Source organism: Lycium barbarum, chromosome 4 (genome assembly GCF_019175385.1).
Source record: "Lycium barbarum isolate Lr01 chromosome 4, ASM1917538v2, whole genome shotgun sequence".
In the NCBI taxonomy this organism is placed as follows: domain Eukaryota; kingdom Viridiplantae; phylum Streptophyta; class Magnoliopsida; order Solanales; family Solanaceae; genus Lycium; species Lycium barbarum.
This window is the reverse complement of record NC_083340.1, coordinates 41,671,030-41,743,118: the sequence shown is the minus strand read 5'-3', so window position 1 is coordinate 41,743,118 and position 72,089 is coordinate 41,671,030. Positions and strand designations below refer to the sequence as shown.

The 72,089-nt window shown below is 37.9% G+C and overlaps 4 protein-coding genes, 2 long non-coding RNA genes and 1 pseudogene across 6 annotated transcripts; 4 read left to right on the top strand and 3 right to left on the bottom strand.

Annotated features, from left to right (window-relative positions):
• The first annotated feature begins 14,468 nt into the window (after positions 1–14,468).
• On the top strand, positions 14,469–16,395 carry LOC132637440 (aminopeptidase M1-like). Its single transcript, XM_060354529.1, has 5 exons — positions 14,469–14,711; positions 15,208–15,354; positions 15,482–15,560; positions 16,171–16,299; positions 16,364–16,395. The coding sequence occupies exons 1-5, from the start codon at positions 14,469–14,471 to the stop codon at positions 16,393–16,395; spliced, it is 630 nt and encodes a 209-aa protein (XP_060210512.1).
• Positions 16,396–20,588: 4,193 nt separating this feature from the next.
• Positions 20,589–21,509, bottom strand: LOC132637439 (uncharacterized mitochondrial protein AtMg00810-like). The gene is made up of 3 exons (XM_060354528.1): positions 21,350–21,509; positions 20,976–21,304; positions 20,589–20,852 (listed from the first exon to the last, which is right to left on the bottom strand). The coding sequence occupies exons 1-3, from the start codon at positions 21,507–21,509 to the stop codon at positions 20,589–20,591; spliced, it is 753 nt and encodes a 250-aa protein (XP_060210511.1).
• Positions 21,510–22,055: 546 nt separating this feature from the next.
• LOC132635944 (uncharacterized) lies at positions 22,056–24,700 on the top strand. The gene is made up of 3 exons (XR_009580863.1): positions 22,056–22,184; positions 23,089–23,154; positions 24,094–24,700. It is a non-coding gene; the product is annotated as an uncharacterized LOC132635944 (long non-coding RNA).
• A 1,288-nt stretch (positions 24,701–25,988) lies between these two features.
• Positions 25,989–28,116, top strand: LOC132635945 (uncharacterized). Its single transcript, XR_009580864.1, has 3 exons — positions 25,989–26,117; positions 27,022–27,087; positions 28,027–28,116. It is a non-coding gene; the product is annotated as an uncharacterized LOC132635945 (long non-coding RNA).
• A 12,179-nt stretch (positions 28,117–40,295) lies between these two features.
• Positions 40,296–41,472, top strand: LOC132635941 (aminopeptidase M1-like; annotated as a pseudogene).
• A 1,251-nt stretch (positions 41,473–42,723) lies between these two features.
• On the bottom strand, positions 42,724–49,315 carry LOC132637438 (protein phosphatase 2C 16-like). Its single transcript, XM_060354526.1, has 2 exons — positions 49,084–49,315; positions 42,724–43,025 (listed from the first exon to the last, which is right to left on the bottom strand). Exons 1-2 carry the CDS (start codon positions 49,313–49,315, stop codon positions 42,724–42,726), a joined length of 534 nt encoding a protein of 177 aa, XP_060210509.1.
• Positions 49,316–53,025: 3,710 nt separating this feature from the next.
• Positions 53,026–55,176, bottom strand: LOC132637437 (uncharacterized). Its single transcript, XM_060354525.1, has 2 exons — positions 54,671–55,176; positions 53,026–53,170 (listed from the first exon to the last, which is right to left on the bottom strand). Exons 1-2 carry the CDS (start codon positions 55,174–55,176, stop codon positions 53,026–53,028), a joined length of 651 nt encoding a protein of 216 aa, XP_060210508.1.
• Between the last annotated feature and the right edge of the window lie 16,913 nt (positions 55,177–72,089).

Genomic DNA, 72,089 nt, shown 5'->3' with positions numbered 1-72,089 from the left:
ACTTGATCCTACTCATCTAAGGATCACATTAGAAATTTGTACAACTTTTAGCTAAATAAAAGCAGTATACTCTTACACGGTGTTATTCTAATTTCAAGTTGTCTTTCAGTTGTCACCCTACTGTAGGCATAATGGAGAGCTATGGTGAGCATCAAACAAAGAAGAATCTAGAAATTCAATGGTAAACTGGTCTCTTCCAGGAAATTGATCAAACAACTATGAAACAACTATTTTTTCCCCAAGGAGTTAAAAAATACTCAATTCTTGTAAATTTTGCATGCAGAAGGATTGGAATGAAATGATCTCGAGATCGAAGTGAGAACGTTCAGTAGTAATTATAGAGCAACAAGCAACATAAACGAAGAACAAACAAAAGAAAAGTAGCACACAAACACTACTAACCTGAACACAATAAATCCAACCGAATTATTGAGATTACACAAAAACGATCAAACCGATTTCAAAAGTTTCAATTCAGCAGTAAAAATTATCAAGTAGAAAGTAAATTAGGGTTTTAACCAAAAATAGAAAAGAGGAAAATCGCAGAGATGAGGAGACAGAGAGCAATGAAAGAGAAAAAAGAGCACTGAAGATGAAGTCACATGGAAGAATAAACTTATGGCGATAAAAAGGTCTCTTAATTACATACGGTGCCAATGTCAAATTTATCTGAAAAATGTGATTAACTTAAGTTGGATTAAATTATAATTTTCAAAACTTACAATCTTTTACAAAGTATAAAAAGACTGCAACTTAATCCCAAAAAATTCACTAGCCCCCCTTCTCCTCCCCCACCACTCCCTCCCCCCAACCCAATTTTTTTTATTTACTTTATCACCAGCCCCCTGCTCCCACCCCTCCTCCGCCCCCCTCCCAACACCAATTTTATTTGCTTTTTCACCAGCCCCCTGCTCCCACGCCTCCTCCGCCTCCCTCCCTCGCCCCCCCCCCCCAACCCAATACCAATTTTTTTTTTTTTTTAAATTAAAATTTTTCTATTTGCTTTTTCACCAGTCCCCTGCTCCCACCCCTCCTCCGCCCCCTTCCCCCACCCAAACCCAAATTTTTTTAAAAAAAATTATTTGCTTTTTCACCAGCCCCCTTCTCCCACCCCTCCACTGTCCCCCCTCCGCCCCCCACAAAACCCAAAAAAAAAAAATTGAAAAGAAGTTTTTGAATTTTTTTTATTTTTTTTTGGTTTCTTACTTCCCCCACCCACCCAAAAAAAAAAATTAAAAAAAAAGGTTTTGAAAAGTTTTTATTTTTGGTTTTTTGCACACCCCACCCACTCCAAAACAAAAAACAAAAAAAAACAAAAAAAAATCTTGAAAGGAAGTTTTGTTTTTTTTTTTTTTTTTTGGGTTCAGAAAAAGTTTGGATAAAATCCAGGTTGTTGTTGTGTGTTTGTAGTGAAATAGATGGTTTTTCTGTTGTTGTCTTGGTATGGTTCAGGGTTTAGGAAAATATATCCAACATATAGTTTTTTGTTCTTGTCCTGGTATTTATCTGGTTCTGTTTGTAAAAGATAACCAACAGATTTGTAGTTGTTGCAACAAGTTCTACACTTTTTGCAACAAGTAGACAATCTGTTGCAACGACTCACTAATCTGTTGGACATAACTTCAGTTATTTGCTTCTGTTTGTAGAAGATATCCAACAAATTTGTAGTTGTTGCAGCAAGCTCTACACTTGTTGTAATAAGTAGACAATCTGTTGCAACAACTACAAATCTGTTGGGCATAGCTTCAGTTATTTGGTTCTATTTGTAGAAGATATCCTACAGATTTGTAGTTGTTGTAACAAGTTCTACACTTGTTGCAACAATTAGACAATCTGTTGTAACAACTACAAATCTGTTAGACATAGCTTCAGTTATTTGGTTCTGTTTGTAGAAGATATCCAACAGATTTGTTGTTGTTGCAACAAGTTCCACACTTGTTGCAACAAGTAGACAACCTATTTATGAATCAGCAAATGTTGAGGAAAGATATAGTCAAATTGACAGCCAAATTAACAATCAATCCTCAGAAAGAGATGAAGAACAGAGCCAAGAAGCAGTAGATACAAATGAAGAAAGTGAAGAAGAACTAGAAGATGAAGAAACTAATGATGGAAACGAAGGAGATGGAGTAGATCAAGGAAATCTGGTACACCCCAGAAGGCAGTTGCTGAACAAATTATTACCTAAGTTGTGGTATTTGGAGCCAAGGTGTCTATTGAACAATTTCTGTTTATGAACTTATTTATTTTGCTTACTAATTATTGCAATAGATGAATACAATTGTTGAAGAAGTTGCAACAAGTTACTAATTTATTTCAACAAGTTACTAATCTGTTTCAACAAGTTACTAATCTTTTTAAACAAGTTGCTTAGTTGTTGTAATAAATTACTCACCTTGTTGGAAAAAATCAAAAAATTGCTGAAATTATTGCAAAAACTAAAAAATATGTTGCAACAGATGAGTTAATTGTTGCAACAGATCTTACATTTGTTGAAGAAGTTGCAACAAGTTACTAATCTATTTCAACAGATGGATCAGATGTTTAAGCAAGTTGCGTAATTGTTGCAACAACTTACTCACATGTTGCAGCAGGTATCTCATATGTTGTAACAACTTACTCATATGTTGCAACAACTTACTCATATGTTGCAACAACTCCTCTATTGTTGCAACATATTCACGATATTGATCATATTGAACTCCTTTGTTTACACTGAATAACATTGAATTCATTTTTTATCACTAAATATGGTCGAATTAAGTACTTCACATCAAATCACTCTAATGATCACTCGATTTAGGAAGAATACACTTAGAATTGCCCATCTAATCCATGAAATTACTATCTAATCCATTAAGGATGTTAGTAGACATATATATTCATCGCTAAATACCATTTATTTTTCTTGTTTAACACTAAATATGGGTGAATCAAGTAGTTCGCATCAAATTACTCTAATGATCACTCGATTTAGTGCATACTGACTTAGTAGATCATCTCTCTTGACTCAAAATACATCAAATTGATTAAGTATTATACATTGATTACTAAATATCATTGATTTCTTTTGTTTATCACTAAATATGAGTGAATCAAGTAGTTCACATCAATTCACTCTAATGATCACTCGATTTAGTGCATACTGACTTAGTAGATCATCTTTCCTGACTCAAAATACATCAAGTTGATTAAGTATTATACATTGATCATTAAATATCGTTGATTTCCTTTGTTTATCACTAAATATGGGTGAATCAAGTAGTTCACACCAATTCACTCTAATGACCACTCGATTTAGTGCATACTAACTCAGTAAATCATCTTTCCTAACTCAAAATACATCAAATTGATTAAGTATTATACATTGATCACCATATATCGTTGATTTCCTTTGTTTATCACTAAATATCATTGATTTCCTTTGTTGATCACTAAATATGGGTGAATCAAGTAGTATCTGTTGCAACAACTGTAATATCTGTTGCTGCAAGTGTAGTATCTGTTGCAACAACTGTAGTATCTGTTGCAGCAAGTGAGATACCTGTTCCAACAAGCTATTAGTTGCTGCAACAAGTCTTGTTACTTGTTGGATAAAACCCAACAAGTTACAGAGCTGTTGCAACAGATTCATTACTTGTTGGAAACTGTTCAGCAATTTATTAACAAGAATACACACATTTGTGATTTGAACACGATCAACATATCATATAAACCAAGTTCACAAACACCAAGAACATAAATTATCATTCTAAAAAAGAACAATATTAAAATGTCATAAAGTTCCAAAAAATAACTATTTTTGTGCCAGCTGTTTTACATAAGGAGCATTTATTTTTCCTCGTTCGCAATGATTCCTCGATTCCTCGCCTCCTCTTTGTTCGCCTTCTTCTGGGTTTGCTAGGATCAATATATGGAGGAGGTATCTCTCTCTCTAATTCAAAACATCTTTTCAAGAATGTTTTTTGAGGGGGTGGGTGATGTAAAAAACAAAAAACAAAAAATAAAAACTTTTCAAAACGTTTTTTTTAAAACAAAATTATTTCTTTTGGGTGGGTGAGTGGAGTAAGAAACCAAAGAAAAAAAATTTACTTTTCAAGATTTTTTTTTGCGGGGAGGGGGGTGGGTGGTGGTGGATGGGGTGGGGGTAGTGCAAAAAATCAAAAACAAAAACTTTTCAAAACTTTTTTTAAAATAATTTTTTTTTTGGGATGGTAGGGGGTGGTGCAAAAAAAAAGAACAAAAAACTTTTCAAATTTTTTTTTTTTTTAGGGTTTGGGGGTGGGGGGAAAGGGCAGGGGGAGGGTGGATGGGGTGGGGGTGGTGCAAAAAATCAAAACCAAAAACTTTTCAAAACTTTTTTTAAAATAAATTAATTTTTTTTGCGAGGGTGGGGGTGGTAGGGCGGGGGGGGGGGGTACAAAAAGCAAACAAAAAAAACTTTTCAAACTCTTTTTTAAAAAAACATTTTTTTTGTGGGATTTGTGAACTTTTCAAAACTTTTTTTAAAATAAAATTATTTTTTTTGGGAGGGTGAGCGGTGGTGGGTACAAAAAATAAACAAAAAAAACTTTTCAAACTCTTTTTTAAAAGAATATTTTTTTCATGGGGGTGGGGGTGGGGGGCAAGGTCAGGGGGAGGGCGGTGCAAAAAATCAAAAACAAAAACCTTTCAAAACTTTTTTTTTAAAATAAAATTAATTTTTTTTGGATGGTGGGTGGTGGTGGGTTGTACAAAAAACAAATAAAAAAACTTTTCAAAATCTTTTTTAAAAAAATATTTTTTCATGGGGGGTGGGGGCAAGGGCAGGGGGAGGGGTGATAACGTCCAAATACACTCCTCAAAGAGAAAGTGTACACGGTCGTATGCAATATATTTACCCAACTATGAGTCGGGGTCGATCCCACAGGGAACAATATGCTAGGCGATTAAGAAAGTAAGGAACTTTCACCAACTACGCTAAAGCCAAACGATAAATAATATTTTGGGTTTTTGAGAAAATTATAACTAATGCGGAAATGTAAAATTACCTAGAAAGCGAGTAAAATGATCAATGGCCACAAGCATGGATAATAGGATATTACACTCAAGTAACGATCCAATGTATTTCACGATTTTACAACTAAGAACGGGTTTATGTCAATAGATAATGATTTCTAAAATCTCATTGAAAGTCTTCCAACCAAATCAATGAATTTCACTCTAAGCTTTTCCAAGCCTTAGAGTGTGATATTAGGCACAATCAATTTAACCTCAAGTAACTATCCTCTTCCGAGCTCAAGTTATTAGATGAGTTTAATGACCCAAATTCTTGTTAATTAATCTTTCCCAACCTAGATTTCCTTTTCCAAGCTCAATCTAAGTAAATGAGTGAGTCCTAGGGTTAGCTAATCCCTTTGGAAACATTCAAGAACGAGATTAATTAAATCAACAAAGACCCACTTCTATAGCAATAAGAATCATTCAATACATAAGCATAACAAGAGTTTCAAACCAAACTTTAATCAAGAATACTTTCATAAACGAGATTCAAGTCTAGAAATGAAATACTATACACTAAAATATTCAATACAAAACAAGGAGTTGAAGAAAGGTTTAAGAATTATCTCATTAAAGTGCTCCAATCTTCTCCTCCAATGGTGTAGGTGAAAACCCTAGCCTCCAAAACTTGCAAAATGACCAAAGATAGAAAATGTTTTGCCCTAGCCTCTCTTTTGTAGCTCCCCCCAATTTTTCCAAGTCCAAAAAATGTCAAAATCTGCCCCCATATTTCTGTTTTTGCAATTCTGCCCGTTTTTGCAAAACTGTCCACTTTTTGACAGTTTTGCAAATCTGTCCCGTTTTTGCAAAACTGTCCAGTTTTGACAGTTTTGCAAAAATGTCCAGTTTGACCTCTTTTTGACTTTCTTTTCACTTGGTATCTTCCGATCACTCATTTCAGCTACTTGGCTTGTTTTGCTCTATTTTGTTCCATTTTGGTCCATTTTGATCCATTTTGCTCTTTTATGCTCTTCGGGCATCTTTTCCTACAAAACAACATAAAAACACAAAAAGTAACAACAAAAGTGCTTAAGGAGTCACAAAAGCTTAAGGAATTAGCGTCGAATATCGCGTAATTTCACGACTCATCAACACCCCCAACTTAAAGTCTTTGCTTGTCCTCAAGCAAACTAAAACAAAAATCTCAATGAGGATCCATTTTAAGCACAAAAGCATGACTTTGGTTGGTACCAACAATTAGGCTACAAGCATGTGAAGCTTCAACCAAATAACTCCCTCATTCAAAATACAATTTCAAGAATGCAATAGAGATTTAAAATAATCAAGCAACAACACTCAAGTCTCAATAAGTGACTCAAAACTACTAGCTTACTAGATATGCTCAGTTGACTCAACTTTGGATTTTTCAACATCACCAATCTATCGTAATCCATATGCCCTCACAAGAAAGAAAGTCCCAAAATCACTGTATTCACAACAACAACACAAGGGACAAATACACAAAGTCACTCACACTCACAAAGAATTCTAGTGCTAACAAATATCACACCATAAGCTTGCCCTTATTTTCAATCATCACTAACTCAAGAACATTTAGTTGGAGATCACATAGGGACTTTTTAAGCTTGTAATGTAGGCTTAGGGAAGGGTAGGATAAGTATTTGGGATACAAGTGACTACGCCCTCCTTGAACACTACACAAAACCTTTCGTCCACTTTCCTCTTCATTTCAAAACAACACTCCTTCCTTTGCATACTAGTTTCCCCAATTATTCCAACTTCCTTTATAAAGTTCCAAAATATAATGTGCTAGCACATGCCACCCCCAACTATAAATGTTGCAGTGTCCTCGCTGCACATAATCAAAACAAAACATAAAAATAGAAAAGGAATTTTTTTTTTCTTCCTTTTCTATTTTTATGTTTTGTTTCGATTATGTGCAGCGAGGACACTGCAATGTTTATAGTTGGGGGTGGCACGTAGTAGCGCATTATATTTTGAAACTTGCTCAAAATTTTTTTTTTTAAAATTTTGTTCTTTTGACATGTTGTGGATTAGTCACTCTTATTATATTATTTTCTTTCTTAGCTTCTTTCATTAGTCTTGTAAGTTTAGGTGTAGGTTCTCCTTTGAGGAAAAATGTGAAAACTCTTGGCTTGTTTGGTACTAATAGAGTTAGTCTCTTGCATGTGAAATTGAAATGTGAATACCTCTCCAAATTGTTGTGAAAGTTAAAAAGCAAGGTGCATAGGAAAGAATGATCTTTGTGACAACTTTTTGGCTCATTTTGTGACTCTTTACCTACTAGTGTGTTGACTTTGGATTATGAGATATTGCACTGGTTGTTCTTGCTTGGAAAGTGAAATTGATCCATCTTGACTAGTTCATATGCCATGTGTGTGAGTGTTTGTTGAATAAATCTTGTGTTTACTTTTATCATCTAGAACTTGCCCGGTTAGTCGTTCAATGCTAATTTTGATTATGTTGGTTGGAGAGATGACCTTGGGCTATCTTTGTGAAAAAACCTCTTTAGCCTTTCTAGCCTACCATTGCATAAATAATATCACTAGTAACCCCATTTGAGCTTATGACCTTTTCTTTGATTGCCACATTACAAGCCTTTACCATGTTTGATGAAAAGTCTCTCTTTTGAACCTTTCCCTCCTTGAACATGAAATTGTGAATTTGAGGTTTGATAACGTCCAAATACACTCCTCAAAGAGAAAGTGTACACGGTCGTATGCAATATATTTACCCAACTATGAGTCGGGGTCGATCCCACAGGGAACAATATGCTAGGCGATTAAGAAAGTAAGGAACTTTCACCAACTAAGCTAAAGCCAAACGATAAATGGTATTTTGGGTTTTTGAGAAAATTATAACTAATGCGGAAATGTAAAATTACCTAGAAAGCGAGTAAAATGATCAATGGCCACAAGCATGGATAATAGGATATTACACTCAAGTAACGATCCAATGTATTTCACGATTTTACAACTAAGAACGGGTTTATGTCAATAGATAATGATTTCTAAAATCTCATTGAAAGTCTTCCAACCAAATCAATGAATTTCACTCTAAGCTTTTCCAAGCCTTAGAGTGTGATATTAGGCACAATCAATTTAACCTCAAGTAACTATCCTCTTCCGAGCTCAAGTTATTAGATGAGTTTAATGACCCAAATTCTTGTTAATTAATCTTTCCCAACCTAGATTTCCTTTTCCAAGCTCAATCTAAGTAAATGGGTGAGTCCTAGGGTTAGCTAATCCCTTTGGAAACATTCAAGAACGAGATTAATTAAATCAACAAAGACCCACTTCTATAGCAATAAGAATCATTCAATACATAAGCATAACAAGAGTTTCAAACCAAACTTTAATCAAGAATACTTTCATAAACGAGATTCAAGTCTAGAAATGAAATACTATACACTAAAATATTCAATACAAAACAAGGAGTTGAAGAAAGGTTTAAGAATTATCTCATTAAAGTGCTCCAATCTTCTCCTCCAATGGTGTAGGTGAAAACCCTAGCCTCCAAAACTTGCAAAATGACCAAAGATAGAAAATGTTTTGCCCTAGCCTCTCTTTTGTAGCTCCCCCCAATTTTTCCAAGTCCAAAAAATGTCAAAATCTGCCCCCATATTTCTGTTTTTGCAATTCTGCCCGTTTTTGCAAAACTGTCCACTTTTTGACAGTTTTGCAAATCTGTCCCGTTTTTGCAAAACTGTCCAGTTTTGACAGTTTTGCAAAAATGTCCAGTTTGACCTCTTTTTGACTTTCTTTTCACTTGGTATCTTCCGATCACTCATTTCAGCTACTTGGCTTGTTTTGCTCTATTTTGTTCCATTTTGGTCCATTTTGATCCATTTTGCTCTTTTATGCTCTTCGGGCATCTTTTCCTACAAAACAACATAAAAACACAAAAAGTAACAACAAAAGTGCTTAAGGAGTCACAAAAGCTTAAGGAATTAGCGTCGAATATCGCGTAATTTCACGACTCATCAAGGGGTGGATGGGTTGGGGTGGTGCAAAAAACCAAAAACAAAATCTTTTCAAAACTTTTTTTTAAAATAAAATTAATTTTTTTTTGGGAGGGTGGGGGTGGTAGCACGGGGGGTGGGTGGTACAAAAAAATTAAAAAAAAATTCAAAATCTTTTTTAAAAAAACATTTTTTTTGTGGGGGGTGGGGGGCAAGGGCGGGGTGGGGGGCTGGGGGCAGGGAGATGGTGGGGGCGGGGGCAGGGGGTATTTTATGATTTATGTGAGTTGGGTCAAAGTGTTAAAAACAAAACTTGAAGGCAAAGTGTAAAAAACAAAGCTTGGGGTCAAAGTGTTAAAAATACAACTTGGGGCAAGTCAAAACTCCCTAATCACTAATCCAAAGTTTATCACTCCTACTCAATTAAAAAACTAGAGTTACTCCAACTCAATTTTTAAACCTTTTTGTCACCTTTAATTAAAAGCCTCAAATCACATACGTGTCCGTTCAATATACCTCTGAGAGACACGTTAGTTATAATGAAGCACTGAAAGGACAAAATTGCCCTCAGATTTGAATTAAATGACTGAGAGCAGGCTGGTCGAAACCAAGCCTTTTCTATAATATAAAAATATATAGTAATTATGAAAATACAAAACTTCCAAACACAAATTTATGCTCCTCATGGCAACGCGCAGCAACCCATACGTGGGCCTAGCCCACTTCCTCAACGTTATAGCTTATCTAAAATGTAAATTTTTTACAAACAGCTACCTTTTAGCTCTTTCTAACAACCTATAACTACATGTTCTACATTTACAATTCGTAGCTGGAGGACCTATATTTAGCTAGTAGACGCGTCGACTTAAATATATGATAAATATAATGGAAATACACAAGCTGAGAAAACTAAAAGTGTTATATTTATGGAAACAAAATCTATTCCAATTTAAATTAAAATCAGTTTTTAATATTCCCCGATTCACACAAATATCCTCCCATTCCATATCTGATCTCATATCTCATTCAAACAGCTAACAAATTCAAAAAGTACATTTATAGTTTTAACCAAAAAAAAAGTTCAAAAACTAGTTCATCAAAAAACTTTGAAAAATAACAATATCAAACCAGTGAACAGAGCTCGTTTTAAACGACGAATATATATTTGAATTCATCTGTTGAAATATCGAATTCAAGTTGAGTTCATAATTGAGGTAACAACGTTTTCACTGCAACCTTTTTATTTTTTTGATTTTTCTGAAATTTTGAAAAATATATGAAAAATATATCTAAAATATAGTCAATAGAAACCAGAATAAGTAATATTGAACATAATAATAAAAATACAATTAAAATATAGCCAAAATATAGTCATAATTGAGTTGATAATTGAGGTAACAACGTTTTCACTGCAACTTTTTTATTTTTTTAATTTTTCTGAAATTTTTCTAAATATATGAAAAATATATCTGAAATATAGTTAACAGAAACCAGAATAAGTAATATTGAACATAATAATCAAAATACAATTAAAATATAGCCAAAATATATATATGAAAAACAACTATTAAAATATCAATCCAAAACATTAGGAATTGAAAATTCGGGTTCTATACCTCTAGTCCTCATTGGAGTAGAAGCTTTCTTAGCCATTTCACTTGAATATAACAAAAAACAACCAAGAACAAACAGTGATAATTAATTATTTAGAGTTGCATTGTTGATTCAAACGAAAAAAAAATGAAAATATAGGTTAAATGCACGGTGAAACGTAAAAATCAGTATAGAATCTTACATTTTTTGGGAATTAGATTTGAATTATGAGTGAAATTAATGAGTAGTTAATTAGAGATAAATAAGGAAGTTGAACTATTGTAAAACTGATTTGAAATTGGAGGAAATTAAGGGATATTGGGCATAATGGGTGTATTTAGGGGGATAGGAGAGAGGGACATTTTTTTTGGCTTAAATTTAGGGGTGTGGGAAGTTATCAGATGAGTGGTAAAAACGTGATAGCTATAGGAAGTAAAAATATGTTATATTTTAGCTACTAAATATAATTATTGTAAAGTTTAGTTATGTTCCATAAATAGGTAATAATGTAAGCTATGCCAAGTAAATTTTCCCTACTTACCCAACTTTATCTATATATTGCAAATTGGTCATTAGCACTTAAATTAATCTACCATGCCATACATTCTTATAAAATAATATTTCATTAAATATATACATACATATTATATGAATATATTCCATAATTATCCGCTTCGATAAAAGACCAAATAAAATGAAATAAACTATAAATAAGGGAGTAAGTCTAAACACTTGAAAAGAATATGGGGTTGTTACATGTTTCAAGCCTCCAATTCTGTGTTCATTGTTCACATTGTCAAGCTTTCATCTTTGTATTCTTCTGCATATATTTTTATGTTCTTGGTATATATTTTCCAACAGTCCCGACAATGTCATTTTTGTAATTTGACATATGTTGTTGATTTGTTGTTTAAATTTAAGATGTCTTATTCCTCTTTTATGTTGCCCTTAATTTAGTTTAGTATTACTTTAATTGCCATCACGTAATTTGGTAAAGAAGAAAAAACACTTTTGAGACATTTTGCAAGACTCTAATTAAATTTTCCCCCTCCCCCACCTACTATTTTGCGCTGCATGTACTGAATTGTTTTTTTCACTGATTTTCTAGGTGGTGAATAAACATGTGTTGCTTGTACTATTTTATTTATAAGCTTTCGTCAACAAAAAATAATCTTAAAAAATATAATGATCCATGTAGGAGTGCAACTATTCAAGAAATAAAATAACTAACAATTCATATATTTTTTGCGTAGTTTTCAAATATATAAATTTTATTTTAATGATTCAAAAGTATTATAAGTCCACATAGATCAAAATATTTAAAAAGTAAGAAAAATATAGTAAAAGAAAAATAGTCTGACTACCCAAATAGTAATACCTTCACATAAAATGAACGGAAGGAACACTTTTTTCCTTAACAAAAAAAATGAAATCAAGAAACATATTACGCTATGCTATAATAAATCTACTAAGACAATTAGACATTGTGCATATTCATTACTTAATAATTCCGTCTTCTGAGATGCGTATCACTAACATGTATAGATATTTGCAAGTTTATTTATAGATCTTAGTCTCCTATCTTAAACTCAAAAACTATAGCTACCACTAACAGTATTGCTTGTGCACTCCTCTAGAGATTTTAGAATTTAACATTACTATGAATAATTTGTTGAGTTTTTATATGATGAACTTGCTATTGAAAGTATACCTTTAGGATAGCTAATAAAATCAATGAATATATTTTTGTGTTGTTTATTAATTTGAGCTTAAAATCGATCGTCATATTTGTTCTTTTTTCTTGGAATGTTTTGCAAAAAAGTATAAGACAGTCTATTTGATGTTGAATTTCAACAGTAAATATTGAAATACCCAATGCGATTAAAAAAAATAAAGAAGACAAACCATTTGCAAACAAATTAATGATTAGCTTCGTCGACAGGCTGATGCTTTGTAATGCAGAATTCCATTTCCTATTAATTATAACGTCACTTATTCACTATTAATAAATCATAGTTTCTTTATTTATTTGAGGTTGAAAAATCGTGCCAGCATTTCTTGAACACTCAAATATCTTTTTTGCAATAATTGGTTAGTCAACATAGATTTAATTCAGAAAAAATAAGTGAAATTAATCCAACATATGAGAAAGTTCAATTTGAATTATGGACACTATATTATCAAACACATTCAATGAAATTAAAAAGAGAAGATATCTTATATCATGAATTTATTTGAAAATAAAAAGAAATTCTTCTAAAATACTTTTGATAGGCAAAATACATAAATTAACCCTTAAACTATACCCAAAAGTCATTTTCACACTTAAACTATCCTGGCGACCCATTACACATCTAATATATTTAAAATTGATATTTTTTACCCCTCCAGAGCTGATGTGGCATAAATAAAATTTATAATTCAAAAATAGGCAAGTGAAGTCAAATTTTTTTTTTTTTTTTAAATATACCTCCACCACCACTGCCCCCCCTCCCCCACAACCCCACCCCACGCCACCCCCATCTCTTCCAGCTTCAAACCACTGCCACCGCCACTGCCACCCTCCCCCTCCCTCCCCACCGCCATTCTCCTCCCCCTCCCCGGTCAAACTCCACCACCAAAGCAACAATCCTCCATTGGTATACTTGTGAAATTTCCATTGATGTAACGTTGATAGCAAATCTGTTGCCATCTAACGTTGATAGCAGCAGTAGCAGTAATTTATTACTTCGTCCAAAATGGCACCAAATCTCTAATCTGTTGGTGCCATCTGACGTTGATAGCAGTAGAGATTTGGTGCCATTTATTTCTAATCTGTTGTCCCTCAATCCTCCTTGCCATTCTCTTTAAAATGAAGAAGTCAAAATTAAAATGAAGAAGGCGGAGCAGTGGTTCCTCCTTGGCAGTGACAGAGAGGACGAGCAGTGGTTGCCATTCTTTTGTTTTTTTGTTGTTGAAAATAGCTTGATGAGTTTAATATCACACATAATAGAAAATAATAAAATTTATTTTTTAGGTAGATTAGATGTAAATTTGGTGACCGGAAAATGAAGAAGATCGGAAAAAATTGAAGCTCACCGGAAAATTATTGAAGCTTATTGGAAATAATGGTGGTAATACAATACGAAAGGGAGTAGTGATGGAGAAGAAAGGGAGGGTGAAGGAGGAGGGGAAAGGAAAAAATATAAAATTAAAAATTAGAGGATTTTTTGACGTGGCACTGACGTGGCCTGAAGTGACATTGACGTGGGGAGAGAGTGTGTACACTCTTCCCTAATGCGACTGGTCATATTGTATCAGGGAGTAAAAAATATCACTTTTAAATATATTAGGTGTGTAATGGATCGCCAGGATAGTTTAAGTGTGAAAATGACTTTTGGGGACAAGTTTAAGGGTAAATTTATGTCTTTGCCCTACTTTTATATTATGATTTAGTTTTTAGGAGTACGTAGAGAATGTCGAACTACTCCTTCAATAATTTAATGTTACAAAAAACGAAAAAAGTAATTATAAATTTAATTTTAATTTTAGTATTGAGTTCGGGTTTAGCACGGGCCAAGTGAAAATAGTATATATAATAAAAAAGAAAAAACAAATTGGACAAACTAGTGAAAATTAGAAAATAGGAACATGCTTTTTACTCTTATGAAAAGAAAAATTATATAAAATAGTAGGTACTAAACTTGTACACAGCACACTTGATAGTAAAATCCACATCTCTATATATACTAGACAACTTCTTCATGGTAGTAGTGGGTACTAAACTTGTACACAACACGCTTGATAGTAAAATCCACATCTCTATACATACTAGACAACTTCTTCATGGTAGTAGTCATCCAGATCCAAGATTTATAACATAGAGAAAAAACCTAACAATCTTGACTGAACAATGGAGAACAAGTATGATCAATTCAAAGGACAACCTCATCTTCCCAAGTTTGTTGTCCCAACGAGGTACAGTTTAAGGTTGAAGCCTGACCTTGTCACCTGTAAATTCACTGGCTACGTTGACATCTCTGTTGATGTTGTCTCTGACACCAAATTCATTGTCCTCAATGCTGCCGAACTATCTATTGACCCCAAGTCTGTTCACTTCAAATCTTCAACTGTTCACGTCAAATCTTCAAACAAGGTGACTTTTCTTGATTGACCCTTTTCAAGATTGAGCATTTTTTACCAACAAGTAGTTTGATATGTCATCTTTTGTTGTTTGTTCTTCAATGATATTATTACCTATTGTTTCCTTTACTTATGTTACCGTTTTATTTGTTGTTGCTACTGTTCTCCTGTTTGGTCTACAACTTAGGTATCAGCGCCGTCGATCCACGCATGGGGCCGCGACTCGGAGTGGTGGCTCTATAACATTCGATTATCGTTTTATTGGTTGTTGCTACTATCTCTTCTATTCTTAGCATGGCTTCTTTAGTACTGCATTTCCTCTTCATACTTGATTTTGATATGCTTTACATGAGCCGAGGGTCCATCCGAAACAACCTCTCTACCTTTAGGGGTAAGGCCGCGTACACACTAACCTTCCCATACCCCACTTGTGGGATTATACTAGGTATGTTGTCGTTTTTGTTGTTGTTTGTTTGTTTATGAAACACGTGTCTTTTTGTGTGTTATAGGTATTTGAAGCGTGGGAGGTGGGGTTGATTGAAGAGGATGAGATAGTGGTGGTGGAGTTTGGAAAAAGTTTGCCACTTGGTGTTGGAGTTCTGAGTATGGCCTTTGAAGGAGCACTCAATGACAGGATGAAAGGGTTTTACAAAAAGGTATTAAGTTTTTCCCATGTTTGGACAAAACAACGAAACATTTTTTTTTTGTTATTGGTTTTGTTTTGACAGAATTTGTTTTTGTTCTGTTGTAGTGATGATTTGATTATGTTTTTTCCAACTGTAGATTGCTCATGCTTTTGCCATTCGATTTCCATTCATAGAATCTAGGATTATCTTGTTTATGCTTTTTGAAGACCCCATTGGTCTTTAATTCTAGTTAATGCACTCATAAGAACCTTACAATCCCCCATATGGAGCCACTGTCGTTTTGTCTGGCATGTACTCTCAGGTCACCACCAGTTGTTATCGTGGAATTCTAATGAAGAATCTCCCTTACGCGGTCAACGAACTCATACTAGTGCTAGGACTTGTCACAAGCTAATTCAGAAATGAAAGGACTCTATTTAACTTCACAAAAGAGTATTTTTTGGTGTTATCTTTTATATTTACAAAGGACCTTTATCTGGGTGTTATAATATATTAGGCTGATAATTGATTAAGTCAAGATATCATTGGAAGGGTAATACCTGCTTCCATAAGCTCAGTCTGGAAGGTATGTTGGCAAGTCGCCTAAATAACTCTGTCGTGGCCTAACTCTATTAGTTCTATAATGTAGCCTGTTGACTAGGCAGGTAGTATATCAATCCAACATATTTCTTCCCTATCAGTTGGTAGTAGTCCTTTCGTGATCTTAGCTGACAGGAAAACAAGATAGGAAAACGTTGCACTTCTCTTTAGGTATACTTCATTGTGATTATGATTGTGATTGTGCTATCTGTAGATCGCTTAACTGTCTTGATTGGCTTTTTGCAGTACCTACGAACATAATGGGGAGAAAAGGAACATGGCTGTTATCCAATTTGAACCAGCTGATTCCAGGCGTTGCTTTCCGTGCTGGGATGAACATGCTTGTAAGGTATTGTCAGCACATGGCCATCTTTGGTATTTTCACGTGTGCACTTTTCTCTTTGTTTATCTACTATGTAATTTTAATTGCTATTGACAGCAACTGTTCGTTACATATTCATCATACGTTAACTATCGGTGCGACAAAACACACATGAACGTGATCTAATAACTTTTTTTTTTTTAATCTTTGTTAAGTATTTTATTTGTTCCTTACAAAATTTAGTTCTTCTAGTTTTGTTAGGAATCAGGTTTTATTTTTCCTTCGTCTTACTTGATACGAATAATCCAGGCCACCTTTAATATTACACTTGAAGTACCATCGAAATTGGTAGCTCTCTCTATCATGCCAGTTGAAGAAGAAAAAGTGACGGGGAATCTTAAAACAGTTCATTATCAAGAGTCTCCAATCATGTCTACGTACTTGGTGGCATTTGTGGTTGGCTTGTTCGACTATGTTGAGGATCATACATCTGATGGTACATATTCTGGTATTAGTGAATATGTCTATGACCATTTCCTGTTAGTAAATTAACATCACTTTGTGCAGGAATTCCTGTTCGAGTATACTGTCAGGTAGGAAAGGTAAATCTGATAGAATTGTACGGTAATCTGTATTTGAGGCTTTCTGAATATAATTCACCATAGAATAGGTGGTACATATATACATGTATATTTACTTAACCCTAGCTAATTAAGCCTACAATTATGCTACGTAATTAATGCTACATATCAGCTAATAATAATTAGTAAGATATAGTTGTTACAATATGGGCCTCGACTAAGCCTATAGGTTAACATCCCCTCTCAAATTGATACGGAGTATCACAAATCAGCAATTTGGAGAGAAGAAACTGATGTCGTAAATGTGTCATGGCTTTGGTGAAAAGATCAGCTAAGTTGATCGTGAGAAGAAACATGCCGAATGGTGAGAGTCTTATCGCCAACAAGCTCCCTGATATTGTGACAGCTACATCGATATGCTTCGTGTTCTCATGATGAACATGATTGTTGGCGATCTGGATAGCACTCGTTGTTATACCCCGTATTTTATACGTCGAGTTATTCATAAAAGAATCGACGTGAGTTAAAGACGGAACCCTTCCCGGACACGGAATAGATATCCTTAATTTTTCAATTTTTATTAGAACATAAATTTGTTTATAAATTTTACTCAATGTAAACATATTAATGGAGATTAGGGATTAATTAACCATGATTGGATTATTAAGTGGGGATTAAGACTTAAATATTCACTAATTATGCACTAGTGGCCGTGTGGGCCCCACTGTCACATGACCAAATCAGATTTTTGCCCATGCTTTAGTTGGGGGAACGTGTAAGACTATCTTGAGCAGCAAAATGGTCTACTTTGTTGACCATGCTTCAGCCACAACTCATTTCCCAACCCCACAAAGTGAACTTAGAGAGAGAGGCTCTCATTTTCACCAAGTGAAGGGGAGAGAGAGCCACGGCCAGCCATGGCAGTTCCACCACCAAGCACGGCCAGCCCTTCTATTTTTTTCCTACCATTAAGTCCCTAAAGTGTTCTACACATTCACCATTATGTTTCAAGTGAAGGAGAAACCATAAACATGCCATGCAAGCTCTTATAAGCTCACAGCCAGATTTGAGCTCTCCATTTTGATTCAAAAAAATATTTTCCAAGGTGTTTCAACCCTTAGGAAGGTGCATAGCAACGTGGAGTAGCCATTGGAGCAACAAGAACAAGTATTAGTTCAAGTCATCAAATTCTAGCCAAGTTGAGAAGTTAGATTGTTAAGGTAAGAATTGATCATCTTTTTACACGTTTTTAGTAAGGATTTGGACGTGTTGTAAATGTGCACATGTAAATTGAATCCATGCAATTAGGTGTGTTGATGTTGGAGCATGATAATAGCCATGGAATTATATGTGTTGATGTTGAAGTATGGTTGTAACTTGGTGAACATGAATTGCATGTATAAAATCATGAATGTCGGTGTTGGAATGCTAATGTGGCCGTAGGGACTGTTTTAGTTGAAATGGGTGGACTGATTTTATTTAGTAATTATGGTTGTTGCTACCATAAATTACATATTAAAAGAATGAAAAGAATTAGAAAGTTAAAGGTGAAATTGTGTTGATATGAATATAAATTGAATCTATGAAATTATGTGTGTTGATGTTGAAGCATGGTTGAAGCCGTGTAGGGACTGTTTTGTGTAGAAGGTGGTGAACTAATTTTACTTGGTATTTTGATTTTTGTTGTCATGAATTTTATGATGGAAATGAAGGTATTTAATGGTTAGAGTTGGAGCTAAAATTGTTTGTGGGTTGTTGTAAGGATTGTAGTGATGATAATGTAGCTTATTTGCGTATGAATTGATGATGTAGTTGTCGTGTGGCTGCTGGTCGTATCTCACTGAAATTATATGAAAAGAAGATATGAAATAATGTGTAAGAATCGTATGTGGTTTGCTTAGTATGTTCGTAAGCGTTTGCAAGAATTCCGAGCATCTTTTGTGTGAAAGTTAGGGGCTGTTTTGGATGTGTCGTTGTTGTTCTTATTGTGCTTGGAAGATTGATGATAATTAATATTATGCATTGTGTTGTATGCTGGTTGGGCTGTTCTAAAGTTGGTTACATGAAAACGTTAAGGTTACGGACTATTAGGAATAACTTGAAGACGTAGTAGTCGTATGTGAATCGTTATTGAATATTGTGAACGTTGGCTGTTTGGAATATTGCGTGGACTGTTTGGAATGTTGTGCGGGCTGTTCGGAGTGATTCTTGCATCTTGTCTTGAATAGCCTCGATATAGTACTTAAACGTATAATTATTGGCGTTAGCTTGACTAGTAGGTAATTAGTTTGGGATGTAAGGAAACCGTCGTCTAAATTGTCTAGAAAGGAGTTGCTAACGTTGGGAAACGTTTTGAATCTCCCCGTAACTTAACCATAATTCTTGACGTCTTAATATAGGTTGAAACTTTGGGCAGCGTATACGTGTTGTGTTACGAATAAACGCCAAAGGTATGTAAAGTTAACACTTCTTTCTTTTTTTGGCATGATCCTTACAAAACGAATAGACGATATGTATATGGTTCCAAAGAAGTTCCTATTCTTAGAGCCACTAGGATGGCTAATGTTCTTGATTCTCAGAATTTGATTTATTATTATTTTGATATGTACATATGATTTCAAAGCTCCATTTTGATAAAAATCCACAGGGACATCCGAAGGTACTTGATATGATTATTATTTGAATTTGCAAATGATAGTTTGTTTTGATTATTCCATTGAGTCTTGATAATGTTTAAAATTGCATATGGTTTCTCACTACTCTGCTCGTGCATGCCTCAATATATCTTTCACCAAGTCCCGGGCCAGGTATGTTATCGTGCACAGTTTCACTGCATTGTTCACCGAGTCCCTCACTAGAGGGCCGGGTACGGTATATATATGATGATATGATGAGATGATGAGATGATGATATGATGATATAATGACATGTTATGGCGGCCAGGAGGGCATATGATGACTTTATTCACCGAGTCCCTCACTAGAGGGCCGAGTACGGTATATATCTATATGATACATGATATTGACAAGCATGATTATGTTTCAAAGGCAAGTGTTTTGGTATTCTGAACATTGTACTTGTTTCCTGTACTCCTTATTTCAGATATGCTCCATTTACTGTATTTCCCGCTTTACATGCTCAGTACATATTCCGTACTGACCCCCTTTCCTCGGGGGCTGCGTTTTATGCCCGCAGGTATAGATACTCGCTTTGGTGAGCCGCCAGCTTAGGACTTCCCTTCTGCTATCTTGGAGAGCTCCGTTGTTCCGGAGCCCAGATTTTGGTATAGATCCTTTTGATATATCTATGTATATGTTGTCTAAGGGTACGACGGGGCCCTGTCCCGTCCTATTTCACTGTTGACACTCTTAGAGGTCTGTAGACATGTATGTGGGTTGTATCCAGATGTGATCAGTTGTGTGTATGATTAGTATGCGTATTCTATCGTTGTGGCAGCCTTGCCGGCTTGCATATATTGTCATGTTGTGGTAGCAGCCTTGTCGGTTTGCGTTTATATATGGTTGGGACGTTCCCACTTGTTATGACAGCCTTGTCGGCTTATGTACTGTGTTATCTGTTAATAGTTGTGACTCCTCAGGAGACAGGTGGCCGAACATATATATACATTTATGCGACAGTTCCGAGGCTATGTTTTGGTCGTTATAAGTTCCATATTATGTTTGTTGTGGACTGATCATATAGCTAACAGGTGTGTATACGAGTGCCCAGCTCGGGCGCTAGTCACGGCCTACGGGGTTGGGTCATGACACTCGTGTTATCTGCATGCAATACTGATGGACCAGTGAAGGGAACCCCCAATTCAGATAGAATCCGATGAAGCCAAACAATATCTGAACTAGAGCTGACATAGAGCAATATTCAGCTTCAGTACTCGACTTGGATGTGCGAGTCTGCTTCTTACACTTCCAAGAAACTAGGGAGGAGCCAAGAAACATACACCATCCCGTAACCGATCGCCTAGAATCGGGACAACCAGCCCAGTTAGTGTCAGAATACCCCTCTAACTGACATGTAGAAACTAATGGAAAGAATAAGCTATGAGAGACTGTCCCCCGAACATATCGAATCACACAAAGCAAAGCAGAATAATGAATATGGGTAGGGCATGAAATGAACTGACTCAATACTTGAACCGCATAGGAGATATCTGGCCTAATCATAGTCAAGTACACAAGTGAACCTACCAATCTCTTATAAAGTGTGTGATCAGGAAAACGCTCACCATCATCTCTACCATACTTGGTGTTAACCTCCATTGGCGTAAGAACCGCCTTTGTATCAGTCAAACCAAACAAAGCAACTACTTCGGACGCATACTTCTGTTGACCCAAGGTAATACCAGAAAGGGTATACCCTATCTCCAAACCGAGAAAATATGTGAGAGGACCTAAATCCTTCATTTTAAATGAAACATGAAGAAATGATTTCACCCGAACAACACCATCAATATCATATCCTATAATAATGATGTCATACACATATAATAGAAGTATAGTAATACCTGTAATTGAATGGCGAAGGAACAGTGACAAATCAGATGAACTCTGAGAGAAGCCAATCGAACATATTGTAGATCCAAACTTATCTAACCAAGCCCGTTGGGCTTGTTTGAGGCTATAAAGAGATTTTTGAAGATGACAAATAAGGTCAGGATGAGGCATAGTGTTATACCCCGTAATTTATACGTCGAGTTATTCGCAAGAGAATCGACTCAAGTTAAAGACGAGATCATTTTCGGGCACGAAACAGAAATCTTTAATTTCCGGTCTCTATTAGAAAATGAATTGCTTATGAATTTTACTTAGTGTAAAAATATTAATGGAAAGTTGGGATTAATTTACCATGATTAGATTATTAAGTGGGGATTAGTGATTAATTAATCTAATTATCGAAAAGTGGGCCCTACGACACGTGGCGAGATTTGGTTGGACTTGAATAAAGATGGACACATGTCATGAAAAATTGACACATGTCCACTTTGTAAAGATAAAATATATAGGCATAAGTGGAAGACTAAGTCATCACTTATACCACAAATTAGTCTTGCAAATTAGGTCTTAGAGAGAGGGGCTCTCAAGCCTAGAGAGAGAGAGAGAGAAGATCGCGGTACTGTTCCGGCCGCTGTTCACGGCGGAGCTACTATTCACGAGCGGCGTTACTGTTCACGGCGCACTATTCATGGCGGCGCTACTGTTCACGGCCAGCCCATTTTTACCCCCTTCTACACAATTAATTGGAGAGATTTGAAGATTAAGAGGAGGAAAAAGATGGAGCTCATGGTAGCCATGGCTTTCTTGAAGACATTTCATGGTGAAAAATTAGAGCTTGTCTCTAAGGTAAGATTTAATTCTTTTCTACATGTTTTGGAGGTAGTTTAGACTTGTATAGCTTGGTAGATGTGTGTTGAATACAAACGGGTTATGTATGTTGATGTTGAATTATAAATTGAGCCGTGTAAGGGGGGGTGTTTTGAGTAAGAATGATGAATTGATTTTAGTAGCATTATGGAGGAATTAAATGGTTAAATTTAAAGTTGTGTTGTTTTATGGACATGTTGTTATCCTTGCTGAATTGAAAGGATTAAGGGTATGATTATGCTTATATGATTATTGTTGTTGTTATCATGGATTATGTGATGAGAATGAAGGAATTTAATGGTTAGAGTTGGAGTTAAATTTGTTGTGGGTTGTTATAAGGATTATAATGATAATAATGTGGTTTACTTGCATATGGATAGATGATGTAGTTGTGGTGTAGCTGCTGCAGTATTTCATTAAATTTGCTGAAAAGATTGCATGAAATACGGTATAAGAAGTGAAAAGGGGGCTGCTCTACGCTAGGGGGCTGTTTTCGGCCATAGATGGAAAAATTGTGGATTGTTGGAAATATTATGTGAATTGTTTAGAATGTTCTTGGATGTTGTTAGTATGGGTTTGGGTTAGTATTTGAATGTATAAGTGTTGATGTTGGCTTTGAGGTAAACCGTTGAATTGAATATTTGGAAAGTTGTCGTATGGTGTAAAAAAGAGCTATTAATGTTATTTTGCCTTTCGAATTGATTATCGATGTTGCTAGGTTGGTTATTGTGGTTGTTGTTGCTGATTTTGAGCGAGTTAAATTCTCGGGTTAGCCTATTTACAGGGGAAGTGCTGCCGAATTTTCTGTAGAATTTAGAATTAGTTGGAATAAATGACTTAAGTACCTATGGCTAATGTTTGATATTCGTTGGCGTATTCATAGGCCTTGGGGAGCCCGAGGCGTAGGTTGGGATTAATTTTAGTTGGGCAAACTTGGAGCGCGTACGAGGTATGTAAAGCGCAACCCTTCTTTCTTTTGGCATGCCTTAGTTTTCAATAGGCTAGATTATAAACCTTGAGGAAACTTCTAAGATTCAAAATCCGAGCATGTTATGAGCCTTATAAATATTCCTTGGCACTCTTATGTATGATTTGATGAAATATGAACCATTATGTCTTTGAAATAATCGCTTTCCGAACTTTGCATAAAAAGGTTTCACTTTAAAGAATTTCGTAATTTGTGAACGCCATATCTTTCACCGAAAGGCTCGGATTGCTTCAATATTTTTGTAGAAGTTTATATGGCATATAATGAGTATATTTTTCATAGGCGGGCCCGATTCGGGTCAATGCCCGTCCGTGGGTCCCGCGACTTTTCTTTATGTAATTCGGACAACTTTTGAAAGAATTTGGTATGATTATCATTTCGAATTTCAAGTATGGTCATTTACTTATATTTGAGTCTATGATAATGATTTTATGCATATGGTTACTCATGACTCTGCTCGTGCGTTCTGTTATATCTTTCACCGGTTCCCGGGCCGGTTCTGTTATCGTGCGCGCTTTGATATACTCCGAAGTTATGCTGTGTTTATGGTTCTCCGAGCTACTCGCAAACGAGGGTCGGGTTCCACATATATTTGGTGTTATGCTGTGTATGGCGTTATGTTGTGATATGATATGTGACGGGGATACGGAGATTTGAAACTTTCTGGTGTTATGCTGTGTTATGGCGCCATCGACGGGTGGGCGACCATATTCTTCTGTACCTTATGCATGACTTATATTTTGAAAGTAAACATTTTGATATGTTGGATCGGTACTTATGTTTGGTACTTCCATTTCGTTTATGTCTCAAATTTGCTTTCTGTATATTCTGCTTTGCATACTCAGTACATATTTCGTACTGACCCCCTTTCTTCGGGGGGGCTGCGTTTCATGCCCGCAGGTACAGACGCACAGTTTGGTGATCTACCCATTTAGGACACCCTCTTCTGCTGTTTGGAGTGCTTTTCTCATTTCAGAGCACACATTTTGGTATATATTCGTTCGCTATGTATATATGTATTTGTTTAGGGGCACGGCGAGGCCCTGTCCCGCCATATGATTCGGTTTGTCTGTTTAGAGGTCTGTAGACGTATTTGTGGGTGTGTGTGCCTACTTCTGTACGGATGTGTTTGCATGACTCTATTCGTTATGGCAGCCTCGTCGGCGTGCATTTTGTATATGTTGTGGCAGCCTTGTCGGCGTGCATTTGTATATGCGTTTTGGGCCGTTGTGCCATTTGACAGCCTTGTCGGCTTTTGACATATTTGATAGCCTTGCCGACTTTTTGACATCTATACATATATATCCGCATACGGTTGCGTTGAGATGTGTTTGAACAGTTTGATATAGTTTGAGACGGCATATAGTAATTATGGCCGTATATGCTATTTGTGTGTGATCAAATATGGATAGGTATGTCAGGGTGCCCAAGTAGGGCGCCAGTCACGGCCTACGGGGTTGGGTCGTGACAGAAGTGGTATCAGAGCGGTTTGTCCTCGGAATGTCTACAGACCGTGTCTAGTAGAGTCTTGTTTATCGGTGTGTTGTGCACCACATCTATAAACATGAGGCTACGGGACATTTAGGATGTTACCTTTCTTTGGATCTTAGATCGTGCGATAGAGCCAGTCGTAGGAAATGAATTCTTTTTTTTGTTACTAACCCTTGATTTCAGCCGAAGAACGGTATCGACAGAAGACAGTGACTGATGATATGGGAAGCTACACAGTACACAGGTAAGTAATGGTGAGAAAGAGGTGTATTGGGGAAGTTATTTGAAGTATGATTAAAAATGTAAAGTGGAGATTGAAAAGGGCAATAAATAGGAAAATGCCACCGGTGTCATTTGAGTTATGTATGTAAGGTAAGTCTCGACATCTGTATACTTTTACTTGAAATTGGGAGCCCTGTGCAGCTATGATACGATATAATGTATATATATATGTTGGCCCTGTGAGGCATTATTGGTATTTTCTGCGTGCAGGTTTTGGGATAGTAAGAAATACAAAGGAAATTCTGCCAAAATTTTCCTAGAAATAAAAGGAGGATGAGATATGAAAAGCAGAATGAACCAAGAGAAGGAAAGACTACGACTAAGATTGGATATATTTTATACAAGTTGTACAAGAATATTGGTATGCTAAGAAAGAGACTACATGTGATAGCAATAAAAGAGATTCCCCCGAAATTTTTGTAAGACCCTATGGGACAAGTTTAACATTCGAGGACGAATGTTCCAAAGGGGGGGAGGATGTTATACCCCGTAATTTATACGTCGAGTTATTCGCAAGAGAATCGACTCAAGTTAAAGACGAGATCATTTTCGGGCACGAAACAGAAATCTTTAATTTCCGGTCTCTATTAGAAAATGAATTGCTTATGAATTTTACTTAGTGTAAAAATATTAATGGAAAGTTGGGATTAATTTACCATGATTAGATTATTAAGTGGGGATTAGTGATTAATTAATCTAATTATCGAAAAGTGGGCCCTACGACACGTGGCGAGATTTGGTTGGACTTGAATAAAGATGGACACATGTCATGAAAAATTGACACATGTCCACTTTGTAAAGATAAAATATATAGGCATAAGTGGAAGACTAAGTCATCACTTATACCACAAATTAGTCTTGCAAATTAGGTCTTAGAGAGAGGGGCTCTCAAGCCTAGAGAGAGAGAGAGAGAAGATCGCGGTACTGTTCCGGCCACTGTTCACGGCGGAGCTACTATTCACGAGCGGCGTTACTGTTCACGGCGCACTATTCATGGCGGCGCTACTGTTCACGGCCAGCCCATTTTTACCCCCTTCTACACAATTAATTGGAGAGATTTGAAGATTAAGAGGAGGAAAAAGATGGAGCTCATGGTAGCCATGGCTTTCTTGAAGACATTTCATGGTGAAAAATTAGAGCTTGTCTCTAAGGTAAGATTTAATTCTTTTCTACATGTTTTGGAGGTAGTTTAGACTTGTATAGCTTGGTAGATGTGTGTTGAATACAAACGGGTTATGTATGTTGATGTTGAATTATAAATTGAGCCGTGTAAGGGGGGGTGTTTTGAGTAAGAATGATGAATTGATTTTAGTAGCATTATGGAGGAATTAAATGGTTAAATTTAAAGTTGTGTTGTTTTATGGACATGTTGTTATCCTTGCTGAATTGAAAGGATTAAGGGTATGATTATGCTTATATGATTATTGTTGTTGTTATCATGGATTATGTGATGAGAATGAAGGAATTTAATGGTTAGAGTTGGAGTTAAATTTGTTGTGGGTTGTTATAAGGATTATAATGATAATAATGTGGTTTACTTGCATATGGATAGATGATGTAGTTGTGGTGTAGCTGCTGCAGTATTTCATTAAATTTGCTGAAAAGATTGCATGAAATACGGTATAAGAAGTGAAAAGGGGGCTGCTCTACGCTAGGGGGCTGTTTTCGGCCATAGATGGAAAAATTGTGGATTGTTGGAAATATTATGTGAATTGTTTAGAATGTTCTTGGATGTTGTTAGTATGGGTTTGGGTTAGTATTTGAATGTATAAGTGTTGATGTTGGCTTTGAGGTAAACCGTTGAATTGAATATTTGGAAAGTTGTCGTATGGTGTAAAAAAGAGCTATTAATGTTATTTTGCCTTTCGAATTGATTATCGATGTTGCTAGGTTGGTTATTGTGGTTGTTGTTGCTGATTTTGAGCGAGTTAAATTCTCGGGTTAGCCTATTTACAGGGGAAGTGCTGCCGAATTTTCTGTAGAATTTAGAATTAGTTGGAATAAATGACTTAAGTACCTATGGCTAATGTTTGATATTCGTTGGCGTATTCATAGGCCTTGGGGAGCCCGAGGCGTAGGTTGGGATTAATTTTAGTTGGGCAAACTTGGAGCGCGTACGAGGTATGTAAAGCGCAACCCTTCTTTCTTTTGGCATGCCTTAGTTTTCAATAGGCTAGATTATAAACCTTGAGGAAACTTCTAAGATTCAAAATCCGAGCATGTTATGAGCCTTATAAATATTCCTTGGCACTCTTATGTATGATTTGATGAAATATGAACCATTATGTCTTTGAAATAATCGCTTTCCGAACTTTGCATAAAAAGGTTTCACTTTAAAGAATTTCGTAATTTGTGAACGCCATATCTTTCACCGAAAGGCTCGGATTGCTTCAATATTTTTGTAGAAGTTTATATGGCATATAATGAGTATATTTTTCATAGGCGGGCCCGATTCGGGTCAATGCCCGTCCGTGGGTCCCGCGACTTTTCTTTATGTAATTCGGACAACTTTTGAAAGAATTTGGTATGATTATCATTTCGAATTTCAAGTATGGTCATTTACTTATATTTGAGTCTATGATAATGATTTTATGCATATGGTTACTCATGACTCTGCTCGTGCGTTCTGTTATATCTTTCACCGGTTCCCGGGCCGGTTCTGTTATCGTGCGCGCTTTGATATACTCCGACGTTATGCTGTGTTTATGGTTCTCCGAGCTACTCGCAAACGAGGGTCGGGTTCCACATATATTTGGTGTTATGCTGTGTATGGCGTTATGTTGTGATATGATATGTGACGGGGATACGGAGATTTGAAACTTTCTGGTGTTATGCTGTGTTATGGCGCCATCGACGGGTGGGCGACCATATTCTTCTGTACCTTATGCATGACTTATATTTTGAAAGTAAACATTTTGATATGTTGGATTGGTACTTATGTTTGGTACTTCCATTTCGTTTATGTCTCAAATTTGCTTTCTGTATATTCTGCTTTGCATACTCAGTACATATTTCGTACTGACCCCCTTTCTTCGGGGGGGCTGCGTTTCATGCCCGCAGGTACAGACGCACAGTTTGGTGATCTACCCATTTAGGACACCCTCTTCTGCTGTTTGGAGTGCTTTTCTCATTTCAGAGCACACATTTTGGTATATATTCGTTCGCTATGTATATATGTATTTGTTTAGGGGCACGGCGAGGCCCTGTCCCGCCATATGATTCGGTTTGTCTGTTTAGAGGTCTGTAGACGTATTTGTGGGTGTGTGTGCCTACGTCTGTACGGATGTGTTTGCATGACTCTATTCGTTATGGCAGCCTCGTCGGCGTGCATTTTGTATATGTTGTGGCAGCCTTGTCGGCGTGCATTTGTATATGCGTTTTGGGCCGTTGTGCCATTTGACAGCCTTGTCGGCTTTTGACATATTTGATAGCCTTGCCGACTTTTTGACATCTATACATATATATCCGCATACGGTTGCGTTGAGATGTGTTTGAACAGTTTGATATAGTTTGAGACGGCATATAGTAATTATGGCCGTATATGCTATTTGTGTGTGATCAAATATGGATAGGTATGTCAGGGTGCCCAAGTAGGGCGCCAGTCACGGCCTACGGGGTTGGGTCGTGACACATAGCATATCCCGGAGGTGGTGAGATACATAATTTCGTCTAAATCACCATGAAGAAATGCATTCTTGACATCCATCTGATGAAGATGCCAAGGGCGAGCAGCAGCCAGAGCTAACAAAATACGTACCGTCGTCATCTTTGCAACCGGAGCTAATGTCTCCTCATAATCAATGCGATATTCTTGCTTGTACCCTTGAGCAACCAACCGTGCTTTATACCGATCAATCTTCCCATCAACAGTAAGCTTAACTGAGTACACACATCGACTACCGATCACTGTACATCCAGGAGGTTTATCAACCAAACTCTAGGTGTGATTCTCTTCTAAAGCTTCAAGTTCGGCAGCCATGGCCTGCTGCCAATTGGTGTCTAAGGCGGCCTTAGCATACGAAGTTGGAACTTGAGTAGAAACTAAGGATGATTGAAGAGCAAGATGTGGGTAAGACTGCCATATCGATACGGAGAATAGCCATAGCGAACCAGAGCAGTGGAGGTTGTTGACACCCAATTTTGTCCCTCCTTTACTTAATTTTATTCACTCAGGCATCTAAATTTACTAACGAGCTAAATACTTTATTTTCACTGTTCTATTTTTATTTCACTACTATTATTTTCGCTACTTTTATTTTTCAACATTTACGAGCATTAATTTAACACAAATTTTAAATGATCGTCATCATTTCATGTTCGGGTTTGGAATCGTTAAATTAATTACAAGACAACACTTTGTAAAATTTTTATTGTTTTTACATAGTATATATTGTACTAGTTATTAAATTAAAAGCCCAAGAAATAATTAAATAGAGGAGGAAAAATCAACACTTTCAGCCAAATAAATGGCCCAAATCCGACCAGCCCATTATTCTACGCTACCCACATTATATCAGCCCAGACCACAACACCCGGTCCAGCCCATACCATACCCAACCCGGCCCACTACCTAAATTAAAACCCTAAACTCTTTAATCCCTAAACCTATCCGCCTCCCTCTTTCTTTCCTTTCCCTTCCCTCTCTCTACTCTTCCCCTCACCTTCTCTCTCTCGCTGAACCTCTCTCTGCCATCCCACGTTCCCCGCTCCTCTCCACTCACTCCTGTCCCCCACGTCTCTGCCATCTCCACTTCTCCTTGTTCCCACGCCGTTCGTCTCTCTCCCATGATCCTCTTTTCACTTTAATACAAGAAAAACCCTATAAATGTGTCAAAGTCGAATCGTTGAGGGGGACCGAGCATTTTTCAGAAAGGGGGACGACATTCAACATTTTATATCTTTGATTACTACTCTAAATCTAGAATTCGTTAGAATTCTGTTCTGTTTCAATTCTTTGGCAGCCACTTTAACCATTCCTAATTATTTCTACATGTTTCAATCGCTATACTTAGGAATACTCATTTGAAAATTAAGTCATTTTACTCTTTCGGCTTGTTACTTGAAGATCGAGAGTAGATTTGAGGCCTCGACGCTCCATTTCACTGTACCCGAAGAAGGTCCGTGGATTCCCTTTCCTTTCTTTATTTTAGCATTTTTTGTTTCTTAGTTATTATGTGTTAGCTTAGCTTACTATCCATATGATTTAGCATATTGTAGTGTTAAGTTTCAGTTTGTGGCTCCGTGAAGGGTGTTTATATACTAGTGTAATTAAATGGCTGTGTTTGTTCAGTAGTTGAGTGTGCTTTAATATGTGGGGGTTAGCTGCTAGTATTGATAGTTTCGATTTTTCCTTATTCATGACTAGGCACACCAATATGAATCTTGTTGGTAATTGTTAATACATTAACAGCATGCTCGTTTGATTTAGTTTGTCATAAGAGAATAGTGTTAATTTGGGTTAAACTCTGTTAAGCTGGGTCAATCTGACTAGGTACTGCATTATGCTTCAGCAGGTCGTTAAATGTCCTTATTAAATAATGCTGATGCCTCAAATTTTGATATATGTGTGTGTGTTTTGACTCTTTGACTGGTTTTGGCTTCAACTAAGCTAAGTATTTGTCAAAGTAAAATAGCAAGTTCTGGAAATCATATGTGGTCATTAGTTTAATAATAAAAATGATGGGAATAAACTCTCTTTGCATTCAATTAGCAGGTCTTAACTTGTACGTCTTCACTTAAAAATGGGTAGTGTATTTACATGATTTCACCTCTGTATATCGGACAAACTAGTTTGGCAAGGCAATAAGCTTGAGAGGTCGTTTTGAAACATGCTTAAACACTTTGAAATTTTCCTCAAACTCGTTTTCTTAAGAACACATTCTTCTCTCCGATACTTTACGCAATCAGTTAATCAGTTCAGTTAGCTAAATATCTTTCAAGGATAATTTAAGGACCCCAAACTATAAGCCTTTAAACATTTGCTTTCATTTAGAATCTCTGTTTGAGGACTGAATATGTAAGCGTGAAGTGTTTCCTTTCCTAGTTCATAGTTCGTGCCTTAATATGCATCATGAAAATATCAACTGTTTTTTCTGGTTTGAAGATTTAGGTGTCGAAACATAGATATTACGCAGATCCGAGTGAGCCAGCTTTTGATACATCAGTTCATTAAAAGAGCACGTATTTGGTATTTTATATTTGGTACAAAATCGGTTGCATGATTTATGTGGAAAGATGTCCCTTCAATGTTGTATGGTAATCATGTCTAGTTTACATCCCTATTAGCTGCTGTTCCATGATAGAATAAGGATTTGTACTCTTCATTTAAATATTTGAAACCGACATACTGTTCGTGAAAATATGTTCGGATGTAGCGAGTCATGCTGTTGGTCTTTTCCTGAATCTGTTTGTAAGTATTTCTGTGTTTTTTTTTTCTTTCTCTGCACCTGTTTTGTAAGTAGTTGTGAGAAAATTACATTTCCTATTTTTCACTTATACCTTTAAACTCTTCAGTGTTTAGCTTCTTGAAAGCCTTTTAAGCTTAAGCTAGAAATTACTCGTTTTATCTATTCAGTTGCCTGGCTATCCATCTGTTACCAGTGATATAAAGTTAGTATGACCTGGCCATATGTTAAAAAACTTGAAAAGAAACTAAACAGATCATAATGACAAAAACTATGCCTTGATCCGGCTATATCCTCTTCAGGTATGAAATGACAAATATATGATCAATACATAAGATTCTAGACCGCTAGTATGTGCTGAATATATGCTTAAAATGGAACAGAATATAGTGGTTAAGTATCAGATTGATTTTTCTTTTTTCGTTGCAACATTCTGCCTGTTATTGATGTACCCACTTTAATTTATATTATGCATGTCTAGCCTTGTTTGTTGACTTCATACTAATCTTTATCTTTGTTTTTATGCATGACATCTCGCATACGAGTCCAAGCGACTCGTCATCTCCTTCCGCTCCTTGGCGTTGGGCAAAAGCCCAACACAACTCCTCTCGAGTCAGCCCCCATATAGTAGCAGCCAATCCGCAGCCAAACAGGGAAATAACAATCTGGGCTGAAGCCCAATAGGCGTGACAACAGCAGCAACACATATAAAAAACTGTTATTGGGCTGAAGCCCAGCTGCAAACAGATCACAACAATCCAAATGGGCCAAGCCCATTTACATTATATCTATCCCTTTATTTTTTATTTCTGTATGCATTTAACATGTATTGTATGACTAACATTTGTGCTTGTTAATTAAGATAAATTTTAATAACATTAAGGGTTTTAGTTTAGTAATGGGTAGTTAATTCCACAAATTACATTCACTTCTATTTTTAAAACTATTTATAGTATCTATAACATTTATTTGAGTAATTGATTTTCAAAATAGCATGACTGCATCTTTTGGCTAAGGGAATCATAATTTATGCCTACTATTGTAGAAGTTTAAAACGTCACAAATCTTACACTAACGTTAGTTTATTCTAAGAAATAAAAAGCAAATTAGTTTCAACGGATAACTTTTTCACTTTAGTTCCTGTCCAACACTTGAAATACATATTTGTTTAAAACAATCTTCGCACAATATACGCTGAACTAATAGTCTTTCTATAAAACTTTATTAAATAATTCTTTTAAATTTGTTAGTCATTTTCTCCAAAACATATAAACATTACACATTCTGTTTCTTTTAGTTCATTTGTAACTAAACTCTTTTATGCAACTATTATTTTCTACAAGTTTCACTTTAAATAACTTTAGCAATACTTACAAGGTATTTTTTTTTTAAATATTTAAATATTTACATCTACATTTAGCCTTAATTAAATAACATAAGTCCGGTCGGTTAACCATTGTTAATGGGTCTTAAAGGATGCCTAATACCTTCCCTTTAGACTAATTGAACCCTTACCTAGAATCTTAAGTTTCGCAGACCTTAAACAGAGCTAACTTTAGAAAATAACTTTAATAAACTTTAGGCGTCCTAATTCACCATAAATAATTAGGTGGCGACTCCTTAAAACAAATAAACAAAAAATAGGAATCACCAATATGTTGTACTCTACTTTAACCCGGTTAAAATGGGGTATGACAGAGGTTTGAGAAGACCGTCTAGGTGGGGGACTAGTCAAGGCTTCGGATGAAGAGTCAACGGAAGAAGAACTTAGCTCTGACGAGGCCTGTCCAAGCGAGTGTGAAGAGCTTGAATTATTATTATGTTCATTGACAAAGGCAACTGGTTGAGGATCATTAGGACCAGCAACTTCATCGTCCACCATATAACAAACTTGTCATTAGTATACCTCTTTAGATTATGGAAGGGAAATATAGTTTCAAAAAATATGACATGGCGGGACACTCGTAGCAAATGAGGAGTTTGATCATAACATAAGTAGCCTTGTTGTATGTCATTATACCCAAGAAATACACACTGAACTGCCTTACTTGATAACTTATTTCGCTCATGCGGTGATAGCAATACATAGCAGGCACAACCAAACACCTTCAACCTCAAAAGATCGGGATCAGTGCCATATATATGTCGATAGGGAGAAACATTCTTAGTAACAGGAGACAGTTGTCTATTAATCAAATAAACTGCTGTTTGAACCACCTCAACCGAAACCGAGAAGGACAAGAAGAAGTATCCAACAGAGCTAACGTGGTTTCCAAAATATGTCTATTCTTATGTTCCATAACCCCATTCTGTTCTGGTGTATATATGCGGGCAAGACCGTTAAGCCAAAATTCCTTTATTTTTAAAACAATTGAGCAAGACTGTGGAAGTAAATTCTCCACTCGAATCTGATCGAAAGATCTTAACTGACTTTTCAAATTGCGTATGAATAAATGAAATAAAATTCATAATAATCATAGGAACTTTGCTCTTGTTTCTAACAAAGAAAACCCATGTAAAACGTGAAGCGTGATCAATAAGCAAAAGAAAATACTTAAAACCAAATCTTGATAATATAGGGGAAGGTCCCCATACATCGCTATGAACTAAATCAAAAGGTGCAACATCTGTAGTACTACTAGTAGGAAAAGATAGCTTGTGACTTTTGGAAGAGGCACAACTTTTACACAGCAAACTAGAAACATCAGTAAGAGCTTGTTTATCCGGCAACGAATAAGACTTGTGCATAGAAGCTAGGCGGTGAGAATGAGGATGACCCAACCTATTATGCTACAGCGAAACCAATTTATTCGAACGAGAAACTTCATCCACCGAAGCCGAAAGAAAACATGTAAACCTTTGATTACTAACCGATCTGAGGAAAAACAAGCGTCGCACCTTACGTCCCCTTGCTATGATCTATCTCGTTGTCACATTCTGAACAATACAACCAGACCGTGAGAATAGAACAATACAATTTTGATCTACTAACGGACCAACCGAAACAAGATTGGTTGTCAAATTCGGAACAAAGAGGACATATGAAAGTGAAGCAACTGAACCAGAACTAGACGCAGGTAAATATGACATTAGCAATAACAATCTCAGTAGGCGATTGTAATGGAGAAATATCCAATAATTGTGAAGCATCACCCGCCATATGATTACCAACACCGCTATCTATATGCCAAGATTTAGAAGGCATAACCAAATTATTTTTACCTTGTGCAGATGCCGAAAGGATGCGGGCTACGGATTTTTCCACAAGTTCAGTCATGCAAGCTATATCAAAAGAAGGGGGAGTAGCAGCTGGTTGCTTAACCACCTCTGTCTCCAAAGCTTTGTGTCGGGTTGGGAATCGCCTAGCGGATCGAGTTGGGCAATCAACCAGCACATGACCCAATTCACGATAATAGTTGCAATACGCTGTTAGCCCTAATTGTTTCTTAGGGCACTGGGCTGCAATATGGCCAAAGCCATGGCACCCATAACACTAGATTTGTGTACCAGATGAAACAGCGCGTGAAGTAGGCCAGTAATTTGATCCAGCAGCAAGAGCAGTCGTCGGAGGAGCTGCAGACAACACCAGCGAAGACGAAAGCTGAACTTCTTCTTGCAAGACAGCAACCACTACTGTGTCTATATCTGGTAGAGCTTCTTGATTCAAGATGTTAGAGTGAACATGATCGAATTCGGGTCTTAACATCATGAGAAACCTGACCACCCTAGATTGTTGTCGTTCACCACGTATCTCCTTCAATGCCGCGACAGAAAGAGTAGAAAGGACAGCGTGATCTTGCTCCAACCACAACGCCATGAATCCAGCGTAGTAGCTGCCAACGTCCCTGTCGCCTTTCTCATAGGCAGCAAGGTTTCGTTCCAGTTCAAAGGTCCTCACCAGGCTTCATTGACGATGAAGCCGATGCACATAAGACCACATCTCAGCCACTGTCTTAATACATGCGAAACCCTACAACAATGTCGTCGGACACAAAACTTACCATCCATCCAAGCACCTTAGAGTTGGATGCAATCCAGGTCTCCTTATTTGTTGCATCAGCAGGCATTTTGGATGAACCGTCGAGAAATCCAAAGAGACCTTTCCCTTGGATAAACACCCTAAAGTGAAACTCCCAGCCGGAAAAGTTCTTACCGATGAGCTTGATCCTCACCAACTCAAACGATGAGGAGAGCTTTGATTGCATCACGAACAAGATCAATGAAAATAATAACCAGGAGCAGGAGCTACTGAATCAAGAGGGAAAAAAAAGGAACACAGAGCGCAGAAGCAAGGTCTAGAAACAGGGGCAGGAAACTGATCGAGAGAAAAACAAGAACAAGAAGAGACACCCTAGACTTCTGATACCATGAAAGAATTGTAAGGTAATCTGTATTTGAGGCTTTCTGAATATCATTCACCATAGAATAGGTGGTACATATATACACGTATATTTACTTAACCCTAGCTAATTAAGCCGACAATTATGCTACGTAATTAATGCTACATATCAGCTAATAATAATTAGTAAGATACAGTTGTTACATTATGGGCCTTGACTAAGCCCATAGGCTAACAAAATCAAGGGAACTTCGCATTACACATTGCTGTCAAAACGCTGCCCGTCTTCAAAGAGTATGCTTCACTTTGTCTAAATATGTTTTGTCCTGTTATTTATGGAAAAAGGAACTAATGAAGAAGAGGGATCATGGAAGCCTTAGTTTCTAAATATTTGTATTGATAATGTACCGTTATTCCAGTTTAAGTTTCTGTTTTGGTTTGGCGAGGGTGGGTAGGTGCGGGTTCTAGACAACTGCTTGAAAATATATTCTAATTTGCGGACTAAAATACTTGCAGGTACTTTGGTGCACCATATTCACCACCCAAATTGGACATGATTGCCATTCCTGATTTTGCTGCGGGCGCGATGGAAAATTATGGTCTAGTTACATACCGAGAAACAGCATTGCTTTATGATGATAAGCATTCTGCCGCTGCTAACAAGCAGGGGGTAATATATATTTGTTGGAACTTGGTTGGCTGCTTATGCTATGTGGTATTAAACTGACTTATTTCTATCTTGCACCTGTTGAATAAAATTTGGGTTTTCTTCAGGTTGCGACTGTGGTGGCTCATGAGCTTGCTCATCAGTGGTTTGGCAATCTTGTAACAATGGAATGGTGGACACATCTATGGCTTGCAACATGGGTATGCTGCTTTTATTAGAAGTATATGCTTTTGTTCATTGACTGGGTCGCAAAGCTGTTCATTCTAATTCTTTGGTTGGCATTCAGGTGAGTTATTTGGCGACTGATAGCTTGTTCCCAGAATGGAAGATCTGGACTCAGTTTCTTGAAGAGGCCACTGAGGGACTTCGTCTAGATGGGCTTGCAGAATCCCACCCCATTGAGGTGTGAAGCAACTTCTGATCTGGTTCTTGTATTGTGCTAAATGCAAGATGCAATTTTTTGTTTATTCTCCAATTTTTGACATCTTTAGTTGTGCTACCTTTAGAGTTTATACAAATCTTATTTTGTCTTACCAGGTTGACATCAATCATGCCGGAGAAATTGATGAATTTTTTGATGCAACTAGTTATAGAAAAGGTGCATCTGTCATCCGGATGTTACAGAGCTATCTTGGACCTGAAAGTTTCCAGGTTTGCATTTCCATTGTTTACTATATTAACATTCTTTTCCATTATCTTCATTTCAACCCTTTTTGCTTTATTTCTCTCCTTCCATCTGTTGTGCTATTATTGACATATACTAGTTACCTGGTCTGATAAAAAAAAAAAGATATACAGTTACCTGACAAACACTTGTGTGTCAGAAGTTGGAGATGGAAAGTGGGATTGTGGAATTAGAAGAAGAACTATACCATTCAGTGCGACGACCTTTTTTAATATGTTATCTTTCCTTACTAGTGAGGCTTGCAAAGTATTGTTAGTAGAAAATTTTGACAGACTTCTCTACTGAGTTACACTAAAACTTCGCTCGCCCTTAATTATTACTCCGTCCCATTTTATGAGAAGGTGTTTGACTAGGGACGTAATTTAAAAAATAAAGAAGACCTTTGACATGTAAGCCAAATACACACACACACATATATGTATATAATGTGTGTGCGTGAAGTACCAAATTTATCCCGGTGAGAGTTCCACATCTTTTTTCATTTTCTCTCTCCCTCTATATAAACGGATGAACTTTTATGCCAAGGGGTTAAATGGGGATGATAAGATTAAATAATTTCCAAAAAGAGTATGATGTCATTCTTTTTGGGAGGACAATGTGTCACATAAAATGGAACAGAGGAAGTATTCTATATAAGGCCTTCTCAGAATGGTTGTGACCTTACTGTGAGGGTTAGCTGTTATTTTTGTAATGAAATCGCATTAGTCTATATTTTGTGATGAAAGGATACTCATATCTTCCAATATTAATTGCCTAGTAAGAAAATAGTCCTTTCTCTTTTCTATATTCTTGAACTTGATAAAATGGTTTATCTTAGTTACTGAAAATTTAATGGACATCATGATGATTGAACGAATACTGCCAGTGACCATCATTCTTAAAGCAGCAGCCATTAATTTGTCAAAAGAGAAACCACGCTACTCTTTGACCACCCATCATAAATATATGTTCTACATTTTCTTTCCAGAATATCGTGTAGCTGTTGCTTGCTTGTATGGACTAATGAATTTGTCTCTTGTAATATTTCATCAAACCAGAGGGCACTTGCTTCATACATAAAAAGATATGCCTGCTCAAATGCGAAGACAGAGGACTTATGGTCTGTCCTTCAGGAGGAGTCTGGTGAACCTGTGAACAAGTTGATGAACTCCTGGACAAAGCAAATGGGTTACCCAGTTGTCTCTGTCAAGATTAAAGACCAAAAGCTGGAGTGTGAGCAGGTTATCTTGTTTCTAACCTGTGTGTTCAGTTTCTCTCCCACTCAATAATTTCCATACTATGAGCTCTTTAAGACTCCTTTCCGGCCTGATAATACTTGTGTTTCTATGCAACAGACACAATTTTTACTGAGTGGTCTCATTCCGTTAACAGTCTGTTGTGGGGCTCTTATGAAGCTTCTTAATGCAAGGAAAGTCAGAAGCCCTTGATGTAAAGGACTAATTAGGCTCACATGGACCAGACAGATTTTTATCGAGTTAAATATGATGATGAGCTATCAGCTAGACTCAGACATGCTATAGAGAGCAAATGGTTGTCAACAAATGACAAATACGGTAATTACTGCATTTTTGCTAACATTATTTGCATTAAACAGTTAAAATCGACTGCTGATGGGATTGTGTTATCCTGAACAGGTATTTTGGATATAATTCAGATGCCTTATCTATGGCGTGTCATCAGTCTTTGTCATCTTTGCTTGCCCTAATGGCTTCTTTCAGGGAGGAGCTCCACTACACTGTTCTATCAAATCTAATAAGTGTAATTTGACTACTTCACTGACCTCTTTTAGGTATTAGTGTGGTCAGTCCAAAAATAACTGTTCTCCATTCTTCATGCTGATAAGTTACAAAGTTTCAAGAATTGCAGCTGATGCTGTTCCTGACTTGCAAAATCACATAAAGTTGTCTTTCATCAATCTTTTCCAGTTATCTGCAGAGTATGTTACTTCTTTTTCGAAAGTTCAATTTACATTACTGTATCTTTGTATTTTTGGTCGTCGCATCCAAAGATGCGGTCAAGTGAATTCCCATATTAAAGTTCAAGGGAGGAAGAAGACCTGAGCTCTGGGGTGGTGGAAGCAGTGTAAAAGAAAGATAAAAAGGCACGGAGTTGCAATGTTTTCTACTCGGTGTGTTATAAGTGTAGATAGATGAACGTCTAATAGCTAAATCTATTGGATATAGCAGAGAGCAACATAAATCAGAACAGAATTATGCCTGCTCTGGCTTTCTTGACATTCATGGGTCCACCTGTGACAAGAAAATCATTTCTATTCTCTGAGAGTAGTTCTTGACAAAAGATGACTTAGAACTTCTTGCATCTTGTTATCTTTTGTCTAGTAGCTCTACTGCTAAGTTAGGAGGACTTGGGAGCTGCTAATAAGCACTGAAATCAATTTAGAGATAATAATTTGTTTCTAATTAGATATCTTTTGCCTATCTCAAAAAAAAGATATCTCCTGCCAGTAATGCCTTGGAAAAGAATGATTGCGTAAACTGGTGTATTACAAATTCGTCATGTTTACCCTTTATTCATCACCAATAGAAGAATTTTGAGAGAAGTTGAGAGAAGAAAACTTGTTCAGTAAGCTGGAAGAGAGGGATTTTGTTCTGCGGAGCCTGGTTGACCATTAATCTCATTTTTCCAGTGTGGCAACAAAATGTTTGCTTCTAATTGGACTTCCCTTTTATCAACAGGAGACTTGGTTGGGATCCCAAACAAGGAGAAAGCCACCTAGATGCCATCTTGAGAGGGGAACTTCTGAATGCTCTGGCTGCCTTTGGACATGATGAAACAATAAATGAAGCAATCAGGCGCTTCCACATATTTTTGGATGACAGAAATACAGCTTTTCTTTGTCCCGACTTGAGAAGGGTTACAACACTTGATTATATAACAACTCAAAAGTGATTTCTTCTTTACCTTACACAGATTGTGATCCCTCCTTCCGTCTGCAGGCTGTTTATGTAGCTGGTGATGCAAAGGGTGACTAAATCAGATACATCAGGGTTTGAAGCTCTTTTAAGAGTTTACAGAGAGCCAGGAAAAGACACGAATTTTAGGTGAAGTTATCTATCAATTCATGCCAAATGTGACATTACATGTTTTTGTTATCAGTTGATGTCCAACCAATAAGTGCATTCTCTTGTTCTATAGGTGCAATGTCATCTTGCAAGGACCCCGAGATTATCCTTGAAGTTCTTAACTTCTAGTTATGTTCTGAGGTATTCATTATTTTTAGGGAGCACTGGGTTTTCTCTCTCTATCTCTCTCTCACACACACATGGAGAGAGAGAGAGAGAGAGAGAACATGTATTGTTTTTTTGACAAAGATTGTGTTTTCGGTCTTGCAGTTAGCCTTGAAGGCTGTGAAACTGCTTGGAAATGGTTGCAAGTGAGTACTCCCTTTCCTAGAAATATTGCATTCTTCGAGTTATTTGTATTACTACTTTCAAATAAGTTACCTTGAAAAAGTGCTCCTAGTAAATTGTATTAAACTGTAACTTGTAAAAACGCAGGCTGTAAGAGTGAGGAATTCACATTAGTTCAAAGTGCAATTATAACATTAGGAGGAGGTGCAACATGTTCTTATAAAATTACTATTATAGGAAGTGCAACATGTTCTTATGAAATTACTAGCACAAAATGCTGCATTTCATAACTGATAGATTGCTCAGGAAGATGCAATGAGACATACATTCTTGATTCTTTGTTTCCTGGTAAATTGTTTGAATACAGGATAAATGGGATCATATCCACAGGACTACGGCTCTGGATTCCTATTGACCCACTTCATCAGTGCAACAGTGTCACCGGTTTGTTTTTGCTCCCTTGCCATCTTTCTTAAGCATTTGCATGTAGGACAACTTTTTCCAAAAGCTGTATCTGTTGCTTCTGGCTTGTAATGAAATCACAAGAATGGAAGCAGATTAACGGATTACTCCATTACATATTGTCTTTGATCTTTTGGCTCAATCTTTCTTTTCTTCAGTTCTCGTCCTATGAGAAGGCAAAAGAGGTTGAAGAGTTTTTTGCTAGCCGTACCAAGCAGTACATTGCAAGGACGTTGAAGCAAAGCATCGAGAGGGTTCACATTAATGCAAACTGGGTTCAGAGCATTCAAAAAGAGGAGAATCTTTCCGAGGCAGTGACGGATCTAGCATACAGGAAATACTGAAGTCGCTTTTGTTGAACTTCATGCCCCTTTTAGGGAGCTTCAAGCTTCTTGTTAGCAAGTTAAACATGGTACTTTTTAAAATGGTTGTCTAGGAAAAAAATGAAAAAACAGAGAGTACTCTGATGATCTGCCGTCGATCAAACTATAGGTGGTTTTACATATTTAATAAATAGTGATGATTGTTTTCTTGCTGTGATATATCTCTTAACTAAATAGATGTTAGCTTTTCTGTTAGGTATGACTGCCTTCATACTTGACAATCACCCTTTAGATGCAATATTAATTAATCTGGTTTGGTTAGCATATTTTGGCAGTTCCAGTTGCCAAGTTGCTTGTCCTTCCAGTCTCCCTTTGGTGGCTTGAGAATTTCATATCGTACATCTCGTTTCTTGATGTATATAATGTATTTTATTTGTTGTACTTTAATTTGACAGTCGCTGAGTAATGAAAATTCTTCTGATGTGTAAAAAAAATTATGTTGTTACATAGTTGGTAGTCACAGCAAGTGTAATGTAGGGCCGATCCAACTGAATGTTCTGATGAAGTGCTTCACCTAATTTGCACCAGAGACTCAAATGTTCCCTGAGGCAACTGTGGAAATTCATTTAGGCCACACTTAGAATCATGGACCATCATGAAAACTCCTCTACACACTTAGAATCATGGACCATCATGAAAACTCCTCCACAACCATCATCCCTCACTAATAAAGGAACAATATTGAGCAAGAACTGTTGATCCTAACATGGGATTAGCTCGTTATTGAACTCTTTTTGAGCCACAACCAGAGGCGTTTGGAACATATATTTTATGGGTTTAACTAAGCCCATCATTTTTTAACGGAGCATAGATATACATGAAACTTTACTAACATATCAAAAGATACCTTTCGATGTGCAATGAGTTCCGTAGTAAGAATCCTGAAAGTTGAATCCATCAAAGTCTAAATCTTTGATACGCCTCGACTTACAAATTAAATCCAGTTTGATGACTGAATGATGAACGGGACTCTTATCTAGCTTCTTCCTTTATCATATAGAGGAGATGGATTGGATTGAATACCATAGTTCTTCAATTGAGTCAGCTTGTCCTGTCTATACTCTGAAACCCACATACAAAGTATAAGAAGATGCATATTTGAATACATTTAAGAAGAGGTCTCTCTATTCGCTCGTTACTGTTTCCAACAATATCAAGTAATACTGAGGCAAATAACCTCACAGAGCAATTAACTCGGAGGAATAATGTATGTTCCTACTTCAAACAGCTAAAGGAAGAAAACTACATACAGAGGATGGAACAAGTACTACAATACATACAGTAAGCTACTCTAATGAAAACCTTAGTCCCAGAGTTCCCCCGGTAAAAATTAAAAGGGCTGGCTATATTGAATCATATGAAGTCAATACTGTGAACCTATAAATGGAAACGGCTGATTGAGAGATCAGTTATGTTAGGTTTTGGTCTTAAATTTTCTTTGGGCTTTCAGTCCACAACAATCACTGTTATGTTGTCCTTGCTGCCCTTTTGAAGAGCTCGATTTGACAGGCATTCTGCTGCTGCCTGTGCTGCTGGATCAATTCCTTGGCCCCTTTCCAAGGGAAGGGTTCCACCGTTCTTTTTATGCCAGAGGAGTACGCGCTTGCGAGCCAAATCACACACCTCTTCATTTGTCATAACATCCCATAAACCATCACTTGCAAGGATAAGGCATTCGTCCTCCTTGGTTCGAGGTATGAACATTACTTCTGGATCAGGAATTATCCACGACTTCAAGTATCTATCTCCTGCAACCAAGAACCAAGTAAAATGTAAAGGAAATAAGGAGAGGTATTAGAAGGATTGGAGCAAAAGGTTCATGCAAACCGGGTATAGATTTTTCCCAATATGAGAAGAAGAGAAGGGAGGGCGGGGGGGGGGGGGGGGGGGGGGTGAAGAAGAAGAAGAAGGGGCTGGGGACTTGCTCAAAAATAAGTTTCTTTAATTTAAAAAGATTAATTTTTTTGGTAATTTACTTTACTCGCTACTTTTTATATTATAATATTTTTTTATCACATCAGCTTTTTGGGTGTTATTAGTTCACTCGATCAGTTAGAGTATGAACTCGACTTTTCAGGACAAATTTAGGGTGCAATCTATATCTTTTCCCTCCTAATTTAGAAAACATGAGCAATGTCAATTGTTAACACTCTAAACCTTTATTCATGCGGAAGGAAAAAGATCACTGTTTGACAACATAAAATTCCTATTTTAAAAAGAAAAAGAACAAGAATTTGTATTTTTTTCTTTCAATGATTCTTTAAGTGAAAAATTATTCTCATACTAGTACTAGATAAAAGCATACCGTGATGAAACAAGGAAGAAAGAATTTTTTTTTTTCCCTGTCATTCTTAAACTAAAAGTGTAGTGGAAGCTAGTCTCTTTTCTTAACACGAAAAGCATTTTTACTTAAGTATCGTTATCAGTGATGTCTTACTCATAAAAATAGTTGTAATTTGATGGTAAAACAATACATTATATTCCCAGCTTAATATAATAAAAGTTGTTTTCAGGGGCAAAAGTTAATGTTCCCGACTTAAACATTATATTTTTCTTCTTTCATTTTCCTTTTATTTTTCTAATCTTTGTTTGTTCTCCTTGAAACTAATTCCAAAAAGAAATTTCGGAATGTTCCGCAGATTGTTCTTATCTTTTTGTTTGGTGTATAAAAAAATTATATCGTAAAATATGAGTCATAGTAGCTCCTTATGCAATTCTAGTATAACAATTACAATTTGAATTTCTATCAAAGGTGTCACTTTTTTATTTTATTTTGTTGCAAGACTAGCGCAGGAAAGTCCTTGGAGTCCAGTTTAGACAAACAGAACATTCTAGTGATTTTTTCAGACTAGATTATATTTTTAAAAGGAAAATAATGTATATATTGTAGCTGAATTTACAACTACATACACGTTCTTCGTAGAGTACTATTTTCCCGTGAACAATCAAGAAGTAAAATTTGTTCATCGTGAAATGTCACGCTCAAATCTGAAATAAGTGATAAAACACACACACCTATCCCGATCTGACACATGTATTTTTTTACTTAGGGGAAAGGTGAAGGTGTTGATGTGGTGTATGTCGAGGTAAAGATTAAATGGGCGGGGAAAGATAAAAAAAGTAAGGGAAAGGTGAAGGTGTCGAGTCGTGACGTGGTTGAGAGAAAATGTAAAGAGGAAGATTATAACAAGAATAACATACCCCAGCGTCATCCCACAAGTGGGATCTGGAGAGAGTAGTGTGTATGCAGACCTTACCCCTACTTATTGAAGGTAAAGAGGTTGTTTTCGATAGACCCTCGACTCAAAGAGAGGAAGAAAATTAGAAGGAAAAAATAAAGAAAACGGAAAAATTATCGAAAAATGTCGTCGGCATTTATTTAATTTAAAAAGATTAATGTTTTGGTAATTTACTCTACGCGCTACTTTTTATATTATAATTATTTTTTTGCCACATTAGTTTTTTTGGGTGGTATTAGCTCTCCTGATTAGTTGGAGTACGAACTCAACTTTTCAAGACAAGTTTAGGGTGCAATCCATGTCTTTTCCCTCCTAATTTAGAAAACATGAGCAATGTTAATTGTTAGCATTCTAAACCTTTATTTATCGTGAAGGGAAAAGATCATTGTTTGACAACATAAAATTCCTATTTCAAAAAGAAAAGAAGAAGAAATTGTATTTATTCTTCCAATGATGCTTTAAACAAAAAATTATTATTATACTAGTACAAGATAACAAAGCATAGTGTGATCAAACAAGAAAGAAAGAATTTAATTCCCTGTGATCCTTAAACTAAAAGTGTAGTAGAATCTGGTTCTCTTTTCTTTACATGAAAGACATTCTTACTTAGGTATCGATACTAGTGATGTCTTCTCGTAAAAACAGTTAAGCATAGTGTGATCAAACAAGGAAGAAAGAATTTAATTCCCCGTGATCCTTAAACTAAAAGTGTAGTAGAATCTGGTTCTTTTTTCTTTACACGAAAGACATTCTTACTTAGGTATCGATACTAGTGATGTCTTCTTGTAAAAACAGTTGCAATTTGATGGTAAAACAATACATTTATATTCCTTGCTTAATATAACAAAAGTTGTTTTCAGGGGTAAAAACTAATGTTCCCGACTTAAACATTATATTTTTCCTCTTTCATTTTCCTTTTATTTTTCTAATCTTTGCTCTATTTTTTCCTTGAAAACTAATTTCAAAAAGAAATTTTAAAATGTTTCGCAGATTGTTCTCATATTTTTGTTTGGTGTATAAAGGAATTTTATCATAAAATATGAGTCATAGTAGCTCCTTATGCAATTCCAGTATATTAATTACAATTTGAATTTCTATCAAAGCCGTGTCACTTTTTTATTTTATTTTGTTGCAAGACTAGTGCAGGAAGGTCTCTTGAGTCCAATTTAGACAAAAAGAGCATTCTCATGGTTTTTTTAAAACTAGATTATTATTTACGCTGAAAAAAGGTTCAGTTTAATTTGTTTAGTGGTTTATATTTTTAAAAGGAAAAAATGTAAATATTTTAGCTGAATTTACAACTACATACACATTCTTCGTAGAGTACTTTTATCCCGTGAACAATCGAAAAGTAAAATTAGTTCATCTTGAAATGTCATGCTCAATTCTAAATAAGTGGTAAAACACACACCTATCCCGATCTGACATGTGTATTTTTTACTTAGGGGAAAGGTAAATGTGGTGATGTGGTGTGTGTCGAGGTAAAGATTAAATGGGTGGGCAAAGATTAAAAAGTAGGGGAAAGGTGAAGGTGAATGTGTCAAGTCATGACGTGGTTGAGAGAAAAAATAGAGGAAGAAGATTATAACAACAATAACATACCCTAATGTCATCCCACAAGTGGGATTTGGAGAGAGTAGTGTGTATTCATAGCTTACCTCTACTTTATGAAGGTAGAGAGACTATTTTCGATAGACCCTCGGCTCAAAGAGGAAGAAGATTAGAAGGAAAAAACAAAGGAAAGGGAAAAATTGTCGAAAAAGGTCGTCGGCATTCATGTTCTTTGCGAAAAGGTAAAGTAAAGGAAGAAATAAGGAAAAGAAAAAAAGAAAAGCAAAATAATAAAATATATATTTAGAAACTGATATATTACAAAAAAATATTATTTTTCTTCATATTTTCTTGCTTCTCACTCTCTTTGAGAGAGAGAAACACGCTCTCTATACCACCTCATTAGACTGGTAATAATTCTACCTTAATATAGTTCAAGAGTGATAAAACTCCTGCAAAGAGTAAGTGTCTAATTGAAAATTCAGCTATAGTAGGTATTTTTTCCTTTTCCCTTTTTATAATTAAAAGAGTTTTACTTGGGAATTTTATTATGATTTTAATTGCTATAACTTGTCAATATGATTTTAGAAAAAGTATGAAGGAAGAGAAACAAAACAATGCCAACAACCTTTTTTTGTTAACGTTACGACGCGAAACAAGATTCCTAACATCAGAAAACACGAACAATGTTAACATTCTAAACCTTTATTAGGTGAAGGTAAAAGACCATTATCTGGAAAAATAAGTTTTTCATTGTTTTAAAAAAGAAGAATTTGTATTATTTTTTCCAATGATGCTTTAAATGAAAAGATATTCTCATAGTTGTACTAGAGATGCCGGAAAAGGTCATTGGCATTCATGTTCTTCGCGGAAAAGGTAAACTAGAAGAAGAAGAAAAAGAAAAAAAAAAGAAAAGAGAAAAAGAAAATATATATTAATAACTGATATAAAAACAAAAATGGAGGAGAAGAGAAGTGGGAGGGGGGCGTGAAGAAGAAGAAGGGGTCGGGGTTGCGCAAAAATAAGTTTCTTTAATTTAAAAAGATTAATTTTTTTTAATAATTTACTGTACTCGCTACTTTTATATTACAATTATTTTTCTGCCACATTAGCTTTTTGGGTGATATTAGTTCACCCGATTAGTTGGAGTACGAACTCGACTTTTCACGACAAGTTTAGGGTGCAATCCATGTCTTTTCCCTCCTAATTTCAGAAAACATGAGCAATGTTAATTGTTAACATTCTAAACCTTTATTCATGCCGAAGGGAAAAGACTATTGTTTGGCAACATAAAATTCCTACTTTAAAGAGAAAAAATATTCTCATACTAGTACTAGATAAAAAGCATAGTGTGATGAAACAAGGAAGAAATAATTTATTTTTTCCCTATGATTCTTAAACTAAAAGCGTAGTTTTCTTAACGCGAAAGGTAGGTATCGATATCAGTGATGTCTTCTCGTAAAAATATTTGTAATTTGATGGTAAAACAATACATTTATATTCCCTGCTTAATATAGCAAAAGTTGTTTTCAGGGGTAAAACTAATGTTCCCGACTTAAACATTGTATTTTTCCTCTTTCATTTTCCTTTTATTTTTTAATCTTTGCTTTTTTTCCTTGAAAACCAATTTCAAAATATTTTGAAATGTTTCGCAGATTGTTCTTATCTTTTTGTTTGGTGAATAAAGAAATTATATCGTAAAATATGAGTCATAGTAGAGCTCCTTATGCAATTCCAGTATAGCAATTACAATTTAAATTTCTATCAAAGGTGTGTCACTTTTTAATTTTATTTTGTTGCAAGACTAGTGTAGGAAGGTCTCTCAGAGTCCAATTTAGACAAAAAGAGCATTCTAGTGATTTTTTTCAAACTGGATTATACTTTTTAAAAGGAAAAAATGTAAATATTGTAGCTGAATTTACAACTGCATACACATTCTTCGTAGAGTACTATATCCCCCGAACAATTGAGAAGTAAAATTAGTTCATCCTGATATGTCACACTCAAATCTGAAATAAGTGGTAAAACACACACACCTATCCCGATCTGACACGTGCATTTTTTACTTAGAGAAAGGTGTAGGTGGGTGATGTATTGTGTGTTGAGGTTGATACGCCCAAATTACACCTTTTAAAATAGGAGTAAGCGATCGTTGTCCAATATAGAACCCAACAAGGTTAGGGTTGAATCCCATAGAAAATACAATGAAGAAATATTCTTGTTAAGTGTAACGCTCGACTATTAGTCTATATTTCTAGGGAAAGGGGTATAGTAATTATTGGTTTGAGGATTGTTAACTAATTTTATCACTAACTGTTGTTAAAAAGATAATCTATTGGTAAAAGGACTAATGTTGTGGTTCCAAAGGAAAGTAATGCGAATAGGTATCAATCTAACTCCTTTATATGTCTAGATGTAATTAAATATGGGCTACGTAGATTTATCAAAAGTCTCTCGACCAAATTGGTAAATATCATTACTAAGCTTTCTCAAGACCCAGAATGTCAAAAATGTGAACACCCATGTTATTTCAAGTTAGTTTTCCTATCTCTAGCTCAAGCTATTAGATGGAGTTTAAAGCTCCAAATCCTTGCTATCTACTCTTTTGCTAACTTTTACTTTATTTCTCAAGCAAAAGAAAAGTAACTAAGCACAAATAATGTTGTACACCATTAAATGACATTAAAGCTTCAAGAGTAAATAGAAAAACATCTCTAACATACAAATGGAGTTTGAATGCAAAAACCCAATCACATAACTAACACATTTGGTTCCACAACCTTAGCTAATGGGATTAGATACTCATTTCCATTAAATAAAAGAAAAAGATAATGAAGGTATTCATAAATCTTACGATGGTTTATTGTAGAAGATGACAAAAAGAGTGTAAGACTCCTCACTATCCAACAAGGTTTGCCTTTAATGCTAAAGGATGACAAAAATAAAAGTGGAGAATATTCAATGTCCTACACGAAGCACTAGGTAAAAGTATTTATAGGGAAGGTCAAAAAGTAACCAAAACGACTTAATTGAGCAATTGCAGACAAGAGAATGGGGTCGCATATTGAGTATGCGACCGCATTTGCCTCACATCTTCTGCGTTCTGATGTTCTTTCTCGCAAGAGAATGCGGCTGCATCCTGAATATGCGATGCCGCATTCGCTCCACAAGTTGTCCTCTTCTCTCGAGTTCACTAGTTGCCAAAAGGTGAGAGTATGCAACCGCATAATGAGAATGCGGTGCGGCATAATGATCGAATCTTAATGGTTTTGGCATCTTCAATAATCTAAATTTGCGGTGGAACTTGCGACCGCATATCGTAGATGCGGTGTCATATTCCCTATGCATTTGATGCTCATTTGGCTATTTTTCTACCATTTTGTTCACCTTAGGCCCTCAGACTTATTCAACCTGAAAACGCACGAAAACACTATGAAAACACAAAAAAAAAAAAAAACTTGAAAAGACTACTCAAAAGTATAAGTAGTGGATGTAAAAAATCTTAAAATCCACGACTTATCAACACCCCCAACTTAACCTTTTGCTTGTCCTGAAGCAAACAACACAAGACTTATGACTCACACACTACTCAACTGACCTACATAGGATGCATTATGCCTGATTAGAATACGCACATGCTCATTCAAACATATCAATCCCTTCTTGTCATTTCACAAATATAGTCAGGATGACTCTACGACAACCACAATCCTCAAATTTTGTCTAGAGATTGCTCTTTTCACGTTCACACTCTATTGACTCACTTGAGTGTTTTCATTGCCCATCTAATGTTACAACACATGTTCCCTCACGAGAAAGAAAGTCCCTCACACACACATTTCAATCAATATCTAGGGACAAAAGGAGAACACTCTCACTCATAAAGAATCTCAAGTGTCACAACTATCAAACCATAATCTTGCCCTTACTTTCTTTCCATTCTAACTCAAAAGTGTTTGGTTGGAAATTACAAAGGGATTTTCGGGTTGTAATGAAGGCTTTGGGTTGGGTAGGTTACACATTTGGGTACAAAAGTGACTTTCCCTTCCTTGAACTCTAGACTTGACTTTGTTTAGGCCCTTTCTTTGATTCACTAAAATCTTGCTTCCTTCCCCACCTTTTCTCCTTAGTTTCATCTTTTTATTTCCTTCTTTATTTTCAGCCCCTTGTTTTTGCACTTATTGGTATTAACACTAAATGAAAACTTCCTTCTTTTCTTTCATTTTTTTTTCTTGGACTTATTTGTGCAAGGGCGATGTATCAAATTTCACCAACCACCAATCCACCTCCCAGTTAGGTCAACCTTACTCACATGACCTCTTACCCCCTAACTTAGGCTAAAAGCCTACATTGGGACTTAAAGTTCAAGGAAGGATGGGTTCAAAAGAGGTAAACGAAAGAAGCATTATGGCTTGTAATGTGGTAACAAGAAAGTGGTGTAAAGGCTCAAAAGGGTTAACTAGTGATATGTATATGCATTTGGTGGTCTAACAAGGCTAAAGGGGTTCCATTAGGACCCTCAAAGATTGCCTAAGATCCTTTCTCCGACCGACACAATCAAGACTGGCTTAGATAGAAAAATCGGGCAAGCTCTAGTTGACACAAGCGATTACAAAGTTTTCATGCAATACATCACCACTCATGGCACATGCATTGTTCAAGATAAGTCAATAACTTCTAAGACAAGCTCAACTCATGCATTCAACAAAAGAGTATTCAAGAGTCACAAGGTGAGGAATATGTTGTCCCAATTCATCATTTCTCATAAAAACAAAAAATAAAATTTTGGAGGGGTCCACAATGACATGTAGTACTCTAATTGTACCGATACCAAACAGGTCATACTGACATCTTGACCCTACAAGGCTTAGTTCCCTTAAGAACACGCCCAAATATCTATCATTGGGACAAGCCAACTCAAAACTACCTAAAAAAAACATCCAGAATAAAGCTAATACTACAAAACAAAAGAAACATAGGCAACAAAACATATTTTTAAATAAATAATAAAACAAAACAAATATATAATATCCGACAAACATAACAGTATCAAAAGTATCAAACTATATCCACATCAAACTCAAATTTTCAACCCACAAGAGACTAGGGCTACCCTCCCCCCCTCCCGACTAAAAATAATGCATTGTCCCCAATGCAGCACATGTAATCATAAGGAGGTGAGAACTCCCTGTGACGCATCAAGCGTCGTCACGAGCTACATCAGAAGGAGCTAAAGCAGGCTCGGTGGGTGGAGCAACAGTGTTGGCTGGAGTGGGCTCAGGAATATGGGACTGAGATAAGCTAGATCCATCCGCTGGTCGGAGAGGAGCATCAGTACTCCTCTCGTGTGGATCTATCAAGTCCATCATGGAATGCTCACAGGCTTTCTGCGTCTGCTGCGGAAGATCCTCCTCAGTGCGAGCAATCAGGTGCTCGTGTTGAAGGGTAACTACAATGGTAGCCTGGAAAACTGGGTCATCTGTGGCCTCAGGGAGATTCTTGAAATCTGGAAAGTCATAATAACCCAACTCCCCATCACCCTGTGGCTTAACTTCTGTATCCTCTCCTTCCCCAGCAATGGAGTGATCGGACGAACTTTGTGTGGCCTCAGCCGGTACCCTGCTAGTGTCCTGTCCCATCTCATCTCCAGTAGCCATGGCCTCAAATAATAGAGTCCGTAAGGTAATAAAATCTACCCTTAGCTGTGCAAGATCACTCTTGACTGCTGTCAAGAGGTCTGTCTCCCCGGACTCAATATTTACTACTTTCTTTTCCAGTGCCTCAACTCTGGCTGTCAAATCCTTATTAGCCTCGGCCACTACTATCTTGATCATGTCTGGGAGAGTCTGGATGAATCTGGAGACTTTAGAGTCGACCACTCCCACAGTCTTGGCCATAGGACAAAAATCAGCAACTGAGGAAGGATGGACTGTCCCCGCTGGACTGGAAGCGACACCACTGGCAGTGGACCTCGCAATAGTACTAGTGGAGGCTGACCCAGAGACGGCACTGGATGGTGTGGGCAAGATAGAGGTGGCATCCCTAGCCAACTCCTCAAACCCCGCTGTCAAATCAATGTACTATGCCTTAGCGTTTTTCTGCTTCTTCTCGGGATTTTCTTCATCAATCAGCTTCAGAATATCTATAATACCGCTCAAGCTGAAGTCCCGGTAGATCCAACGAAGGATGGGAACTTTTTCTCTTTTGCAGAGAGTAGTGACTAGACATGGGAATGGGAGGGCCCTCCTAGTCCGGAACGCTCTATCAAAAATGTAGTAGTACATGAGCTTACCCACATTCAAGTGGATCCCATCCACGATACACGCCAAGAGAATGGCTTTGGGAAGCCCCACCAAAGTCTCATTCTGGATGGCCAGAAGCGACTACTCGCAAAGGACAGCCAAAATTTAGCTTCAATATTCAGGATGGCCTTTAAAATCTTAGTGTGGGGCTGAATCCATGGGGGAGTGGTTCCAGGAGTTGCTATCTTCTCAACCACCCAAGCTTATTGGCCCTCAATGGTGTCCTTTTAGATCTTTTCTTCATACTCGCAATGTGGAGTGCCATTGTTATCGAAGTAAACCCGATTGATACCTTCTGGATATAATGACACTATCTCCCCATGCACTTTCACGCCATCCACGTAGCACTTTTTCTTCCCCATGGTGGCCCTCAAATAAGCATAAAACTCCTTAACCAAAGTAGGGACGTAAATACCTGGTTCCTTAGTGAAGATCATCCAGTTGCGGTGTTGTAACTACTTAAGAATGCGGGGAAAGGAGTCTCAAAGCCCTCGCATGCTAATTTGCTTCTCATAGTTAAAGGAACGCCTCTATTCGTAGCGCTCCTTTGCTCTATCATCCTGAAATCGGAGGCCATCCTCATATTTAATTTTTGCTGCTAACTGCTCTTGCAGTATTTGAGCTTTGACACCACTAGTTCCCGGGGCTTGAGTAGTCTATTGTGGCCTTGTGGGAGTAGTGGCAGGCCCTACTGCCTGTGGGGCTTCCTCTGGCACTGGAGTTGGCAGCTTACGCTTCCCTGACCTCTTTCTATCATTGGATGTGTCTTTTTCAGCAAGGGATTTCCTTCTTTGAGTCATGCTGTACAATTAACACCCATTAAATGCAACTAACTAAATAAAGCAAACAGAAAAAAGATTTTTTTTTTGATGTTTTTGATTTAAAGAAAGCGAAGAAATCCTAACAATTACACACACGAAACACGGAATCAACTTTGGAAAGGAAGCAATATACAATTGCAAGATGAGTTTGCGACATCGCATCTGGTGAATGCAGTCGCATTTCAGCAAATGGATATCACATACTTGAAATGCAGAGCAAAATACGACCGATCTTGAAGATGCAGTGTCGCATATTGGTCACATATTCATGATCTTTACAAACTTTACTACCCAGATGGGCCATAGAGTATGCGGATAAAAATGCGATGCATCTCAAGGATGCGATGCCGTATTTTGCCCGCATACTCAGGTTTTTGATGACCTTACTGCCAGACTACATGGAGAATGCGATTCAAATGCGGCACCGCATTCTAGGAATGCGACCGCATTTGGATTATCTTCTCCATGTTTTCACCCTTAGAAGGATTTATAATTTTTGGGTGACCTAAAACCCATCCCAATCAAATTAGAGCCTACAATCACATTGCTACCCACAATTCAAACCCATTGACACAAGATACCCCAATTATCATGCAAGCACAACACATGTAAACAAATTACATCAATCACACAAACATGGCATAATGTAAACACACAATGTAGACTCTCACAAGGATATTTCACACGTAGCACTCAATTAAATGCAACAACAAGTTCAAGAACTTGAGTAGGTCATGCTTACACACCTTGAAATGAGAGGTGTGTGCGAGTGAAGCAAGAGGCGCATGATTTTGTAATCGAAGTGAGAACTTGCGCTCATGAAAGGACTGATTAAGAAAGGAGATTCTTGAAATCGTCGATTTGGGGGTATGGGGTATTGCACTGGTTGAAATTTTTAGAAGGGCGAAAGTGAGAATTTAAAAAATGAAGCGCCTATTTATACTTGCTTGAAATTTGTTGAGAATGCAGCTGCATTCGGAGTTTGCGAAGCCGCATTCTCTTTGCCATTTTACACTACCTGACCTGGCACCCTTGGGAAAATGCGACCGCATACTTGACCGTATTTTGAAATGCGGTGTCGCATTTGGCCCGCATTTTCCTTGATTTTCTTGTGCTCACTGGATTTTCGGGATCGGATATGCGGATTAAAATGCGACTGTATCTCGAAGATGCGATGTCGTATTTTGGTCTTATTTCTGGTGTTTTTACTGCTTCTACTGATTTTTAACTCCCGTTCCAAGTGTTGTAGTTTTAAGACTTCCTTTTGAGTTCTCCCATCAGTATTTCCCTGCAACTTGTATCCTACACACTTAAACAAACGTTAAACATAAAAAGACTTGAGTTACCTCCCAAGAGGCGCTTGAGTTAACGTCGCGGCACTACGGTTTTACCCTTTTCATGGTTCATTGAGGTAGGTGATCTCAATCGTTTTCAATTCATTGGGTAAGCCCAAGTAGTGCTTAACCCACTGCCTATTCACTTTGAAGTACTTTTCATCTGGACAAAAATCTCTATTGCTCCATGCGGGAACACTTGTGTTACTTCAAAGGGATCGGACCATTTGGATTTCAATTTTCCGAGAAACAACCGGAGCCTTGAGTTGAACAATAACACATGATCCCCGGGGATAAATTCTCTTTGAAAAATCTTCTTATCATGGTAGTGCTTCATGCGGGCCTTGTAGAGTGAAGAGCTAACATAAGCTCTAAATCGGAATTCATCCAGCTCATTAAGTTGTTCCAACATTAAGTTTGAGGCATCATCCCATTCTAGATTTAACTTTTTCAAGGCCCACAATGCCTTATGTTCAAGTTTCACCAGAGGATGACAAGCTTTTCCAAACACCAATTGATAAGGAGACAAGTCGATTGGTGTCTTGTAAGCCGTTCGGTAAGCCCATAGAGCATCATCCAACTTCTTTGACCAATCGTTCCTATTTGCATTTACTTGTTTGGAGAGTATGCTCTTGATCTCCCTATTTGACATTTGAACTTGTACACTTGTTTGGGGATGGTATAGGGTGGCAACTCTATGCTCGACTCCATACTTCTCAAGAAGAGTCTTGAATAATTGGTTGCAAGAATGAGAACCCCCATCACTAATGATTTCCCTTGGAATTCCAAACCTTGAGAAGATATACTTCTTCCAGAATGCGGTGACACTTCATTATTAGGGAGCGCGACGGCTTGCACCCATTTTGACACATAGTTCACTGCTACAAGGATTTACTTGTTATTGTAGGAACACACAAATGGACCCGTAAAATCAATCACCCATATATGGAACAATTCAACTTTAAGAATCGGTGTCATTGGTAGCTCATGCCTTCTTGAGATACCCCCAGTCTTTGACGTTATCATAAGCTTTCACAAAGTCATGGGCATCTTGATAGATTGTTGGCCAATAAAAGCCACGTTAAAAAACTTTAGCTGCCGTCCTTGAGATACTATGGTGTCCACCAACCGGTGATGAGTGACAAGCCTCAATGATAGGCATTATCTCCACTTTAGGAATGCACCGCCTTATGATGTTGTCGGCAAAAACTTAGAATGGATATGGCTCATCCCAATAGAACTTTCGGACGTCACTCAAGAACTTTTTCTTTTGGCGGAAATTCAAATCCTCTGGCATCATGTCACTAGCATGATAATTAGCAAAGTTGGCATATCACAGAATCATATCATGTGAGCCCGCCATCACTTGCTCATCCGAAAATGATTCATTTATTTCAAGGCCATCCAATGGATGCCCACCTTCTTCAGGGCGAGACAAATGGTCCGCCACTTAATTTTCACAGCCCTTCCTATCCTTGACTTCAAAGTTAAATTCTTGCAAGGACCCAGCGTATTAACCTCGTCTTTGTATCTTTCTTTGTCATGAGGTAACGAAGAGCCGCATGATCGGTGTGAACAACCACATAGGTTCCCAACAAGTAGGCACAAAATTTCTCAAAAATAAAGACGATGGCAAGCAACTCTTGCTCGGTGACCGTGTAGTTCATTTGGGCATTATTGAGAGTCTTTCTTTCATAGTAAATCGGATGAAAGATCTTGTCATGCTTTTGGCCAAGCACGACTCCCATTGCAAACTGATAAGTTGATATTTTTCAACTTATTTCTTCCTTAATCTTAGATTTTTGAATTGTTTGATTGAGAAAATAGTGTATTTACTATGGTTTACTTCAATTTTATAGATTTATATGATTAAGAAGTGATCATGAAGAAATCAAGTGAAAAACAAGTCAAAAAGAGGTCAAAGTGAGAAATATGACAAAAGTGGCTAAAAGTGCAAAAGTGGCCAGAATTGCAATTTTAACAATCTGAAAACATGGAGGCTTTTTTTGTCATTTTTAGTTAGAAAAATTGGGAGAACTACAAAAGAAGACATGAGAGACATTATTCTCATCTTTGGACATTTCATACAAGTCTTGGAGAACTTAGGGTTCTTACGCTCACACTTGGGTAATGAAGATTTGAAGACTTTTGATAAGAAGTTCTTAATCCTTTACCCATTTCTTCTTTTCCTTGCCATGTATTTACTATTTAAGTGTGTAGTACTCTATTCCATTACTTGAAACTTGTTTATAAAAATATATTTAGTTAAAGTTTTGTATGAAACTCTTGTTATGCTTATGTATTGAATGATGTTTATCTGTAATGAAGTGGGTCATTTTTTAAAAAAATTAATCTTGTTCTTGAATGTTTCTTAAGGGATAAGCTAACCCTAGGAATCGCCCATTTACTTTGATTTGAGATCGGAAAAGGAAAATTGAGGTTGGAAAAGATTAATTAACAAGGATTTGGGGCTTTAAACCCATCTAATAACTTGAGTTAGGAATAGGATAGTTACTTGAGGTTAAATTGATTGTGCTTAATATCACACTCTAAGGCTTGGAAAATCTAGAGTGAAATTCATTGATTTGGTTGGAAGACTTTCAATGAGATTTTAGAAATCATTATCTATTAACATAAACCCGCTGTTAGTTGTAAAATCATAAAATATATTGGGTCGTTACTTGAGAGTTCCTTTTATCCATGGGTTCTAGGTTAGTTTTATCTTTGTTAGTTTTTAAATCAAAAATCAATTATTGAAAAAGTGTTTGGCTTAGCTTAGTTGGTGTTAAATCCTTTACTTTCTCAATCGCCTTTATATTGTTCCCTATGGATTTGACCCCGACTCATAGTTTGGTAAATTATATTGCATACGATCATATACACTTTCTCTTTAAGGAGTGGATTTGGATGTTCTCACCAACCCACTAACATCACACATGAGTTCAAAAGGCTTAGACCAATCTGGAGCAATAATGATAGGTGCCGATGTGAGTTTCTCTTTAAAAAAATTAAAGGCCTTTAAGCAAGAATCATCAAACACAAATTTTTACTCCTTCTTCAACAACTTGCATATAGAGTTGGCCACTTTTGAGAAATCCTTGATGAACCCTGGATAAAATTTGGCATGCCCAAGGAAACTTCGAACACCTTTGACGGAGATAGGAGGAGGAAGCTTAACAATGACTTCAATTTTGGCTTGATCAACCTCAAGCCCTTCTACGAAATTTTGTGCCCCAGGACTATGCTTTCTCTTACCATGAAGTGACATTTCTTCCGATTGAGAACCAAGTTTGTTTCTTCACATCTCTTTAATACTTGGGCTAGATTCCCCGAGCACTCACCAAAGGAATCCCCAACTACGGAAAAGTCATCCATAAAGATCTTAATGGACTCCTCAACCATGTCGGATAAGATGGACATCATGCAACGTTGGAAGGTTGCGGGTACATTGCATAACCCAAAAGGCAGTCTCTTGAAAGCAAAAAGTCCCATATGGACAAGTGAATGTTGTTTTCTCTTGATCTTCCGGGACAATAGTTATTTGATTATACCTCGAGTAGCCATATAGAAAGCAATGGTAAACTCTTCCCGCAAGCCAATCAAGAATTTGATCCATGAAAGGCATTGGGAAGTGATTTTTCTTTGTCCAATGATTCAACTTCCTATAGTCCATGCACACCCTCCAATCGGTAGCCGAATGAATTGGAATCAATTCATTCTTGGCATTTGGCGCAGCTGTGATTCCACACTTTTTGGGCACACATTGGACCGTGCTAACCCTTGGGCTATCCTCTATTGGGTAGACAACACCATCAGCCAACCACTTGATGATTTTCATTTTCACAACTTCTTGCATAGGAGGATTCAACCTTCTTTGGTGCTCAACACCAGGCTCACAATCTTCAACAAGTTGAATTTTATGGGTGCAAATTCCAGGAGGAATCCCCTGGATAACCGCCATACACCACCCAATTGATTTTTTGTACTTTTTCAAGATCGCCAACAACCTTTCTCTTTGTTCCTCTGTCAATCGAGCAGAAATTATCACGGGCAAAGTTTTGTTTGGTCTAAGGAATTCATACCTCAAATGTGAGGGAAGAGGTCTGCGTTCCAAGCTGGGAGGCTCAATGATCGAGGGCTTTGCAGGAGGAGTTTCATGATTTTTTAGATCAAGATCAAGCTTTTTCGAATTATAGTGGTATGACCCTAACCCAACTAATGCATTAACCGTTTCCTCGAATTCTTCATCATTTCCCCATCACAGCTCATCAAAACTACTGCCAACATCTCACCGACATATTCATGCTCAACGGTTGACTCCATAGCTTCATCAGTTGTATCAGTTGTAACGGTTCACTTTTTACGCGGCAGTTAAGGCGTAAAAGGCTACTACAAACTCGTTGGAGCTCTTTCGGACTTTGTTTTGAAAGAGTCGCCACCTAATTGTTAGGAAATTAGGAAAACTGGTTTTGAAGGGTTTATTCAAATACCGTGAAAAAACCTTCATAATCCATAGTTCTAGGTAAGGGTTCTGATAATGCTCTGGAGAAGGTGTTAGGCACCTTAGTATTAAGGATCCGTACTATATAGTTGACCTTCGAATTTCAAAGTATGAGTATTTGCCTGAACTATCTATTTAGTGTCTCACAAAAAACAGAAACCGTCATTTTGCATAGTATTTTTTTTTTGGAAGGAATTCGAATATGTTCCCCTTACATGCAGGGTATTGTAGTTTTTAGATTTGCAATATCGGGTAACCTAGGGCTCTGATACCAACTTGTCACGACCCGTTTTGGGCTCGTGCAGGCACCTACCATTCCCACCTCGGTAGGCGAACCCTTAACTCAATGTCCTCAATCAGTAAACATAATAAAATAGCGGAAGAAGTAAATGACGTAAGACTCACAATATCATATGATATAGATAAGTGCGGAGTAACTGAATCTACCCCAGTATCTGGTCTGGCCATACAAGAGCATCTAAAATCCGAATACTAAGGTCTGAATAATAATACATAAATGTCTCAAATCATGTCTTGAGTGAAAAGTAAGACATAAGCAAAAGATGAGTCTTCGAGGTCAGCGGACGCCATGCTCACCCTGGAAAACTCAAGTAGAAGCGGAGGAGTCGATCAGCCATGAGCCAGAGAAGTAGATCCAACCTGATACTCTGCATTCATAAAAGAATGCAGCAAGTGCAGGTCAGTACAAACAACAGTACTGGTTGGCATCATAAGCCGACTAAGCATAGTAAACATAATCCAGAAAATAACGCAGATAAACAAGCAAACCAATCATGCATGGAACAGTACAATCATAATCGAGTATCCGTCAACACCTTTGCAAGTATCTAACCCCAATATGATAAGTCTGAGTATATCCAATCCCGGGACAATCAACAATAGCATCAACACCACAATCGTCACAGTACAATCATCACGACATCTCATTCAAGTCATAATGCAATGCAATGCAATAATGGTATGAATGTGATGCCATGCCATGCTATGCAAATGAGATGTACACATGAACTCCGGACGAAAATATCGATGTCTCGGCAGTACAACCCAGTGCGACTCGCAAAGTCTGAGTGCCACCCGTCCTGGATCTTTGCCAAACAGACAGACGGGACCCTGGCTAATTGTTCACAGGGTGAGTGTCACCGGCACCACTCTGGAGGACCCGCGGAGCCCATGCACTATAATCTAATTCGGGATAACATCGAAAACGGCCATGTAACAACGATGCCCGAATATACCATCGGACATCATCCTCCTCACAATCACTCAAAAGAGTTGTCAAATATCAGTTTCATAAATTAACGATTCTGGAATTGAACCTCGGACATCGGCCTCCTCACAATCACTCAAGTAAAAGAGTTTATCAAGTGTCAGTTTCATATAAACAACGATTCCAGAATTGATCTGCGGACATCGGCTTTTTTCATAATCACTCAAGTAAAAGAGTTTATCAAATGTCAGTTCACTCAATCAACGATATCGGATCATCACCGGGTATCGGCCATGCATGATAATTATGAGGGAATGCGTGCAATGCATATATCAATCATTAACAACAAGCTCAGTATCATAAGTACCTCAACAGGGTACGCCAATAATGCATCACATCACAATACCAACAGTGGGTATGCCAATACATATAATCAAGTACCAACAGCGGGTACGCCAATAGTATATCAATAATCTCAAGTACCAACAGCGGGTACGCCAATAATATATCAAGTACAATACCACCAACGGGTATGTCAACCTTGTCCAAATCAGGACGACAAGCGACCTTCATTATCTACCAACTAATCATGGCATCAAGCCAACACAATTTAACAATTAACACACATAACGGGGTGGCTAGTTCCAACACACATCAGGGCCAAAACTAAAACAATGTCCATCCCAACTTCACACCCGAAGGTTCACATGCTGTCTCCGACATCATAATCTAAATATGTGATTCACTATACTAAGTCTCACCAAAGGTAAACCATAACCTACCTGGACTACCGAACTGCAACACCAACAAGTAACTCTATCGCCTTGCCCTTTCTCTGAAGCTCAGAACCAAAGTAGTCTAAGCATAATCGAATTCTAAGTTAGAAATCATGAATAATGATATTAATATTGCTATGATATCAATTTGGTCCATTTTAACCCTAGAAATTGGGAAAACGGCCCCACAAGGGCGAAATGGGAAATTCACGGGTGAAATACCAAATTGAATCCTTGGTAGTCATAATTCCATCATTAATTGTTGATTTAGCTCAAGAATTATCCCCAAATCTGATTCTAGTAAAAACCCCCAAATTGGGTATGAACCCTGATTCTCCAAATCCGAAATTCAACCTTAAAAGTGAAAGATATATGATCACTAAGCTTAGATTCGCCATATTTTAGTATTACCATCATCAATTTTATCAATTATAACCCTAGGGAGAAACCTCCCAAAACCCTTCTTCAAATTCTACTGCTAAGGGATTGAAAAGGGAAGGGATGATTCTAAGATGATAATGATTAAAGAGAAGTAAGAGATTAGACCAAGCTTTATATCCAAGAAATTCCTCAATTTATCCCCAAGAACAGCCTTCCCAAGCTCCAATATCGAGTTATGACATAATAAGGGTCTAAGTTTTATTTTAAGACACATTTAATGAAATTCCCCTGCCCATAACCGCCATGGCGAAGGACTTGCCGCTATAGCGGCGCCGCTGCAGCGGCTGGGACACCGCTATAGCGGTACAGTACATTTTTCACATGACTGCCCCAGCGACCACTATACGCCATAGCGGTACCACTGGGGCGGCTCTGGTGCCGCCGTTGCGGCACCAGACACCAGAAATGCCAATTTTTTTCTTAATCTTCTATCGAATTTTCGGGTTATTCCCGAGGCTATCTTCTCACATCCCGACCACCTAAACTCATATAAAAATACGCTACAAACACACTCGTGGTCTCAGAATTTCCAACAGAGGTCCCGTTGACCGAGTCAACCACCGATGCTTACTTCCCATTTCCTATCCAAAGTCCCGAGATGCACCAAAATACATTGGGAACCGAACCAATCACACATACCAGTTGTAAACAATCATCCGAACCTCTCGGAGTCAAAGAAAATTAAAAAAAAATCCGATTGCCCAAAGTCAGCCTCGGATCAAAATGAGTCAATCACCGCTCGGAAGTGGCGAAAGTGCCAAAAGAGCCATAACGACCAAACGGGTTGTTATATCAGATACCAATTGAACCGTTGCTCATCCTCGAGCAAGTAAATAAGGAAAGTAAGGAAATACCTGAATCAGTGAACAACTGGTGATATCGGCTACGCATATCGGACTCAGTCTCCCAAGTAGCCTCTTCCACAAGGCGGTGCTTCCATTGCACCTTCACAGAAATAATCTCTTTGGACCTCAATTTTTGAACCTGCCTATCTAGGATTACGATAGGTTCCTCCTCATAAGTCAAATTCTCATCAAGAAACATAGAATCCCAACGAACAATGTAGGTACCATCGGCGTGGTATCTCTTCAGCATCGAAACATGAAAGACCGAATGAACTCCCGCCAAGCCTGGCGGCAATGCTAATTCTTATGCTACATCGCCTATACAATCCACGATTTCAAACGGGCCAATGTATCTAGGGCTCAACTTTCCCCTCTTACCAAACCCCATAACACCCTTCATGGGTGAAACCTTCAGTAGAACCTTATCACCAATAGCAAACTTCACATCCTAAACCTTCCGGTCCGCATACATCTTCTACTGGCTCTGAGCTGCCACAAGTATGGCCTGAATAACTCTCACTCTTTCAAAGGATTCCCTTAATAGATCCGTGCTCCCAGTTCGAGCCTCGAACCCATCGAACCAACCAATCGGGGATCTACACCTCCTACTATATAAGGCATCAAAAGCCGCCATACCAATACTCGACTGATAAATGCTGCTGTACGCAAACTCTACCAAGGGCAAGTGTTGATCCCAATGACCGCCAAAGTCAATAACACACGCTCTCAACATGTCCTTGAGCACTTGAATGGTCCGTTCGGACTGGCCATCGGTCTGGGGACGGAAAGTTGTACTAAAGTCCAATCGGGTACCCAACTCATCATGAAATGCTCTCCAAAATTGGGAAGTGAAGAAGTACCCCGATCAGATACAACAGAAATAGGGATCCCATGTAATCTCACAATATCACGAATATACATTTTGGCTAACTTCTCCGCAGTATAAGAAACCTGAACCAGAACAAAGTGTGCGGACTTAGTCAATCGATCCACTATCGCCCAAATAGAATCAAACTTGCCAAGGGTCTTCAGAAGACTGGTGACAAAGTCCATGGTAATTCTCTCCCACTTCCACTCGGGAATGGGCATCCGCTAAAACACCCCACCGGGTCACTGGTGTTCATAATTTACCTATTGAAAATTCCCACACTTAGACACAAAATCAACTATATCCCTCTTCATAAGGCGCCACCAATAGTGTTGTCTCAAGTCACGGTACATCTTAGTCACTCCTGGATGAATGGAATAGCAAGAGCTGTGGGCCTCAGATAAGATCAAATGAATCAGATCACCAACACGAGGAACGCATACGCGTCCTCTAATCCTCAGAATCAATCACGACCTCCTTGGCCTCACCTTTCGATACCCTATCTCGGATCTTGCTCAACTAAGAATTCCCAAACTGATGAGCCTTAATCCGATCCAATAACGATGATCTCGCCTCTATACAAGCCAAAATCCTGCCTGGGATTGAGATGTCAAGGCGGATAAAACTGTTGGCCAGAGTCTGAACCTCCAGGGCCAACGGACGCTCGGAAACAACCAACCGAGCTAAACTCCCCATACTCACCGCCTTTTGACTCAAGGCATCAGCCACCACATTGGCTTTACAAGGGTGATACAGAATAAAGATGTCATAATCCTTCAGGAGCTCCATCTATCGGCGCTGCCTAGAATTGAGATCTCTCTGGGTAAACACATGCTGAAGGCTACGGTGATCGGTAAAAACCTCACAATGGACACCGTACAAGTAATGCCTCCAAAGTTTCAAAGCGAAGACTACGGCCAACAACTACAAATCATGGGTAGGGTAATTCTTCTTGTGAAGTTTTAACTGACGAGAAGCGTAAGCTATCACTCTACCCTCCTGCATCGACACCGCATCCAAACCCTTACGAGAAGCACCACAATAGATCGCGAGGTCCTTGGCCTCCACAGGTAAGGCTAAAGGATCGGGGTTGTGGTCAAAAGAAGCTTGAGCTTTTGAAGGCTCTCCTCACAATCATCCGTCCACTGGAAGGAAACATCCTTCTTAGTCAATCTGGTCAAGGACGAAGCAATGGTAGCAAAACCCTTTACAAAGCGACGGTAATAACTGGCCAAACCCATAAAACTACGAATCTAGATAACAGTAGTGGGCCTCGCCCAACCCCTTACGAGCTCAATCTTCTGTGGATCAACCATAATCCCCCCCTTGGACACCACATGGCCCAAGAATGACCAGAACTCGCACTTAAAAAATTTAGTAAACAGACTGTTTCTTCAACAACCACAGAATCTCCGACTGGAGTAGACACATGAACAGGTATATCTATGCTATCACAGGGTAAATCCCAACCAACAGCATAAAATGCAGATACATACGAGTAAGTGGATCCAGGATCAAATAACACAGATGATGCTCTATGACGGACAGAAATGGTACCTAAGATCACAGCATCTGAGGCCTTTGCCTCGGGCCTACCAGAAAATCAGTAACAATGGGCTCCACCAGGCCCGGTTTAGGATCCCCTCTAGAACTCTGAGTACCACCTCTAGAACCATAGGAAGTACCGCGGCCTGACTGAGCACTGCCTCTTTGAGAAGTCCCTCCTTGACCACCGCATGATACAGGAGTCCTCGGCGGCTGGTAATCTCGCCTAACTCCGGGAGTGTCTTGGTAATATGCCCAACCTCCCCACAAGAGAAACAGGTAAGGGGAGTCGAGTGCTAAAACACGAAAATGGAAGATTGGGATGAAACAGTCCTGTCCACTGGTCTAGAGAACGAGCTCTCAGGAGCTCTATGCCTAGGCGGCTTACTAGAGAGAGCCAGTAATGTTGAATGCACTGAACGATCGGAATAGGGCTGCGGTGGCCTCAAACACTGACCGGCACCCCTCGTACCAGAACCCCCAAAGCTGCCAATCTGACGTGGCCTCTTGTCACCACCCCTAAATGTACTGGCCTTGGCGCCCTCAACCATCGAAGCATGCTCAATAATGGACTGGAAGGAAGCCCTCATAGACTCCATATGAAGGTAATGAATCTATAGAGAGCCCACTAGTCCTCCAACAAATCGTTTGATCCTATCAGCCTTGGTAGGAATCAACGGAGTAGAGTATTGGGCCAAATAGAGGAAGCAGGTCACATAAGACTCCAAGGACATTCCCCCCTGCTCAAGGTGTACAAACTGCTCCCTACGAGCCTCTTTCAAAGACCGAAGCACATACTTCCCAAGGAAGGCCCGGTAGACCTGAGTCCAAGTCAACGGAGGAGAACCCTCAGGTCTACATGCCACGAATTACCTCCACCACATCTTCGCGTCGCCGCGAAACTGGTAGGATACGTAATCGACGCCGTGGGTCTCCACTATATCCATACGGTGCAACAGCTCATGCATATCAAGAATAAACTGATAAGCATCCTCAGACGAAGTACTAGAGAACCTCAGTGGCTCTAACTTTCTGAACCCCCACACCAGATCCTGATTAGCAGCAGTCATAATGGCACCATCTATGGGCCTAATATCCTCCCTCGGGCGGGTATAGCATCAATGCGGGGAGCCATAGCTGCGGCAGGATGTGCTACCCGCATGGGTCCCTGCTTAGGGGTCTGTGCCCCAACCCTAGTCTGTGAACCCCCGCCGGGAGTAATAATACTGGTGGCCGCCTACTGGGCATCAAGATGAAGTAGGATCCTGGCCATAGTGTCATGCATAGCCTGGTCAGAAGTAACCTCAGGCTGTGTCTGTGCTGGGGCCACACCGTCCTCTGCGGTCTGGTCTCTACCCGGCTGATAGTCGGGCTCAGGAGATGGAGACCTCTCTCGTCGCTGGCCCACCGTCGGAGCTCTACCCCTCACTGGGGCGGCCTCGCGGCCTCTCGCTCTGCCTCACCCTCTAACTGTAACGCGCCCTCGGGTGCCAGCCATAGCTGCGGGCTCCGGCACTTGACGTTGGGCCGTAGTAGCTCGAGTCCTCACCATCTGTAAAAAAGAAGAGATAAGAGTCAGATACCAATTTGGTACTTCCAGATACCAATTTGAATAAAGTAGCACGATGGAAAAAAGAAGATGAAATTTCCTAAATGTCCCATAGCCTCCTGCAAATAAGTACGGAGCTCATCCTACCGATCCACGAGACTCTACTAGACATGCTCTTGTATTAAAGATCGAGTAACCTAGGGCTCTGATATCAACTTGTCACGACCCATTTTGGGCTCGTGCGGGCACCTACCATTCCAACCTCAGTAGGCAAACCCTTAACTCAATGTCCTAAATCAATAAACATAATAAAATAGCGGAAGAAGTAAATGACGTAAGTCTCACAATATGATATAATATGGATAAGTGCGGAGTAACTGAATCCACCCCAGTATCTGGTCTGGTCATACAAAAACATCTAAAATTCGAATACTAAGGTCTGAATAATAATACATAAATGTCTCAAATCATGTCTTGAGTGAAAAGTAAGACATAAGAAAAAGATGAGTCTTCGAGGTCAGCGGATGCCATACTCACCCTGGAAAACTCAAGTAGAAGCTGAGGAGTCGATCAGCCACAAGTCAGAGAAGTAGATCCAGCCTGATACTCTGCATTCATAAAAGAATGCAGCAAGTGCAGTTCAGTACAAACAACAGTACTGGTTGGCATCATAGGCCGACTAAGCATAGTTAACATAATCCAGAAAATAACACAGATAAACAAGCAAACCAATCACACATGGAACAATACAATCATAATCGAGTATCTGTCAACACCTATGCAAGTATCTAACCCCAATATGATAAGTCTGAGTATATCCAATCCCGGGACAATCAACAATAGAATTACCACAATTGTCACAGTACAATCATTATGACATCTCACTCAAGTCATAATGCAATGCAATGCAATAATGGTATGAATGTGATGCCATGCCATGCTATGCAAATGAGATGTACACATGTACTCCGGACGGAAATATCGATGTCTCGGCAGTACAACCCAATGTGACTCGCGAAGTCTAAGTGTCACCCGTCCCGAATCTTTGCCAAACAGACAGACGGGACCCTAGCTAATTGCTCATAGATTGGTCTCAGTGACACCACTCTGGGGGACCCGCCAAGCCCATGCACTACAATCAAATTCGGGATAACATCAAAAATGGCCATGCAATAACGATTCCCGAATATACCATCGGACACTTCCTCATAATCACTCAAAAGAGTTGTCAAATATCAGTTTCATAAATCAACGATTTCGGAATTGAACATCGGACATCGGCCTCCTCATAATCACTCAAAAGAGTTGTCAAATATCAGTTTCATAAATCAACGATTCCAGAATTGAACCTCGGACATCGGCCTCCTCACAATCACTCAAGTAAAAGAGTTTATCAAGTGTCAGTTTCATATAAACAACGATTCCGAAATGGATCTACGACCATCGACTTTTTCATAATCACTCAAGTAAAAGAGTTGTCAAATATCAGTTTCATAAATCAACGATTCCAGAATTGAACCTCGGACATCGGCCTCCTCACAATCACTCAAGTAAAAGAGTTTATCAAGTGCCAGTTTCATATAAACAACGATTCCAAAATGGATCTACGGACATCGACTTTTTTCATAATCACTCAAGTAAAAGAGTTTATCAAATGTCAGTTCACTCAATCAACGATACCGGATCATCACCGGGTATCAGGCATGCATGATAATTATGAGGGAATGCGTGCTATGCATATATCAATTATCAACAACAAGCTCAATATCATAAGTACCTCAACAGGGTACGCCAATAATGCATCAAATCACAATACCAACAGTGGGTATGCCAACATATATAATCAAGTACCAACAGTGGGTACGCCAATAGTATATCAATAATCTCAAGTACCAACAGCGGGTACGCCAATAATATATCAAGTACTATACCACCAACGGGTATGTCAACCCTGTCCAAATCAGGACGACAAGCGACCTTCGTTATCTACCAACTAATCATGGCATCAAGCCAACACAATTTAACAATCAACACACATAATGGGGTGGCTAGTCCCAACACACATCAGGGCCCAACCTAAATCAATGTCCATCCCAACTTCACACCCGAAGGTTCAAATGTTGTTTCCGACATCACATTCTAAATATGTGATTCACTATACTAAGTCTCACCACAGGAAAACTATAACCTACCTGTACTGTCGAACTACAACACCAACAAATCACTGTTACATCTCGAAAAATTCGTATGTGTCGCTTTAAGGATAAGCTAATGTGATCTTAAGGTTCATACTATAAGATCTAGAAGTTATACGAATATTTAAAGTTTAGTTGTTGTAGGGAGCGAAATGTAAGACGTGTTACGGAAAGGTTTCCGCTACAATTAGGATAATGTTTATTTAGAAATATTTTGAGGGGTTGCTATAGGGCCTATTATATGGTTAATGAAGTGTTATATAAGGGTCAAGAAGGTTCCACGAGGATTAGAAGTCAAGCGAATGAAATTTTTTTTCCAGTTGTACGGCCAATCATACAGATCGTATAAATTATACGGCCCGTATAATTGTCCGTAGGTTTCGACCAGAGAAGGGTGTAATTTGGAAAGGTTATACGGCCTGGTTATACAGACTGTATAAATTATACGGCCCGTATAATAGGCCGTACAAGTCGGGTCGGGTCACATTTTTATTTTATAAGAACGGACGACCCTCACTTGATTTCATTTCCCACCTTTCTTCTACACACTCTAAATCTCCAAAACCCTTCTCCAAACATATTTTACTCAAACCCAAGAGATTAAAAATATCAAATAGCAAGAATGAAAGTGTTCATGTGTTAGAAGGCTTCCTAGGGTTGGTAGATTTCAAGAAAGTTTGAGCATTGCAGCTAGGGTTTTTGGCACAAGTTGATAGATGCTCCAAAGCTTATTTCTATGGGATGAAAAGGTTATTTTCCATGCTTATTTCATGTTAATGTAATGTTTGGTTGTAGCAAAACTTGGGTAGAAGAAGAAAGTAGAAAATGAAGTCTAAATGTAATTTTTATAATGTTTATGAATAGTAAACTAAATTAAGTCATGATTCTTAGTATGATATGGATATAATCTTGTTATGGAAGGTATAAATAGTGGTAAGGAAGCATTGTATGAAAATGTGCTAAAATGGGTAGAAGGTTGCTAGTATGAGTTGAATATGAGGAAGAATTTTGAAGGCTAATGTAGTGTGATTACTTGATTATGATATTATGAGTGTATTATGGATGTTATTGTGGTTGTTGGGAGTTATTTTATAAATGGTGGAAGTTGATAAAATAGGGGAAATGCTGCCCAATTTTCGTTAGATCATGAATTATCCCAGTTTGAATTTAACAGTATCATTAAGCCTTAACTATGGTAGGAATCCTTCTAAATGTAGATTATTCAAGCTTCAATGGTGAACGCTAAATAGTTAAGAAGTCGAAGAGGTATGTAAGGCTAACCCTTCTTTCATCAAGGCATGGTTCCATTGCTATATATATCCTTTCATGAGTTCCACAACGTCCTCCAAATGATCCCCTCTCTAAGATTACCAAGCTTATGGTCTTTGATGCTCTCACGATTATATTGTATTCCTTATATGATAGTTGATCCTCCAAGGATAGACGTAATGAAAATGATGATGATAATGATGTTGATGATACTTATGGAGTCTTATGTATACGTTACTAAGTATGTGTGACTATTATGTAACACCGAGCTTATATGGCCGGATATGGTATTTATTGCGCGCACACCACTGAGTTGGGTATGGATAACACTGAGCCTTGGTAGGGCCAGGTATGTACGACACTGAGCATTGGCATGGCTGGGTATGTGAAACCACCGAACCTTTATCGTCGGGTATGCTATGGATATGAATATGTATATGAATACAGATACGAATATGGATACGGATATGGATTTATGTATATGTATATATGTATGTATATGAGCACGCATTAGAAATGGAAAGTTCCTATGAAAGACAAGTAAGTAATTATGATTGTCACACCCTAACCTTGGTAAGGCATGACTGGCACTCGGCACCATACGACAACCGAGCGAACCAACTGTAACTCACATTTTCTGTATCTTAAAAGGCAACATAAGACCAAGGTACTATAAGCCAAAGGGGCACAAGCCCAAAAGACAACATACTTACATCTTTAAACTAATCTCGAGTGCGTGTACCGGTAAGGCTATCCATAATAATGATACAACATAGTATAAGTCGAGATACTTATAAGATATCTAACTGTGCATATCTGTCTACAAGCCTCTACAGGAGTACATGACATAAAGTGGCCGGAATAGGGCCCCACCATACCCATGCAAATGCATATGCAGCCATGCTGACTCACAAGGCAACTCCGAAGCAAGTGGAGCGCCACAACTCTGCCTGCTGAGCTGGTATCCTTACTGAAAGATCCGTCAAGCTGTATCTCAAGACCTGCGGGCATGAAACGCAGCGCCCCCAGCAAAGGGACGTCAATACGAGCAATGTACTGAGTATGCAAGGCGGAAAGTGCAACAAAACAACCATATACTAAAGATGAGAAGAATAAGGATCAACCTGATATTTCTGAACTACCGATGGAAATCTAGCATATGTATACATACCTCTTCATCTTCTTGCTATCTTTACTAGGTCCGTATACCCTACCATAGTCTTGGTTACCTTTTCATCAAACGTTATCTGAACATGTGTTGCGGCGTGCAACCCGATCCATATATGATACATGTCTCTCTCTATACTCTCGTATGCTTAACCATATCTATGTACAGTACTGTGCCTTTATCTTACTAATCATCCTAGACTAACTGCCCAACTGATCAGTGGTAACTACCCAACCGGATGCAGTCCGGTGGTAATCGCCTACCCGATTATCACCCGACGGTAGAGTGCAACTGCCCGACTGATCAGCGGTAACTGCCCGACCGACCATAGCACGGTGGTAACTGCCCGACTGGCTGCATTCCAGTGGTAAATATATACATTTGCCCAACCGACAGTAGCACGGTGGTAATAACTGCCCAACCAGCCGTAGCCTGGTGGTAACACATATCTGCCCAACCGGCCATAGCCCGGTGGTAACATCTGCCCGACTGGTCGTAGACCAGTGGTAATTATAATCAACATCATAACTAAACATCTACTAATAATCTCTATGCCCTTCCCGTGGTCATCACTTAACCGTAGGGTCTACATAATCACATAAAACTTATAAGCACAACTCAGGTCATTAGTATTTCTTCTCGGTTGACTAAACATTAACCAAGTCTTAAGATACAACCTAAACCTCTCTTCGAACACTAAATACCTCATTAGAGATCCTCTGCTAGCACCCTATTCATGTCTTATAAAACATTCCTTAAGACACCTTCCTAAACTCGTTGGATTGTTGGAACTATCGTCATCGCTATCTCTCACCTTGAAGGAACAAGTATCATAAGGTGAGACCAATCACAATGAATAATTCCAAAGGTCATGAATAAGCTCAATAATATCATAAGGATCATGAGATTCATAGGCTTCTAGCATTTGTGGAAGCAACGATATTATGGATATAGTACAAAGGTTTACAACAAGGAATCATGCCTTTAGAAAGAAAGGTTCTAGCCTCAACATACCTGGAATCTTGCTCCTTGACCTTTCCACTTATCTCCTGACTTGTAATCTACGCATAAAATCGTTCATACTATTATTAGGCTCACCATCATACACTTGTCTTAAGCCTTTAATTAAAATCCCTTTAGAATCTGCCGAAATTCGGGCGGCATCTCCCCCGTTTATATG

Excerpts from the sequence above, each read along its gene's own strand:
- LOC132637440 (XM_060354529.1), top strand. The coding sequence starts at position 14,469 with ATGGAGAACAAGTATGATCAATTCAAAGGACAACCTCATCTTCCCAAG. Across the intron at positions 15,355-15,481 it reads TGAAAGGGTTTTACAAAAAG|ATTGCTCATGCTTTTGCCAT; the intron begins GTATTAAGTTTT and ends TTCCAACTGTAG. Across the intron at positions 15,561-16,170 it reads GCTTTTTGAAGACCCCATTG|TACCTACGAACATAATGGGG; the intron begins GTCTTTAATTCT and ends GGCTTTTTGCAG.
- LOC132637439 (XM_060354528.1), bottom strand. The coding sequence starts at position 21,509 with ATGCCTCATCCTGACCTTATTTGTCATCTTCAAAAATCTCTTTATAGC. Across the intron at positions 21,305-21,349 it reads CCTTCGCCATTCAATTACAG|GATATGATATTGATGGTGTT; the intron begins GTATTACTATAC and ends TCATTATTATAG. Across the intron at positions 20,853-20,975 it reads ATATCTCCTATGCGGTTCAA|TTAGAGGGGTATTCTGACAC; the intron begins GTATTGAGTCAG and ends TCTACATGTCAG.
- LOC132637438 (XM_060354526.1), bottom strand. The coding sequence starts at position 49,315 with ATGCCGCACCGCATTCTCATTATGCGGTTGCATACTCTCACCTTTTGG. Across the intron at positions 43,026-49,083 it reads TGCTCAATTAAGTCGTTTTG|GAGATAGATACTTGAAGTCG; the intron begins GTTACTTTTTGA and ends TCTTGGTTGCAG.
- LOC132637437 (XM_060354525.1), bottom strand. The coding sequence starts at position 55,176 with ATGTCAAATAGGGAGATCAAGAGCATACTCTCCAAACAAGTAAATGCA. Across the intron at positions 53,171-54,670 it reads CAGATGAAAAGTACTTCAAA|CATGACTCAAAGAAGGAAAT; the intron begins GTGAATAGGCAG and ends TTAATTGTACAG.